Here is a 72089-nt window from a genome sequence, read left to right on the forward strand (position 1 = left end):
CCTCTGATGGGATGGGCATCAGACAGAATGAGAAGTCTAGGTTTCTCTCCCTTCTGCATGCAGGAACTTGTAGCAGTGCCTTGTTTATGGACAATGAAAATAATATCCCTTAAAAGGAATCCCATGTTCCAATTCCTCCTTATCTTTTGGTACAAAAATCTCTACATGATGTTAGACCATTTTATCATCATAAATTTGGTATAACAATTTGTAAACTGCTAAATTTTTCTCATTGAAATATGTACTAAAATTGCTCAATGTTTTGGCTGAGTTATTCCTTTTGCAACATTCCCAGTGCTGTTGGCTCCTTGCTTCCTTGGCCCTTGTGGATTCTCCACTGTGGACAGCTTTGTCCACAGGCTGCAAACTCTGTGGGTTGTGTGCCCCAGCTTCCTTCTTTCCTCAGGTAAGCAGGAAAGTGTTTTCCTGCTTTCCTGAGACCTCTGGATCAAGGCAGCTCCTCATGATCCCTGTTGATTCACCAAAGGAGTGAATGTGAGTCACTGGCACAGAGCTGCCAGTGCAGCTGATTCCTGATGCAAAAGAGAATCGTGAAATTAAAACCTTGCAACAATTAAAATGCAGTTTCTTTATTAAGACATCACAGAACTAGAAATAGTGAATATTTCATGTATCTAGCTGGTTTCAGTGCCTAGGGCTAGTTGCATGTTTTACTGCCTATCAGATCTCCACTCACTGGAGACTCTCACATGTATTTTTTAAGAATGATCTGTCCCACATACAAGTCATATATTGGGTCTGTTGAATGCTTTTAAGCATCATACAGAGGAACACTGATTAAAATGAGCAGATTTGGAGCTAGAATGGAATGAAATATGGATAGACAAATTGTTTTATGGATTAAAAATTTATTTTTTAAGTGTCTTACAGAAACATCTGGCCTCAATTGGGAAAAAATATTATTTTGATATCTCTTTATAGAGTAAACAGCTGTCATTTCAGAGGAACAGTTCATTTCCCTTTAACAAAGAAAACAATGAAAATCCTAGGCAGGACTTGGAATAATTATGACATTTAAAATAGGCCAATGCAAAAACATGTCTTCAGAGTATAGCTCTTTGAAAAAAATATTGAGGTTATTTAGTGATATTAATATTATAAAAATGCTCAGTATATCTGTTATTTGATTTTGGATGGTTGGCACAAAGAGGCTTGTATAAGGGTACTGAAGACACAGTCAATTATTCCCTATCAAACTCAGAAACATTTTAAAAAAAAGTGAAAAGTATTTCCAAGTAACACAGTATATATATATATATTAATAATATTATATACGATTCTGTTATCTTAATTACATTAGTGACTAAATAAAAGTGATCTAAAATAAGAAAACATCAAAAAACAGCCCTCCACCCCAAGCAAAGACAAAACCAAATGCCTCAAAAAAACCACTAGAACCTTTACCGGATATGTGTCACAAGAAAATTTGTTATTCAAGCAGTTTTCTTTAGCAGTATCCTGTTATGACAAGTAAAATCTGGGAGAAGTGCTGGCAAAGAGCTGTATTAAATGGGAAAACATTCTCTAGGAGAGGAAAGTTTGAGTCCCTTTTTTCTGTAATGAACCTGGCAAAATTATAGAAAAAGGATCAAGGGGTTCCTCTGGTGTTTTCAGATAATGTGGGAAGTGCCAGAGATAAAGAGAACCAGGATTTTATACAGGAGATGAACTGGAGTCAAAGGAATGGAATTACCTATGGTATGAACGAAGTGGACTTGAAGAGCAATGAAAACAAAACAAGATGACTGTGCCAAAATTCCTGCTGTTGGCACATTGCCATCCAGATAACAACATCTGTGTTGTTATTATGTTCATATCTGTTGCTGTGTTTTGGATGATACAAAATTGTAAACTCTTTATTTCCCAGACTGGCCTTTTCCTTGCTGGTTTGAGGCTTGAGCCCCAGTGTGCAGTTTGTAAATACTAGTTCTAATACTTAAAAGTAATATTATAATCTTTTTCAGAACAAATGATGAGACTGATTACTGTGGCTTGAATTTTGCATCTATTTTACAATTGCCTTATAAAACTTGCAAAATAATGTTTTTAAATCAATGCAATTTGTTTCCACTGCTTCAAAACCATAGTCTAGTCTAGTGGGCCCAAAATAAAATCAAGCTTTTATGTATTGCAATTCTAGCCTTATCATAGAGACCTTAAATCTTTATTTTAGAAAAAAAGCCACATAACTTTGGCATCCTAAATACAGTCTAAAGGTACACACAGTGATATTGCCAAATACAATTTCCAAAAACGCATTTCTCAAAGCCTGCGTCCCCAGGTTCCTAGAAATGACATTCTGTAATGAGCTGTAGGTACTTTTTGATTAGCATAGGGATGAACATTCCTCTGTTTATCATTTTTCTTGCACCAGTGTGACGTCTCTGCTGATTACTCATATTATGGTTAATTTGCAACTGATAATCAGTCCTAGTTTCTTAATAAACTTCTCATTAAGAGACTGGAGCTGTCACTTTACCTCCATGTTACTCTTCCTTAGTATAATCTGTGACCATTATGCAAAAGAAAGGACTGCTGGACGTCACACATGTCATTTGCAATCACGTACAAAAGCTTCAAAAGGAGCTTGTTAAGTAAATGCCCTTCATAAATCATTACTGTAAAATAGAAAGGTACAACTAATCACCATATTGCCACCCTGTTGCTCTATTTTTTTGAAGAGGTGGAATGTTCAGCCAGTAGACATTTTAAAAGATCTTTACAAAATGCTTTCAGGGAACTCCCTGAACATTTTGTGCTTTGCTTGCACCACAAAACCAGCAGTTTAGTAGCAGAGAGGCTCAAGCTGAGTCACCTGGAAGACCCTCTAAGATTCATTCTGACTCTGTTTCCTTCAGGAAAAAGTCAGATGATTAAGTTTTGATGCCCAGGAACTTATCTTGCACCAACTGGTTGAGAGTAAATTTTCAAATTAACATTCTGATCCCAGGGTAAGAATGAAGTAATTCAACGTCATCGGCAAAGCAATAAATTGCAGATATTTGGGTTATTTCATACAATAAAAGAATAAATATGTGTTTATGGATAGCTGTCACACTTCAGAGGATGTGCAGGTGCAGTAGCAGTTAGGTAACACTAGTCTGTCAATGTTGCTTGCATGGAGTCTTCCTGAATAAAATTCTTTACTTCCGTCTTCTGAGCAACTATGTGACTCTGAAATCTTACCCCAGGTTCTGCCAGTCAAGTGCTTTCACAATCCCCCATGAAGAAGAAAAAAATAAACCATGAGAGTTGGAGTGAGATTTGAAGTAAAGATACAGTACTTTAAAGGATTTCTTTTTGGGATTTTTTTTTCATCTGAGTGGGTTTCATCTTGACAGGGACAGCATAAATAATAATAAATGCAGGGTAGGGCTCTGAAAGAGAATTAAAGATGAAGTCAAGAACACAAATGAGCCAGCAATTATCAAAAAACCCTCCCTCTTCTTCAAGCCTCTGTGCTTCCCATGCACAACTTCTATACATCAGAAATCCTCAGCAACAGCATGTCACTATTATTTCCTCACAGAGAAATGTTTGTTAGTGTTTGTTTTTTGTGCACACAGTTACTTCTAAAATATACATCCATGATGTTTACTCCAATGTCTTGCTTCCAATCACAATTTTTAATCTGGTTTAGCAAAAAAACAACTAAAACCAAAACCAACAAAAACCAACCAAGCAACCAACCAAAAAAAAATCAACCAAAAAAATCCCAGCCAAACATTCAAGAGTTTAGCAGGGAGTTGCAGTGCCTGTATCTGAGCTATGACCAGACAAATGGTATCTTTAAAACCTGCTTATCCTTCAGCTTATGTGAATCTTCCTTTCCTAAATTATCTACAGGAGCTCATTTCCAGTGTGCTCATGTAAATTAAATGCTGCATCTCTGTATCTAACCTAAATTTGTTCTCTTTTTAATGTCTTGCCACTGCTTTCTGAGATAAAGGTTCTTTGTCTCTGAAAAGTTTTTCCTTTTATTCTTTCCATATCTTCCTGAAAATGGTAAAACATAAGAAACAAACAAACAAAAAAACCACAAAAACCAAAACAAAACTAAAACTAAATCAAAGTTTTCCCTCTTGGGTTTTCTGATGACTTTACAGAAATTGTCACAATAGATGCCAGCAGGAAATATGACTCTATAATTAGGACATAATTGTGTGAGGTAATGACACTCCATGTTTTTCAGGAACTACAAAACATTCAACACAGAAATGCCTTTCAACATCTCTTAGTTGATGGGACACCAACATATGTTTTAGGAACAGAAAAAATTTCTTTTATAATGGTACTTGGTAGTCATTCTTCCTGTCTTACCATGAACCTGCTGTGCACTGGCCATCCCAAGGTCTTTATCTCACATTATTAAATTTCCTTTTTTCTGCACTTTTAGCAAATAACCTTTAGGACTTTATCACCACATCCACTCACAAATTAAAGCTGATAAGAATTGATTATAAAATGCTATATACTCTATTTCTCTGTACATTGTAAATTGAAATGTTTAACTCGGGAACAAGACTCCTGTCTAGTTCCATATGTTCTTTGATTGTGGCTATAAAAATAAGCTAATTATTTCCAGAAACCAATTGCTTTTCATTAAGAAACAATTGCAAAGATTCGATTGTCTATGAGTGTGTTGCAAAGAAATTTTGACTGGATTAAATTTTTAGTTACACACCATCATCAAGTTCCTGTCACATTTCAGCATTATTGATTTGAAACAGAAGTGGAATTTTGATATCATTTTTTCTGCACTGTATATTGTGTAATTATTCAGATGCTTCATTCTCATTTGTGCTTTCCTACTTGTTTTAAATGTTATTACTTGCTTCAATGCTTTTTCATTTTAGTGAATACACTGATAAATACTTCTATCAATTGCAGATGTGATTTTTGCATAAGTAACTGAAATCCTACTACCATGGTTTAATACAATATTAGACATCAGAGGAACTTGTAGAAGCAATTGGAAAGTCTGTGCATATATTTGTTTATTGAGTTACTTTAAAAAGGCTCTAAAGGGATTGCTTGAGCAGAAGAAAGGACATTAGAGCTGTTAGTTTTACTGTCAGATTTTTAGCTGTCCTCGCTGTGGGTAAAGTGCTGTCACAGTCACCCCAGTTTGCCTGTGAACTGCAATTCCCTTTTATTTTCCCAAAGGAGGGATGGGCACATCTGTGTGCAGTGGGACTGACAAGACAACTCCCCCAGCTGCAGGGGAAGGGCTGTGCTTCAGGTTACACTGAAATATAAATCTTCAAACTAGAAACACATCTTGGGTACCTTCACCATTTTGTGCTTCTTTCACTCATTGAAACTGGGATATAATATGAGGAATACAAAGTTGCTCCAGGAGCAATCATTCTAAAATCAGTTGGAATATTTAAATAAGAAACTAGCAGACTCAAACTTCCAGCTTTGTCTTCACCTTCCTTTCCAAATTCAGTCACAGAAAGGAGTTGTCTGTATAATTAATTGTCAGGTGAACCTTATCAAATATTACTAGTTTTTTTACCCCCTCCATTTCTCAGACTAATAAAAAGCACAGTGGAAAATTTAAAATTTCCTGTGTATTTTCTACTTCTCCCTTGCTTGTGGGGCACTTGAATGGCTGGTGGGGAAAGCCCTGGGGAGATATGTAACCTTGAAGTTATAAAATAAATATTAATGAAGAATTAATGTGTTTGAATGAAAACTCATTCTGTATATAAAATTGGAAACACTTCAATTGTTACTTAGTATATTGACTAAGGAAGAGAAAATGCTTTCAAAATAACTTGTGGAAGTAACATATGGGCCACTTTGTGTCCCCTCACAGACAGAATTTCTGTCTATTAGAAACCCACTTGTGTACTGTTGCAGTCAGTGGAGAGCCAAATGCACCTTTTGGTGGCCAGAAAACAGGAATGGGAAGATCTTTTCAACTCAGCTCTCCATGGCTAATTGTTCAAAGAGGACTCTGAGATAGATGGTGGCCCCAGAACTCTGCTGGGAATCACCCAGGAGTGGACTGAGCCTCAGGAGTGGCACAGCAGAGTGTTTGTGCCAAAGTTTAGAGTTGGGGATCTTCAGAAAGAGATCTTCAGGGGATCTTCTGCAGGAGCAGAAGCCCAAAGTTGGGGCTTCCCTTCTGGATCTCACCTTTTTAATGTCATATTTTAGCTTATTATAGAGCTCATGTCTATTAGGTTTTTATTAGTTATATAACACATAGTCCAAAAACAAAGAATTACAGGCTCAATACTTATTATCCATGTAGATGTGTTATTTGTGACTCAGTGGTTGGCATTACAGTATAATCATTAATTTCCTTTGCTTTTCTCTTCCCAAAAGGAAGTCTTCACAGCTAGCAAGGAAGAACTGCTTTCAGAACATCACTTGGTAATACTTTTAATTTCCTTTGCATATTTTAATGCAATCAGCACAGCTTACATCTGTGTAGCAATCAAATTACAAAGTCAACATAATCCAATGAAAAGCTGAAGAGCCAAATAATCAAATTCAGATTAATATTAATTGCTGTATCTTCTGCACCTGGATGTAAAAAACAAAAACAAGAAAACCACCACATATAACTTCCTCTATTTAATTGCAATGTTTCAAGTAAAAAAATCACAAGCAACAAAACCAAACCAGGAAAATAACCATGACCCCTCTACCCACAGGCTCCAAACCCAAATCTTCAGATGATCTATTTTTTTTCCCTGTATCAAGAAAAAATCTTGTCAGTATAAATATATATACCTCAGACATCCCAGTGAATCTATTTATCATTTTTCCTTTCTTAGCAACTTTTATTAAATAATTATCAGTTTTTAAGATGAAACATTATCCTTATTTGACACAGACATGGATTCTTATAGAACATTTCCAGTTCTAGTACTGGAACTAAATTAGGATTGTGTGTCCATTACTAAAGCAGGCACCAAAGTCAACAGGATTCTTATTTTCACTTGTTCACACAACCAACAGTGAATGCAGAAAGCCCAGCAAATAAAGAATAAATTACCATTTCCAATTCTCCTCCCCAGAGGTGATTTTACCCTTCCATTGGAGAGCAGCTGCACATGCAGTTAATTCAACATTGATCCTTGTGGGTCCCTTCCAACTCAGAAAATTCTGTGCTTTTGTGAAGTAAATGTGAGAGGTGGGATCTCCAGCACAGACAGAAATGAGCTCTTGGGGATGGGGGCAGAAGCCTCATGATGCAAATTTAATAGCTACAATAGAGAAAAATCACTTCTCTGCTAGCAAGTTATGCATTTTAGTTTTCTGCCCTCATTCATACATCCTCTTTGGCTGCATCACATGTCTGATGAGGTGTGTGTGCTGTTACACACCATGGGAGCAAAGTTTTCTAGCAGGGGAGTATCACATGAAAAAAGGTGCAAATGGGAAGCTGGAGAAATGTCACTTTTCTGAAAACAGTCATTAAAAGAAAAAAAAAATTCCTGTTTGTTTGGATTGCAACCATGGGGGTGGTTCTGCAGGTTTGCAGCCTAAGCACAAAGTGGGCTCTATCACCCACTCTGACTTGGCTGTCCTTCACCCAAAGCACACAACCAAACATGCCATTGTTTTGTACATTCAACCAAAAGTTTAATACCTAAGGCTGATAGAACTTTAATATTGTACCAAGATTTAACAGTGGACCGTGCTTGTGAGGAGTTTAGTTTTCACCGTTACATAAGTTCCTTACAGAACTAGAGACAGCAACTGCAATTAAAGCATAGTTGGATAGAAAATGCTTCTTACCCAGGCAATGTGAGATGTAGGAACAGGACTTTGCTCCTTTAACAAGAGCTTCCACGAGTCATTTAGGGCTCCCTCTGAACTAAAGGAAATGGCTGCAGGTATAATTACATCCTCTTTCATTTAATTACTGTTGGAATTCAGAGGAGATGATAGCAAGTAATTGAGAGGTTATCAATTACTACATTAACTCACTTGTGACCAGTAAGATCTCACAGATAACTCTAAATTTGAAGAGTTAGGTTTCAACAATTATTCAGTCATAAAGAAGTATTTAAAATTGCTGAAATATGTCCTTCTAGCACCAGTGAGATTCATAACAATAACCTGAAAGTGTTAAAGTGCAAAATTAATTTGCAGATTGAATTTCAAAATCAGGCAGAACTGTCAATGGTCAAGTGGTAAAACAGATGTATTTGCTCCCTTGCCATTACAGGTTAACCTTCTCAATTACATACAGAGCACACAAAGCAAGAGAACTGCAAACATTGCAGTGGTCCTTTCTTTCCAAAGAATGACTTTAAAAGTGAGGAGAAAGCTTCCTGATCAAAGAAGAGGGGTTTGATTTTGAGTTTTCAATGCTAAGACTTGCCTCTTGCCAGTTAAGTTTGAGAACAAGAATGTTCAGTATAAGAGAGAAACAAGTTTGTGGCTGTGAAAACTTGAAACAAAGTCAACCCAAATTTGCAGGGCAAATTCAAACTTACTTCCAGTTGGCAGCACTTGAGTGCCAGCCAGTGCAACACTTCCTAGGACATGGCTCCTTTCTCTTTATGCTTGAGGACCTTCCAAATCACCTCTCCCCTTTCCATGATGGGGCTGAAAGTAGGAAGAGAATAGGGGAGTTTCCCATCCTTCCTGATGAGGTTGATTCAGTTCTATAAAAAATTTCATCTGACAGGAAAATGAAGTGTAAGGAATAGAGATGCCAGATCCAGATCCATGCAAGGAAATTCATAAATGCATCTTATATGTATTAGTAACGTTAAGACAGACTTTAGATAATGACAGAAGGTGTTTGAAAATAGCATAAAAAATTAAAAGTTCTTGTCACAAGGTGTGTATTAAATGTCAAGTTATTAATGGCTATGCATGAACAACATCTCTAAAGAGCTGTGCAACCTGAAGATGGAAACAGCTTCCTTGAAAGATCATTAGCTTTGGGGTTCAGTCCCAGCTCAGTCCAGATTCTCAGCTTCATGTCTGTGTGTTTAAGCACCAAAGACATCCCTCAGATCTCAGCCTTCTGTAGACCACTGGACTTTGAGAAGTCTCTCAATTCCTGGATTTGCAGAACAAGACAGACAGACAGGTGTGCTGTAGTGCCTGCAGAACTGCAGAAAGCCATGGAGTTAGATACACAGCTGTTAGTAAGGCCTTCTGTAAAACTGTATTAACACAATTTTATTCCTATTATTTACTATCATTATTCTTGGAAATTATTATTACAAAAAATATTGGTTCCCAAAAGACTGAGGCCCTGGGGATTTGGTAAAACCAGCACTAACAATGGCAGTGATTATCTGACCTGTGTGAAACACAAGTTGTGCTGTAAATTCAGGTGTGACACTGCAGACCACTGACAAAAGCACACAGGGCAAAGAGATTGCCTTGCACTTTGCTGATCTGACCCTTGCTTTACTGACTCAGCCTTCTCCCTTATCACTGTGGGTGGGTGGGGAGGGACCAGCCCTGCTCTCTGGGTCTGCTCAGGGCTGCTGGATCTGCTCTGCTCCTCTTGTCTGGGTACTGTGAGAGAGCATCCCTGTTTGGTGAGGGCACTGCCCTGCTGGCACCTCCATCCCAGCTCATCTTCTCGTGTGGAGCAATCTAGTCTTGCTGCTCCCTGGTGAAAAAAGACATCAAACACCTGCTCTCGCTGCCTGTGGATTTGTAAATCAATTTTTACAAATGGAATTGTGGTGCATAAGCTGTTGGTACTTTCTCCTGGGCATATGAAACTCAAAGGAACCACATGTAAGGGCAGAATCATTTGCTGTGAAATCCTCCCTGGTTAGACTGCTAAGCAAATGAACTTTTAAATCATCTTTCTGACTGGCTTGAAATGTTGAAGTATGTGGACAATAGCTCCTGTCCTTTACATAGTGCTTTTCATTTTTCAAGCTGTTTAAGAACTTTAACAACTGAAACTACTTCTTCAGGTACCCTTGTAACAATTAATCCTTTATACTTCTATTGTGTCTGCCACCTGATGTTCTCAAAGTATTTTATGTGTTTAATGGATAAAGCCTCATGCAGTTTCTGTGTATGAAGCCTTACAGGGCCAACTGAGTTTTAGAGCACAAACAACTTTAGAAAAAATCTGCAGTGTCTTCCTTGCATAGCAAAGGGAAATAAGGGTGATCTTCATGAATTTTTATTGAGATATGAAACAGTACAACTTTCAGGAATTAAATCTTGTGGTTTTGGGTTTTTTTGTTTTGTTTGTTTGTTTGGGTTTTTTGTTTTTGCAAGAGGACAAGTTGAAGCACAGAATGATGAAACAAATAGCTAAGATCTGAAAGCAGGTTTCCCATAGACCCATATGGCCTTGCCTGTGAGAATTGTCCCCTAATGTGGGTCAGGGACACTGTTCCTGTCCTCATCAATAAGGTCTCAAAGGACTGTGAAGGTGAAGAGTATCTGTGCCACAGGACATTATGAAAACTCCTCATATTCTCTCCCTTTATGAGTTTTTCACCAGCATGATATTGGGAAGGTTTCTTTAGCTCCTCCAATTTTCCCCAGTATTATAAATAATGCAATGAATGTAGAGTTATGGCCCATGTTGAAGCACCTTTGATTAACACCAGTTTTTTAGAAAAGTTTGGATTAACTATGCTGTATTACATACACTTCCAGATTCAAATTGGCAAAATATAACTGTGGTAAAAAAATTGCAAGGAATAGAAGGAAATATAGAGCCCACAGGAAATCTCTCAAGCTGAAGACCCAGCTGGCAATGTGAAAAGTGGAGTAGTGCCAGAAGTCCACCCCTCTCCTGTAAAACAATGAAACACTTGTCTTGATGTGAGACAGAATAGACCAAGCCCCAAACTGCTGACTCTTCTAGGAAATGGGGAATGCTGTGCACCATGGTGATGCATCAGGGCCCCTGCTGGTAACGTGGCAAGCGACACAGATTGTTTTGCTTGTGCAACCCAGTGCAAAACCCTCACAACAAAAGGCTATAAACCCCTCTTCCATGCAGTTAAATTTTTTAGAGCACTTCCCAGGCCTGATGCATTGCTGAGATGATACAGCATGCCTCATTGCACCGTGACACTGTGTCAGCAGCACAGATTGCCACCAGCTTTCTCCCTCACTTCCCAATGCAGGACTGCAGCTCAGTGTCACTGTTTTCTTTTCATGAAATTGAGAAAGAAAAGAAAAGGAAAGAAAGTTCACCAGGAGCACTGGAAGGAATGGGTTCTTTCCTCTCTAGTATGCACAATAAAATTATTCAATTTTTTACACAGGTGTCAACAAGTTCCTCTCAACACACCAGCTGTCAGAAACAGATATGTAAAACAACAGCTGGATCACCCTTCACACAGGGCAATAAAGTAGCACAGGAGCAGTGCAAGATATTCAGTGCATTGCTAGGAGGAGAGGAATCAGGCTTATACTTCACTTATGTCCACTTACATCCCTCTGCCTCATGTCAGACTCTTTGCAGGTCCACTAGAATGTGCAAGGGAGAAAGGACACAGACAACCTTTAGACCTCAAACTTTGGCTCATAGCTTTGGGTTTTGTGATGTTTTTGCACAAGCCTACCTGCCTGGGAGCCTGCAGGGCTGTAATCATTTCAGAGGGGCTGGGGAGCAGCTAGAAGTTCTCTCTCACTGCTTCATCTTGCTTTGACAGGCTGGTGGCAGAGGGGACACCAAGAGTGGCACCAGGAAAACTTGGGAGATGCTGCAAGACTTGTGGCAGCAGGGACCTCCCTCCTGCTTAGGTCTGAGCACAGGGAGATGTGACTTTTTTGGGAGCACTGATTAAGGAAGGCAGTCATTACAAGCAAGTGAATAATCAGCGTGACTGCATTTTAAACAAGGCACAGGAAAAAAAGTGAAATTATAATTACACTAGTAAGAGTCATCAGTTGATAGCACTACCACAAGCTCTTGTTCTTTGAGAAGCCAGTTAACAAAGCTTGGGGGAGGGTGAGTTTTAATGACTTTAGCTTAAATGGTGGCACTGGTCAGACACTTGAAGCTAAGAAGGTGCTCAAGCATCCTGCTGAGTAAGGCTTTGAATCACCAGCTCCTCTGGTTGACTAACTGGGATGTGATCCAGCTACAACAATCTAACAAGCTTTTCATGGCCTAACATCTGAGAAATTAATTCCTCTGATGTCCAGCCTCACAAGTGGCCATGCCTGCTTGCTGGGCACAAAAAAACCTCCAGTGTTGGCAGAGGCCTCCCAGGGTACCTAACAGAGAGGGCAGGCAGGTACACACAGTGTGTTGGGGATTCAGTCATCAAAGTCCATTCATGTTAGCAAGAACAGGTAAGGGTAATACTGGCACGTGTGTATACCAAGAATATTTTGACAGTTCTGGGCACCCTTTAACCCAAAGTGAGGGAAGTCTCAAGGAATTCAAATGTCTTCTTTCCATCTGGCTTTTTTTAAGTGCAGAATTCCTCTTAAACTACAATGAAATTATATTTTCTTCTGGTTTTGCCCTCTGCCAAATATTTCCATTGCCAAATTTTCTGGTGTTTTTATAAGCCTAAGTGAACTATTCCTTCTTTCTACCTGCCAAGATCAAACATTAAAACCTATGTCTTTTTTCTTCACTTATAAGATGTTTTCTTTTACAAAGCCAAAATTAGACATATATTTACTGTTACTATTAGCAGGCCTGATACAGCTGAGCATAAAGCTGAAAATATGTACCTAAGAACTGAGAATTCTCTAGCAGTTAAATTTTGGTGTGATTAGTTGTTGAGTGGTTAGATTAATTTATTTTATTCTATGAGATTCCTTGTCACATAAAGGCAATGCTCAGTGACTTAGAGCAGACAGAAATCTGTTCTTAATGATGTTGGAAATATTGCAAATGCATGAATTAAGGAATAGCTTTATACTTTAAAGAAAGCATTTGATTTTATTAGCCTGGGGCATTAGAAGACATAAAAGATGTAGTGAAGTTATTCCCCCTCCTCCTTTTTTGTCATGAGGAACTGAAATGTAATATATGAACTTGTAGCATGCATTTATCTCTTCTTCCTGACAAGCCTTTAAAGAAATGCTTGACCTAAATGTCAAAAACTTGGCTATAATTTCTAACTGAAAGACCAAAGAGGAGATATGTTCATAAGATGTTATATCTTAATTTTTCAAGAAGGAAAAAGACAAAATCAACATGTGTTAAAAAAAGTTGCAAGAAAATTCAGATGAGAAAGTAGAGGTGAGAAAATCTAATTGGCTTACAAGGGTCCAGATGCACTGCTGCCCTGGAGGTCAGTCCTGGGCACTGCTGGAAGAGTAGAGAGCATGAGCTTCTGCCTGTTACTAAGCAGTGCTTACCATTGCAGAGGAATTTTACATGTGTGTGTGTGTGTACTCATGCTGAATTCTGGATCCAGGGTGCATCTTAACTGAAAAGACTTCAATTTAATTTTAATCTATTTTAATTGCTAAATTTTGCTCTGGAGATGTTTGATTGATTCAGTCTTTTTTTTTTACACATGATGAAAATAATAAAGGGAATGTTCCACATTGGGCAGGAAACACATCCACAAAAATAACAGGCCAAGATCCTTGGAATAAAGGGCAAGGGATCACCCTGTAAGTTACATGTGATCAGAGAATCTCAGAGAGCTGAAAGAACATTTCTCCTGTGAGAAATTTGTTTGAACAGAACATGGCATCTCCTTTGTACATAGGTGATTGTCCACAGCAGAGATATAGATAGACAAGAAAAGATTTTCCATTCCAAGAAGATGATTCAAAATATCTGTATGCTTCCATAATAACTGATGCTATCAAAATGCATTGTTTGCATTCTTACAGAAGATCAGCATCCAAATCATACAGATAAAATAGACATACAAACAATATGCTGGGATATACTTACAGTAGCTACTCTTTCTGATCAGATTTAAGCATTGCACCTTGACATGGGGTGTCACATATGATGGGTAAAGACTAAAGTAGGTGAAAATGGTGGAAATGAGAAGCAAAGAATTAGATTTAAAATAAGCTTGTAAGGTCAGATATCTTTTTGGTATATTATTGTTTGGGACATAATACTAGTTTAGGCATTTCAGCATTCAATAATTTTACAGTAACAAACAGTTATATGAAAGGAAATATACCAAAAAAGTATATTTTTATGAGAAACTATATAACATCCCAAATATTTTTTTCCAGCTATCATTGCAAAATATCATATCATTGTTAAAGAAAACTAGTCAGGAAAAGATTAAGGATGAACACAAGGAGAAGAAGGAGGAAGAGACATTCTGATCAGATCAACTTGAAATAAAACATATATGTATTTACATATTTAAAAAATCAATTTAATTTTTTTTATTTTAATATCACAGATAAAGATCTGCACACACATGTCACCGACATGTTTTATGAAAAATCCTTTCCTTAGGATTTTTCCCCTCCTGAGAAGCTGAGAGGCCTCAGGAACAAACTGTAAACAATTCTTATCTGCTGCTGTGGAATGCAACAGGGGGAATCTGTGATTGGCCTCGTCAGGCTGTTTCCAATTATGGGCCAATCACAGTTCACCTGGCCGGACTGTCTCAGTCAGAGACAAACCTTTGTTATTCATTTCTTTTCTATTCTTAGCTTAGCCTTCTGATGAAATCCTTTCCTCTATTCTTTTAGTATAGTTTTAATATATTATCTATCATAAAATAATAAATCAAGCCTTTTGATACATGGAGTCAACTTTCTCGTCTCTTCCCTCATCCTGGGACCCTTGTGGACAATATCACACACACATATGAAAAATGCCCCCAAACCAACAAAAACATTCACACCAAATTAAGCCTCTGTTAGAGTAGAAAATTCTGACAATCCAGATGCAGGTAAGTGGAAGCTAGATGTGTTTTCTTTTTAAATCCAAGGAAGAACATAACTCCAGCTGAAGGTGGTGAACTGGAAGGCACTGCAGTGGCCAACCAATTGACATAATTTTTCCTTAAGGTTATTTACTACTTATTTCAGTACATACACTGTCTGAAATATATGTAAATGCAGCTGAGACTCACTAGGGACTGTTTTGTTAGAAGTGATAATCAACCTGAGCATTACAAATTTGCTGCAGGCTAAACAAGTTGGCCTATAGCACTACAAGAGGCACTTTGCTTTGAAAATCCTCATAATCATTGCCAATACATCTATGCCACAGAAATGAAGCAGAAGAAGGGTACAATCAAGCCAAACTGAGCATGTAAAGAATCATATGGGACATGGGAATAACAGCCACTTCTGTATAGAGAACTTCTGTGCTCCAGCCAGATGTTTCACTGACAGCACTTTCAGAAGTTGCATGAAGTGCAAATGAGCCCAAGCTACAAATGAATGAGTTCCTTTTTCAAAGCCACTTACATATGCTATTACAGCTCACAGCATTCTCCCTTTCAGACACAGCTATTTTATTTGGATGAGACAGAATGCCTTATTCAGCTCAGGAAAAAAATCTCTATTAAAAATATATTGGAATGCAAAGAAATTTGTGTAAGCATTTGTAACAAAAGACCCTTAAAAGTAGAGAGACTCTCAGATAAAAATACCACAGATCAACAAATACAGGGCAAGTTAATGATATCCACAGAGCAGTATTGTCTGAAGGTGCAAGCCTTTTCTTGTCTGAGCAGTTTCCTTCTACTATATCCACAGTCCATCAAATATCTTTTGTCCCCATGAGAAAACAAACAAAGAGATGCCTCTGCCTCTTTAATACATGAAACTGAATTTTTCAGCTGAAAGTCTGGAACTAAAATCTTGAGCTATGATAAGATTTACCCCTCCTAAAGCAGATGTTAAGACAGTAGATTTCTGCTTTCTAGTGTATGTTGCAACAGTTGTCTGTATTTCCAGGACAGAAGCAGTAATCTTGGGCCACTGTATTCACAGATATTTTTGTCTTGGATCCACCAGATGCAATATTTTACACATGAAATTAAATTTTAACACTGTTATGGTAAAATCTATTTTTAAGAATATCATGTTATGAGATGATTCTCTGGCTCAAACAGATGTGTAAATAAAGGAAATTGGACCTGATTAAGAAATTCAGTAACCATCTGTCAATCAACTTTTCTGCATTACTTCTTTAATGCAATTTATTTGTATGGTGTATTTGATAAAATCTTTTAGATACCCTCAAAATTTTTCCTGACTTACATTTGTATCAGCTATATATTCATTAGTGGACTACACTTTGAAGGTGTTTTCTATAAATTAAGGAGTTACTCTATGTACCTTAGTGGAACATATCTGCTAAATTAGAAAGTGAAGTCTGTAAGTCCATAATGTGGCTTTTGCTCTAATACTACTTTCCTTTATGAAGTCTGTTAAAGGAAACCCAAATTTCATTGCCTTGAAAACATGAGATTTTATTAGTGAGAAAAAGAAATCAAGTTGCTATGATCTCCAAGAGACAGGTGCAACAAAAATATTATTTTTACTGTAAGCCTAACCATTAGTGCAGATTTGCCTCCTTTTTCCTGATGTAAAATACCAAAAATGTGATTCAAGAACCTTGTCCCTGCCAAACCCAGCAGTAAGTGCTGAGGCTTTACCTGTGCAGGCCTGACAGCAAGTTGTTTTCCTTTTTTGTCATTACAGATAAACTTGGGGCAGGTGATTTGGGACAAAATTCTCCATCTCAAATACAGAAATATGGATGACTGGAGATTGTCTAAGTCCTGTCACTTTCTTGCAGTATTATGTTACAATGTGGCTTCTCCCTGTTGAACCTTCCAGTTGTGTCTTTGCATTTCAAACCTGGCTAATTAAAGGATTTCTCTGCTTTGTGACACTGGACTCCCATGTCACACTTTAATTACAAGGACTATAGAGTAGTCTATTAACTGTGGATTTTTGCTTCTTAGATTTGTGTGTTAATTGGTAATATCAGCATTCAACTTTTTCTTTTTTTCCAAAAATATTCTTCATTATAGTAATTAGCCATGTATCCATGACAGCCAAAATTAACCACTTATGAACCTATTTCTTCTGCCAACATCTGTGAAGATCTCCTATTTCCATTCCTGCTTATGCTGTGAAAATGAAGAGCAAAAAAATACATGCCATGAAAATAATTTAACTTTTCAGAGAAAGCATCTTTTGAAATACTCATGCATCTTGCTTTTAAAGTGCTCAGATCACTTAGGTGTTTGATTTTGTTTTGGTTTTAATTATAGCAGTTATTTTACATTTTTAATTTTATTTGAATTACATCACAATGCTTTTCTTTCCAGCTATTACATCCCTACATTATAATCACTCTATGTGTATTAAGCCACCCATATTCATAAAATTTTGAAAACTGTTGTTAAAGGTGAAATCAAAAATTGTCATAAAAGCAAGAATAGGCAACAGAATACTGAATAAACACATACAATTACATAATTTCTCTTCCTCAGTATTGTTTTTTTTGGACTGGAAAGCTTTTCTTGTAGTCTTGCAGTTTGCAATCTCTGTCCAATGTCTTTTGCTTTCTTCCTGCCAGAGACCTTATCATTGAAATAAAGTAATTTTCCTTAACTGCATCTACCATGTTTGTCTCATGGCAATTCCTTGGGGCAGGATATACTTTTCCTGAGCTTGAATATGCTTTTCCATAGTGTCTAGTATAATGTAGCCTTGTATAATGCAGTATTATGCCATTCTCTAAGTGGTCTCATCACTTGTAATGAGCTTGAAATTCACTATTCACTAACTGCTGCTTCAAGTTTAAGAAGCTGGCCACTTGTGTTAACAATAGAAAACACAGGAAAGGATGTAACATGATGGACAATGTGTGTCTAGGTATTTTCTGTGGGCAAGTTGCTCATTCAGAGCAAGATGATTTGAAAAATGGACATTGGTAACTAGGAAGCCCTTTAGAAGGCTTTTGGTAATGTTGTTGTTTTAAAAGGCACACTTATTCCTCTGGCAGGAGAGAGCTGGGTTTGTAATTCACCTGTGGAAAGGTCAGATGTTGCACACAAAGCTCAAAACATGACTGCAAGATGCTCAGAAATTCCAATAATACACTTGAACAGAAAAAAGCTGAGTTTGGAAAATACATGCTATAGATACTGACTGGATTTTTAGTGGTACTCAAATTGCTGATTTTCTTTACTTCAACGGAGGAGAATTAAATTCTTGAGAAGAAGCATAACTGCTGACTAGAATTTTCTTTGTAATATGTACTAAAATGTTACATAATCTCAGTGGAAACTCAGTTTTCTGTACCTTTCAATGTGACTAATTTAATTTTTTGATTGGGTTTTCTTTTTTGAATCTAACAAGTAGTCTTTCTAATATGTTCATATTGTGAAAAAAATGAAATAATTTTCTAGGCACCCAAAATATTCTTACAAGGCTTTCCATGAGCACTGCTTTTCTCTCAACTCCCAAACAACCTTTAACCACAAACTCTATTACTCTGAGTCATTAAGAAGAAATTTCACTGCCAAAACCTGAAGTCAATCAAGTTTTTAGACCAGAGTTTCTCTCTGGTGTACAAAACTGCAAGCAGCTTTGGGCAAGCTATCCATGCTTCTGATTATCTAAGTAGGAACAGTCAAAGGATCATAATTAGGTGGTAGCACACTATATAACACAAGATAATTTTAAATTTTGTATATAAATTTCAAATCAATGGCTGCAATGATACTTACAAAGAGTGGAGAAATATAAACAGAGGAAAAATAACAAGGGAACTCAGTGCTGCCTGGTAGAAAGGACAAAGGGTGATGGAGATGCAAGGTCCATATGCTAAAGGCCATAAAACCAAGAAATATGGCAGATTTATATATTTACTATTCTCCTGGAAAAAAGAAGGCTGCATCTGCTTTTCTACAAGCTGAGTAGTAGGAAATATCAAACTACATTTTCTTTATATGCTTATTTTACTTTTGTCCTTGAATTGGATATAGTGTGGATGTGATTATCATGCACCCAGTTCTCTTGCCTTTAATTGAATAGAAATGAACATCCTCAACCATGAAAAGATTTGCTTCTTTGGAGTAACAACAAGGCTAGAAGTAGGTAAAACCTAGCAGTCTGAAATATATACATACATATATATATATATATATTTGTCTCTGTGTGTGTGTTTGTACATATATATTCAAATCAGCATTCCAAGGGCAGCTGTTGCTATTAAGGACATTTCACTTACAAGCACAATATTAAATTAGATTAGCTTACAGAACCCATAAACATGTTGTGTCGGTGTGTTATAACAAAGATAATAGAAGCAATAACAAATAGAATTTAGAATCACATTTTAATTAGTCATATGAGCAGTTTAACACAGACATACTGACAAAGCAGAACTAACAGTGTAATGAAGCTGCTTAAAGGTGTAGATAGGAGTCATCCTTGTAATATAAATGCAGGATTTAATAAGAATTTTTACTTAAAATAATGATTTCACTAAATCACTGTAACCAAAAAAGGTCAAATGAGAAGAACGTCCTGGCTGACTTTACCTAGGGTAACAAAGACCTTTATTTCTTCACTGTGAAGTTACCTATGAAAAAAAAAATGCAATTTATACATAAAATTGTTCATTTATTTGTTAGAATATCTGATTTGGAGTTCAAATGAAGAGAAGTCATTGAGGGTGCTATGTTTACCTCTTCCAGAAAATTTCTTTATTTATGAATTTAAGTGGTATTAATGATTTTACTGTGTAACCATTTCAACTATTTCAGAAGTGGCAATCTGTTAACTGTATTTTTCTGTCTAAATTGTTGTTATATAGTCAATGTCCAGACAAAATTCAGCAAATAATGCATTGACACATTTAGGTCTTATCACTAAACAAAGTAGTGAAATGGAAGGACCCAGCATTTTGTAAAACACTTATTGGGAAGCACACACATATATACTGTCCAAATGATCCAGTTAGATGAAATTTAAATTAATTTTTTGATATTCTAAGTGTTTCCTGAAGCAAGAATATTTCTGCACCATACTGGGTGATGTGGTACATAGCCATAAGTGTATGAAACACAAGGAAATTAATAGATAAATGAAATAACAAAAGAAAAGGAACCTTTTTCATTAATTAATGTAGCTGAGTTTTATGTAATAGTGATTAGCATATGTCTAAATCCATCATCCTCACTAAGAGAGTCATATAATAAAAACCTGTAAATAAAAATGCAAGGATCAAAGTAATAAATAAAAAATGTATCTAACCAAAGTAATAACTTATAAAATGTAGTGGCACTATCTTTTTAATGCACCAGCTACCACACTGGGCACTGCCAAATGCATTTTAAGATAGAAAATGTTATTATTGCCTTTGTACAGATAAGTCACTGGGGGAAAACTCCTCAATGATTTGCTCAGGATTATATAGATAGAAGCTGCACAACAAGGAAACCCAAAGCTGATACTTTAACCTCTGAACCTGCCTTTCCTTTAACAACCTATACTAATAAAAATATTTTTTTCAAAAAGAAGGAAATGCATATCTAAATGAATAGCAGGCAAGAGGTGAACTGAGTATGACTTTCAAAGAAGTGGGTGTTTCTTTTTAAGTAAATTCTGCAATAAAAAAAGGCAGGTGAAATGAACTTTGAAAACACAGGCTAAGAGGGATTTTAAAGAGTCAAAGGCTCAATAATATGTTATTAAAACCTATTGTCACAATACAGCATTCAGACCAAGAGCTTAGCAGGAATTAAAAAAGGATTAAACCTTTATAAGGATAATGAGAACATCCATAGTTACTTTAGATAGGATATAAAATAATATTAATAGAAAAAGAAATGCAGGCATTCCTTGAGGCATAAGTGAACCCACAGTTTAGGAAGGTAGGTAAAAAACATCACCAATAACAAAATTATTGTGCAGATTGCAACATCCTTAGAAGAAACTTAGAAGAGGATTTCATTAGATATAGAAAAACGTTCAGAAGGTCCACTTGTTATTTAGAGATATTTTAATTTCCTATGTGACCAATTGAGAAGACAAAAGTAAAACCTCCAGAATCACCCATGTTACATCCATACTGCAAAACTGATCCATCTCAGCTTGGGCAGAACAGCTTGTCCTCCCTCTTCATCCACACACACTCACCTTCCTACACACCACACAAGATTTGACTCTGGATGTAATTTGGGTGCCATATGCTGCCTCTGCAATCCAAAGGAATAATTATTCTGTGTGTATGTGGGTATTTGGGTGTTTTTCACTTCTAGGCACTTGAAAAATTAAGTATACATATTTTGGGATAGCATCCGGAGAAGGGTGTGTGGAGTCACTACCTCATATGAGAAACTTCTGTAGGGAGCTGTATCCAAACTAAGAGGTTCTTCACAGAAAGGGAGGCTGAGAATCAAACAGAATTTTGTGCTCAGTGCACACAGTAGGGAGCTAGACCTGATATCCAGCTGAGGAGCCATCATTCACCAATGTTGTACCCACAAAGAATATTTCCTGTTTCCCATTCACAGGGAGACCACAGAGCCTTCTGACAATCCAAGTAATTCAGAGACTCAGAAAATGCCCTCCTACACAGCAAACTGGGCTATGAATGTCCCCCCATGTCCCCCACAGTAGGGTTTTGTGCCCTAAATGATGGCAAAACACCCAAGAGAACACCAGCCTGTGAAGAATGGTGTCTTCTCTGTACTCAAAGAAATCAGCATTGTGAGCAGAATTGAAAATTTTCTCACAGGAAAATAATCCCTCAGGTGGTGAGGATTTCTGAGCTTTGCTTTCAGGACAGTGAATTGACTCACCACTGAAAATGATCCTTTAGCTGGAAGACAGGATCTCCTTCAATTCTGTTTCTTCAGGAACCACAATGGGCACCATCACAAATTGCTGACTTCTGAATTTGGGTTCTTTGGGGTTTTTAACATTAAACACAGCAAACAAAGCCATGGTTTGTGTCTTGAAGTGATGACCTTTGCCATGGTAGCACACCTGAACAACCACTTTGTACATGGAAAAATGGTGGAGTTAAAAACATTTCTTCTGCATAGTACAGTTCACCAACTGTTTGAAATGTATCATATTTTTCAGAACATTTTTGCACGTTATAAATTACAAGAAAGTATAATTTAAACATCTGTGTAACAATCTCTGGTTTAGATATGTGCCTACAATATTTTGAAATTAGTTCTAAGTATTTAGACAAGATGTGAATGTAAATGAGCTAGCCAGCAGATGAAAAGGCTAATAAGATTTTGATAATTTTTCTTTAAATGAAATTAAATTTATTTTTCAGCTGTTCTGAAAATAAACTTCTATTTACTCCTATTTTTTTTTTCCGGAAATTCTGTGAAAATGTGATTATAAATGTAGAAAAAAGCTGAACTATGGATGCCAATATCCAGATTGGTACAGGAGAAAGTACTTAACACACATGGCTTAAGAATAGGGTTTGTCATAATGGATTTGATCCATGAAACACTTTGGATGCAACATCAGGTTCCCAGAGGCCAGGAATAAGCAGCTCCATATTCTTCCCAGTGAGTCCTGAACCTGCCACTGCAAGAGGCAGAGCTGGATCTCACACACTCTGCAGCTGTTCCTGCCCCCCCTATAAAGACTACAACTCATACTACAAAGTTGTCACAATAAACCAATCAGTTTTCCTTTTATTTTTTCTTACTCCAAATATTCTGGGCACAAATGATTTTATGGAAATTATTTACATTTAGACTAGCATGCAGTTCTTCCTGAGAAGAAACTATTTCACTGACTCATAAATCAAGTAAAAATATGAGTCTACATTGTGTAATGATGTTTGTAATAATAAGATTTTGACTAGTCAAATTTGTTGTTTTTAACCTCAGAAACTGTTGATGCAGGGGATTTTGTTGTTTTGTTTTAGTTTTTTTTTAAGCAGTGACTACTATTTTGGTTTAGATTTGCTAGCTTAAAAATCACAAATCCATTTTCACAGCTCATATAAAGCTCACTGTACAATTTCTAGCACAGCAAGGAGAAACTCAGAAGATAAGTAGCGAAAATGATTTTGAAACTAAGTCAGCATTTTTAAGGAATTTGATTTATAAAATGCAATTTTTTGCCTTCAGCAAATCCTTGAAAGTCATTATGGCTTTTTTTTTCTAGTTAACTTGCTACAGCATGCCTGGTGATGGAAAAAGCTATTTACAATATTTAAAGAAGTTTTACAAATGCTATATGAAAACCAGAGTTACCTTTATTTCTCTGGTACTATTTTCATTAATATTTTGGGAAACAGGAAATTATATTTTCACAAAAGCAAAACAGGATTGTAGGAGCTAAACCCAGTCAAATTAAAATCAGGGATGTAAACATGAATGAAACAAGAGTTCTGTTATGACTATACTGCAAAGGAACTACCATTTTATCTTAGAGAAAGCTAGAATAAAATTTCTACAGGATGCTGAGGTCTAGAGAAGTTTGGAAAATGTGTCTGTAATATAATTTGATGTTCTCTTTTATTCTAAATTTGTGGTCACAGTTTATGAGCATATTCTAGAGCTGCTCTGAATGACATAATCCTGTACCAGGTCCAGGAGATGCCAGGCCTGCCTGGATGTGCCTGCAGGGTGGTGATACCCTCACAGCAGTCCACACCAGCAGTATTCCCCCCTAGAGCTTGTAAGTTGGAAAAAAAAAAAAAGAGTTGGAACAAGAAATTTCTGCTGTGATTTGTTTTGGTAAATTTGAGCTTAGCATCCTCTCATATAAAAAACTGTGGCAGAACTGGGGCTTTGATAGGTCTTTGCTGTATGAAGGTCTCTGTGACTGCATGGATACACCCTCCTCATGTCTGCAGGGATGATGGTTTTCCCTGAATACTGGAAAAGCAGAGCACAAAGCCAAAGAGGGCCAGTGATGTTGGCACTCTGGGGGATGCATAGGCTGTATGTCCTCTTGTTGCTGCTGCTTTTTCTAATTTATTTAGTGTTCAGACTAGAATGTAGAGAGGAGTTTTTGTCCCATCATTTTTTAGAGTCAGACACCAGAGAGATGGAAGTTAAACCAATTAAAAACCTGTTCATTGCCCCAGGCATTCTTTACTTTGCCATTTGGTTCAGTTCATTTCAGCATTACACTTTTAATGGCTCACTTAGTTAAACTTGAACTTATGATTACTGTTACTACTTCTAATAAAGGCCTGTTTTGTGAGAGCTTCATTGCTGTTGCCTCAGGATAACAGCTGCTAATTTGTTTTATTACTATAATGTATTTTATTTAAATTTTTCTCTTAAAAACTGCTGGCTATGGTGCTTGCAGTCAATATTTTCTACTCTAAAAGCTAGTTTGCAGAGCTGGCATAGCCTGCAGGACATTGCATGTGGCAGGAGTGTGGACTGATGAGTCAGATCTACAAATTGCCCAGTTCATACCATAGGCTTTCTTCTTGACTTTGACAAAACAATTTTTTCCTTCCTGTAAAACACAGACAGCAATATCTGCAACCCTTGTTAGGACTAGAGGTTCTTGCTGATGAACCCGTCAGGTAAGACCAGCATATTTTCTAGCAGAGGTTATACACTGCTTTTTTATACCACTTGTACACTTGAGCCAACTCAGTGTCCTCACTCCAATTATTAAGATTTTCTTTGGTGAACTCTGGTGTAATAGAGTAATATGGGACAAATTCAGTTCTTATTTGGATTGGTGCAATAATTGCAAAGTGTTGCACTGTTGTCATGCAGCAGTTATCTCAGAAATGTAGAATTGAGAGATGAACCCAAATTAATAACCCAAGTGCAGAAGGACACCAGGGCTCTGAACTAGAGTTATTTTGGCACTTGTGATTTTTCTCTCATGTGCTGTATAAACACATTATTATTTCCTGTTAGACTCATAAAGTTTGGCTGCTCTGGTTATGCTTAGCAAGCAGGAAAGACTCACATTGCCCAAAAGGGTCCTGAGGCAGCATAAGAGAATGGCAAGAGCCCCAGCACAGTCCATCCCAGGACATCTGGGTGCCCCTCTGTAGGGAGCTGGGCCTCCAGCCCACCACCTTCTCTCAAGAGTGCACAGAAATGTTGACCTGCATTTTCTGATCCCTTGCTCAGAGGAAAGAGATGATCTCGACTGTGTTTCCTATACTTACATCTCCCTGTGCTTTACCTTAGGATCAGGCTACAAACTGCAGTTCTATTTTTTTTTTTTTTCCTGGATGTATTATGCAGGTAGTTGCCTATTTTATCTCAAGCTGTCCATTGAAGTCTTCACAGTAATTGAAGATGAAAACATGATTCAACGAGCCAAGAGCAGAGAAGGAAGGCTTTGTAGCAGTCAACTTTGGACTTGTACTTTAGGCTAGAAGGATTTAGTCTTCCTAAAATCACTTTCTATTTATTGGACAGATTTCAATCTCTCCAAAACACCTGGATGAAGCACCTGGCAACTGCACTCATGTTCTTATACAGAAAGAAGGGATCTAGTGGACACTGTTCCCCAGCACACCATTGGGACCAAAACTAAATCTAACCCATGCAAAAATCCAAGCTTGCATTCACTGACAAGTGGAGTAAAGAACCCTCATAATACAAATTAACACTCTGCACAGTAGAACCTTGCAGATTTATAAACACAGAGAAAGTGTATAGTAAGTATCTTGTCTAGTGAGAGTCTGGATACTTGGGTAGGTGCCTTAGGAACAGAATGTGAAAGAAATGTCCACTGTTTATTGATAACTAAACCTTCCCAAATCTTGTTATTAAAGAGAACTGATTGTATCAGTAAACCTGGAGTGATGAATTTGTGGCTATTCATCTCTGACAACTCGAAGACAAGTGATTATGAGCCTTAGGCCACCTGGTTTAGATAACCAGTTCTGAGAAGCTTTGTCTCAACACACTTTTGGGACAACTAAAATCATAATGAACTGCACCACTGACCTCTGCTGAAGATAATCAGAACTGCTCACTTTTTTAAATGGTTTCTTATCAGTAAGAACTATGAGGGATTCTCCCTTTAGGTTAAACTGGGACAGCTGGAGATTGAAGCTAAGACTGTTTGGCAATTCACTCAAGGAAGTAAAGAACACGGATGGGGGAGAATGACCTGAGCTAAGGGAAAATATTGGCATAAACCCACTAAAGAACACATTTGTCATGGAAACATTCATGCTGCAATTGGAAAGAAGTATCCCTCTGTGCAGCCAAAAATGTCAAACTGGATAGTGCTGGAGTTTGTGAAAAGAACTTTATTTTATACAGATATGAAGGAGGCATAGCATGAAGCTTTGGTAAATCCTTTCCAGGCTTAAGTTCTTGTCATGGTTTCCAATGAGTATCACAGAGCTCCCTTTGAGTTTAGCTGCAATGCTAAGTCACTGAAAACCTCTTACTGCTCTAAAGTGACTTGTAGTCACCAAACAGCACTGATACATATCAATCCTCTTTCCTCACAGCTGACTATGAAAGGAAATAGGTATCATACAGTGCCTACCTTGAGTACAATTAAAAACTTCATTTTCTGATCTGTCAATACAACCTCAAGTTCTCCTTTCAGACAGTCAGTATTTACCAAACCAAGAGAGCCATATTGTGCACTGTCACTACTAATCTATTATTCCAAAGCTGGAACTTCATTATGATTCATGGAGAATTCAAACCTGGATGTTCCTGCAGCAAAAAAAGGTGGGGAAAAAAACATAATGTAACATCATGATCATCTAGTAGGTTGCCCAGGTTTTCTTGATTAAATCCAGGACACAGAGAGTCAAAAGTCAAATCCAGCACTCAGGAAACAAATAAATGTAAAGGAAAGACTGGGATAATATTTTAAACAGTTTTAAGAACAGACAGAATGAAGAAGATGGGATACACTCTGAAAGATGGGATACACTCTGGAAGGAAAAATGGATGGTTACAGAGGAAGAGCTGCAATTTCCTTCTGAGGGCTCACCCTCCCACCTCGTTTCCATTTCTCCTTTCTTTTCAACTTCTTTCCCACCCAATTTCCTTAAAATATAACACTGAAAGAAGGCATCAGCAATACGATCCAGCCATTTTTTGCAGCATTTTTTTCTTCAAGCCCCTGACATTTCTCAAAGAAGTCTGAGCAAGACACAGAGCTGAATCCACAATACACAGTATTCATTATGGAAAACAACATTGAAATAAGGCTGTCATAATAGCTGCACTATGGTCAGTTGGTGTGTAAATTTTTAGAAAAGCAGTGGTAATCTTCATGTTTTAGTGAAAGAGGATAAAACAACTCTCTTCCTTGTTCCTCCAGGGAGCTAAAAGAATCTGTCACTGATAAGGAAGTCATTTAGAAGGCATTTCTAGGATATCAGTCAGGCTTATAAGCAGCCCAGCAGGAACCATATCAAGGAGACCAAAGCAATTAGCAAGAAAAAGTCAATTCCCTGGTGAGACTGAGAGATGTCTGAATTCTGCTACTAGCTGGTATAATCTGAAGTTTTGACTCAGTCTTGTCTGTGTTTATTCCTGATGAGAAAGGCCATCAAATGCTGTCCTTTTGAAAAGTGGTTAAAATAAAAAGCGTATTTGACAGTCATAGGCAATATATTTAAAATGATTAAACAATGCAGCTCCACCAACCCCTCAAGGAATTTAGGACCTGTATTTTGGAGAGTTTAGAGTCTCCAAAACCTATTAATTCAATAGTTGAATTAACTATAATGCTCTGCATAACCCTTAATGGCCTACATCTCCAGAAAATAGTAGAAATAGGCATTTCAAGTTCTAAATAGGTTTGCTGCTTCTTCATCCCAATATAATTCCTTGCAAAATCTTCATTCAAAATCCACTTCCCCAATCAGTACAGAATTTTTTATGAGTAAGTCAGAAGCTTCTCCAAAACGATGTCATTTGACTCTCAAATATTTCCTAACATTAAAGTTTATTACCAACACCTGAAATATTTCTCATATTGTTTTTCTTGCACTTGTGATAAATTTTCATTTACAACAGTTGCTGAAATCAAAATAATTTTTGAGCAATCAAAGGATTCATTACCACATGCAGTCAAAGAAATTTTGTAATTTCATTACAGGGAGCTTGGGCTGCTCAAAACTTTACATCTAGACCTGAGCAGAGTCCTCACTCATTTTCTTAATTAGAGATAATATATTCTCTCTATATCTTCCCTTTTCCATAGGCTGTTCTGGACCTGGATTGAGATGGAGGGGAAATGCTGAACTGTAGTTAGATTATAAAAGAAAAAAAAAAGGTGGGAGAAAAGGTAGAAGAAGGAGAGAAGATCTGTAAAAGAGGGAAAGCCAAAACCACATTTTTCATGTGCTGGATTTGTCACAACACTAAGAGATTTCCATCTGCCCAGATCTCAATGGAGCTCACCAGTGAAGCTGAGAGTCTTGAGATGGCATAAAGTGCTGTGAGGCCTTTACAAAAACACTACTGAAAAATCTACAAAAGAGTGACCATTTGGCTTGTCTGGTCATTATTTATTCTAAAGTATCTAATCTATAGTATTTAACTCTTTGTTATTCTTAGTCTCAGATTAATGTTCACTTATGCCATCAGACATAATTGTGGCATAACTCTGGTATTATGTTATTGGGTATTTTTTCATGAATTGTAGACTGTTTTGAGTTGAAAGGGCCCTTAAAGATCACCTTGTTTCACTAACCAGCCCTGCTGATCACGTTTCTTTTAATGCTGCCCAGGTCACATTTGGCTTTCTGTGAGTTCACTTTTCTGGGTCATGTTGAGCTCCCTGATTACCAACACACTAAATTCTTCTACTCAGGGCTGCTCTTAGTCCATTCTCTGTCCAGCCTGTTTGTGTTTTCTACCGCCCTGACCCAGGTTAAGGACCTTGCAGTTGGTCTTGCTGAGCCTCAATATGCTCCCATGGACCTCTCCAGCCTCACAAGGTCCTTCTGGATGGCATCCCTGCCCTCCAGGGAGTCTATATCACACAGCTTGGTGTTAACAAATTGCTGAAAGTTTGCTGGATCCCACTGTCCCAATGTCACCAAAAAAGGTACTAATAGTGCATACCCCAATATTGATACCTGAGGGGTTGAGATTTTTAATTATGTCAAACTAATTTAGCCTTTAAAGACTATTTTTCTAATTTCAATTTTTTAAGTTCATGTTTTGATTCAATTTGTTAATCATTTGCAACCACTAGCATCTGAGATACTCTCAGGTCTTCTGTCAGATTTTGTACTGCCAGATTACTCACAAATCCAGTGACACAATGTTATCCTGATAAAGATTCCTTGAATAGCACTACTCACCAACATTTGGGTGACTGAATTATGTTCATATCCAGTTTCCACAGACACTGAATACTTCCACAGACATTTTGACAAAGTTATTTGTTCTGCCTACCTTAAATGTCAAAATATGAGAGACCAAAATAGATATCAAATCTATATTCCACTTCCTGGGCTGCCTAACTGTCTCTATGAAGCACAGAGTAATTTAGCACAAATGTTTTATTTTTGGAGAGTTAAAATCAGTTTAATTCACGTTTATCCCATTTGTCTGTCTGTCTGTCATACTGGTTTTGCTGGCATTCATTGTTTTAGGTTACAAGTTACAGTGAACTTGCACTCACTTCTCAGATTTGAGCTGCATGTTAATTCAGCTTTCCTTTGGTAATCCTTCTGAGTAATATTGCACCCAAAATATGGTGGTTGAGGCCTTGCAATTGTAGTCAGAACACATCTTAACATCTTAATTCTTTGCTTCCAGGTGTTGCTAAACTGTTATGGAATACACATGACACTGTAAAACTAGGAAATAATTTGTGTTAGAAACTTTCAGGGAGTCTGTTTCTAGACAGTTAAAGCATCTGAAATGCTACTGATGTCCTCCCTTTGCTTCATATTAAATACTCAACAAAAAAGTAAAATAGTATTTAACCATACAGAGATAAATTTGTTCTTACCATATGGTAATCCATAAGTAAATTTGCTATTGTCACTTAAGCATTCCATATGTCACTCTTAGGATATGAGGATGTCAAAGAAAAAATACAAGATTTTTTACAATCAACTACTAGAAATGGAGGGGGAAAAAAACAAACAAACAAACAAACAAACAAAAAAACCCCAAAATACTTTAGTAGTTTTAGTTCAGTACAGGGATGACCTACTTAGCTTAATGGGAGAAGGCTATATGGTGATCAAACACAACAAAAAATCTGGTATAAGCCCTGTATCTTGACAAGAAGCAAAGTAAATTAGCCATATTCTTAGCCTGATGTTCCTCAGAAAGACAATTTCTGTTGTCCAAGCTAACTTGTTTATTACAAATGTGAGAATCTTTCCATAACAGTCATTCTGATCCATTGTTTTAGTACTAGCTGTAAGAGTTAATTCCCCAGTGATTCCTGTTTGCTTGTTTGGGTTTTTTTCTAACTAAACAAGACACTTCTGATGTCTGCCTAAATAAATCTATCTGTATGTATTGGTCAGTATCTGATGTTTGCAGGCTGTAGAAATAAACCAGAGATGGAAAGATTGCAGCTACCCCAATGGAGCTGTTCTATCTGGCATCACCTGTATTGCCAAGGGCTGCATAAGAAGTGCCTTGATGCATTTATTGGATCTTTGTGTTTAGAATATATCTCTTGATACTGAATGTAAAAGGTTATTCTGCATCATGTTAATGTGCAAATCTAAAATAATTTGTAAATACCTCAGTCAGGCTGACAAATAGGGCTGTTGACAGTGCTGCAAATGGAGGAGGAATTCCTCACATAGAAAACAATCTGGCAAAAAAACTGGAATCACCTGAGACATGAAAATGCCTCCAAATTACACTGTCCAGTGCTGAATTCTGTGCAATAATGTCTGTAATCTCTGAAGAAATGCTGTATAGCGACTGGCTTAAAATTGCCACCACAGACATGTTGTGGGCTTTTCTTTGTCATTATTTCACAACCAACTTCAGCTTTGAAATGAAATGTGTTTTCAGATATACACCTGAGAATATCTAACATGGATAAATAAAGGCAAAGAAGAGAGGATGCTATTGACACAAAGGGAAATGCACAGTTTAAAATGAAGTTGCTTACACATAATTTGCCAGTAACACAGTTCAGTTTCATTATGCTCATAAAGAGCCCAAGGCAAAATTACCCTTGTGGATACAAGTTCTGCTCAGCATGTACCCAGCAGGATCAGCTACAGGGACACCTTGACTCTGACATTCCTGTATTCCAAAAGAAAACAAATGCACAGATATGTAAATAAAAGAGACTATACACATCTCTTTACTGGTGAAATTTCCCTATAGTCTGATTCCAAACAGAAAGTATAATTGGATAATTAGACACAATATTAAAAATATTTATGGATATCAATGTAGAATTAATTTACTGCATATAACTATATATCTTACTGTGTTAATATGTAATCAATACATTGTTATGATTATCAGCAGTATTAACAAACTAATTTTCTCTTCCCAAGTATTTTGTTTGCATTAATTCACTGACACAAGGTAATGACATGTCATGCAATGCAATTATTCAAATCAATACCCTTCCACTTAATAAAGACAAAGTATAACATTAGCATTGGATACTAGATCCTAGTTCATCCTGTTTTTTAACCTGGGGTGAAAAGGCAAAGTTTTCAGATTCTAATATGGAATAAATTACAAAAACTGTAAAATTGATTCACCCCACTAAGGGGTATCTGTTCTCCACTGATGATTCTCTCCTTTACATATCCATGGTCTAGATACAGAAGGGACACAAGTTTTGTGTCTCTAGATACTACTGCCAGAGTGAAGCATGCAATCCTCAGTCAGATTTCTCTTTTTATAAAGGAGGGAAAAAACCATACATCACTTTAAGCAGCTAACCCAATAAACCAGAGCATAAGTCAACCTAATTACACTGTGTGATGGACTCACTTCATTTGCCTAGGAGTGGTAACCAAGTGCTATCTAGGATGTCCTCAGGTAACATCATTGTCCAGAGAGACACAAATTTCCCTTGTGGCTTTTTTTTTTTTATTAAATGTCCCATAGCATCCCAAATGGCACTCCTAGTATATCACTTTTCTGCATTTCCCAAATGATTTCTTTTAAAAATGTGGCAATAAAAAAGGGATTTTTAGGTTCTGTGTATCAAAGAAATGCACAGAACAGCTTTCTACTTATTATCTGCAGCCATAAGCATTAGAAGGTATATCTTCCTTTAAAGTGAGGATGAAAGTTGTGAGACTTGCATTATCTCGTGAATCTGAAAGTATATCCTTAAGAAGTCATCAAAATAACTGCAAGGCAAGCAGTGAAGTGACATTAGCAGAAGGAGTCTTCTTAAATCATTTATGCAGTAAAGCTTCTGAGATATCTTAGAATAAAAACAGCTAAAATTCAGTGAGAATTAATGTCTCCATCCATCCATTCATTCATTCATTATCTGAAGCTCTTTCCAAATTTCAAAGTACTTTTGGACTTTTGCCCCACCTCACCCCACCTTTTTGGTCCACAGACTAAATATTAGAAGAAAACATAGAAACATAATTTTGATAATATAATTTAAATTCACTCCTGAGTTAAAAGTCATCCTAATCCATATCTCCCTAGCTAGAACCCTCCCTTAAAAGTGTATTAATCCCTTTGTGGGAAAAATATTTCACTGGAGAGATCTTTCCTATTTGATCCCATGATTTGATCTTTTCAGTCTTAAATGATTCTGAACAGAGGCATCACTCCCAAATACCTGGAATGACCTCTGCCTGGTAATTTAGGTCACTAGCCTGTTTTTTGCATATGTTCAATTACTTTCAGGCATTTTGGACTTGCTACAAAAGATCAATCTGTCTGACAACTGTTACAGTGGTACTACACTTACCTTGCACATTGCTTGTTTTTCAACACTACATTTGCTGTTCATAATCACTTATTTGCTCAGGACTACAAAGAGCATCATAGAAGCAATCATCAAGAAAAAAAGCAAAAAGAAGTCCAAAGAGTGATTTAATAAAATCCTGAAAGATTTTTCAGTCAGGTATTCAGAATTTAAAAACACAAATTAATTTTTTGCCCAATAAGAATAAAATTAAAGGAAAATAGAAAGGAAGTCTTTCTGTTCCCTAGCTCTCTAAATGCTGTATATTTTTTTTTTTTGCAAATAAGAGTAATTTGTGAAAGAAAATAAAACAGCTTAAAAGGATGCACATTGGTTTACTAAATTATTCATTCGAGCATTATTGATCTCAGATGAATTAGCAAATGGCATGCTCTAGCTGAGCACAAAGTTATTCATCTTTGATTTTAATCTTAAAAAAAGCTGAGTACATTAAATTAATGAAAAACACAACAAAACACAATAGTCAGTTTCCCCACAAAATGTTTAAAAACATAAATTAAGAAACTGGTTATGTTCACATAGTTCAATAGCAAAAATCAGAATTGTGACATTTGTGCTCCAATCCAGTCCAAATGATTAGGAAAAGTACAATGTGCTACAAATACTTTGAAGAGAAGGTGCAGCCCTATGATTGTAACTTTACCAGGAGCATGGAGTGTTTAGTTGCTATTATAGATTAGGCATCAGAGCCGTGGAACTCAGATTTTCATGGTTTTTTCTAAAGGGATGTAACATAATTTCACTTCCAGCACAGTGAGGGTTTTGTTTGTTTTGTCCAATGATCCCTGAATCACAGGTAAAAATTGCATTACCAAAACTTTGTGTTAGATTTGCATTTTGAGTGCCTCTGAGTATTTTGCTGAGCAGATATTTGAAAGAATATCGGTGGCAGAAGCAGGGAAACAAAACAAACCCAAACAAATCCAAGCAAAAAGGCAGATAAGAAGACTTGTTGGATATTAGGCATATCAACAAATTCAGTCCAGTAACAAGGCAGAGCCATCTTGGTAGGTATGCACAGAACTTTGCACTTTGATGAAACACTTTGCAGCAGACCATGTGGAGGAATTAATGAGGATGATGAATGTTTCTATTTTAACAGTAGTTGGCCCACAGATAGGAGAGGATTATTGTCCAGTGCAGTGTCGTGCCTGACCTCCAGGTGCTACCCCAGTGAGTTACCCATCTCCAGCACAGACTGTGTGATATTCATTGATCCTTTCAGAGGGTCCTCAGGTACCCTGAAATACCCCAACAACAATAATAACAAAAATAAAAATTTTTAAATTAACTTTATAGATAGAAAATTAAAACTCACTCTCCAGGCTTAAGCTTGAGAAATTAAAAATACAAACAGCCAGTTGTCTAAAATTTTCTGATCACTTGGCTACAGCTGAGAACAAGCTTCACTCCATCTTTGAATGTTCTGCAGCACAAGATTTATATTGTCATAAAAAGCCCCCCCAGAATTGGACGTCTGAAGGGGTTATTTTTGTGTGGTGTTTAATTAACTCTGCTAATATAGATAAATCTCTGGATATGATCTTTATAGGAAGAAGTTCTGATTTCTACATCAAATAGTCTTAAACCTTATGACAAGAATCATTTTTTTCAAAAGTAATTTATCTTAGATAATTCCTTTATTCCTATGCTACAAAATCAGTCTTATTCTTTCACAGGACAGAAATGGAATTTGTTCTTCCTTTTCTACATTTTAATAATTTTAATTCATTTTTACTGCATAATTCATAAGAATTTTGGTTCAATCAAGACATTAAAAAGTTTTCAAGTGCAAGGTTTTTTCTAGATATTTGCTATATTGGCTAGAAATGTAGTTGTCTTTTAATTTATTAGTTTATTGAACTTTAACATCAAGACACCAAAACATTTGTAAAACTTTAGCCCAAACAATAGATAATTTGCCTCATTTACATATGCTAGAGTGGGTAGCATAATGCTATTTAGATGTCTGGTTTTTTGCCTTTTTTAATAGCACTCTTCTGCTACAGGAGATGCTACAAGGTCTGCTGTAGATTTACATCCAAAAATTAGAACCTGACACAGAAAATGGTAATGGACGAAAAAAATGGATGAAATTCTCGAGAAACAGTTTTAACAAAAATTTAATATCACAACTCTTGCTCTAAGACTTGAGAGATGCTGTGGAAGTCAATCAATAAGGAAGACACTAGGAAACTGCAGCAAGTCTCTGTTTAATGAGACTTTCACAGCTTCTTTGCATATGAAATCAAAACTCTTGTTACTTCAGTGGCTGCCATATATGGTTAGTGTAATATGTTAGCTTATATATTCTACAGAATGGATTTTGTGTAGCTCAAGTTTTTGTGCAAAGCTTCATATCACTGAGGCATCTTCTTGCATATTTGGAACTTGTTTGTAAATTGATGAGCAGAAATAATTCAGAGCAGTTACAGAAAAATACTAGCTGGAGAAATCAGTTTCCTACTTCTGGTAGTGGCTGTTAAATTAACAGAAGAAAATTACTCAGTGTGAAAACCAACTGATAATTAAAATGAATTTAAACCAAAATTATTTATTTTTTTATTAGTGAGTTAGTATTTCCTCACATAGTATGTACCCACTTATTTCAGTACTAAGTGAAATTTAATGCATTAATAATGTTTGCTCTCTTCAGTGATGGACTGCTGGGGCAGAGCACCAGTGACTTGAACCATCTCCTGCAGTCCACTGGCATGGGTAGATTGACTGGTCCACGTGCCCTAACAAAACTTTTCCTCCTGGATGGGGAACTTTCAAGTGGTTGTGAAGCATGGCTGGAAAATAAATGTGAACAAAAGTCAGTCTTATCACCTGATAAGAAGAATGCTAGAGAAGTCCACAAGGATAAATTCAATTTGGAAAATTACTGCACTGTAAATGCATAATATTATTTTCATGACTCAAAATAAATGTCAGAGGTGACTCAGTCACTCCATATCTCTCTATCTCTGCTGCTGCAGCTACATGGTTTGAGAGAGGCTGGATGCTGAAATGTCAGGGGGAATATCAGGTAAGAAGTCTGTGCCCTCTGTTTTGTTCAGCAGCTCTCCTGCCTTTTTATTTCAAAGTTTCTAGTAAAGCACGTTCAGTTAGGATTAATGGACTTTTAAGTACTAATATATGGAATCCAAGATAAGCTGCATAAGGCCAGAGAAAGGTCTTTGCCTCTAAAACTCAAAGGTCTGTTGAACACTAACTGCTCCCTTTGCTGCTGATCAGAAGAAAATGAAATTTGCCTTAAATGGGAAAAGCCTTTTTTTAATTCCGTATCAGCCTTTGCCTGTGGTAAGAGTTAGGCTGAGCTGACACTGCTGTGCACTAGAGGTGTAAGAGCTATTTGGTCACCTGTCAAGGACACTGGAAGACACTGATGTCTGGGCAGCTGTTCCTGAAGTGTTTCTCTAATAATCTGCATGGGTGAATGATCCATTCCCTGGAGTAGCCCTGTTCTGTTCACTCACAACAAGTCACACATACTGGCACACAAATATTACTCTGAGATTTTTATTTTGGTTTACTGTTTCTCTTCCCAGCAGTTAGGTATTGATTGACATTGGAAGATATGCAAATGCATTACTTCAAGAAACTTTATAGGAATAGTCCATTACTGGTGTTAATCTTCTCTCCTGGAATAAAAATCCAAGTTCTTTTTCTAGCTTTAGCAAAATCAGGTGTTTTTCATAGCATGCATCAAATACTATAAAAGGCAATGTTGAAAATATTTCTCTGTTAATACTTCACAGTTCCAATCCCAGCTCACGACAGTGTTCAATACATTGTAGAATAACTTTAAGAGAGGAAAAGTGTTGTGACTAAAGTAGTTGTCAGATGAAGATGAAATTTTGCTGTGTTGCAGGATTTTGCCCTTTTACTGGACCTTATAATAAGAATAGAAAACACGTTAAAAAGAAAAAAACCCAATAAGTTAAGGTAATACAACTTTGCAGGGTTTGTTTCCAAGAACATCAGCAGTTCCCATTAATTTTAGTAGGCATTAATACCTCTAAGATCTTCAGTCTTTTTGAGAGAGCAGATTTCCCAAGTGATATGAGTTGGATTTTTTCCAGCAAAATCAATTAATGGATTCTATCTACTTTGGACAGTATAAAATATTTCAGATATCTGTTAATATAACTTTTAGAAGCTATAGATTTCATGCTTTTGACTTTGAGATTAAATTTAAATTGGCTTTAGACCAGTTATATTGTCTATACAACCTCATATTGCCACATATTAGTTTTGACTTTTGTTATTACAAAGACTGTGCACGTGCTAGAATTGCCACTTTAAAACCTTTGACTTTTAGACAGCTCTTGATAATGGCAATCTATAACTATGTCTCTACTGAGTCTCCAACCCCAGCACTGAAGAACAGCAGAATGATCCTCTTCATGGCAGTGTTTTACCTCTGAGCATTAACTGCCCCCACTCCAATCACATAAGCATGAGCCAGAGGTTGTACAAGCTGGTGCCTCCTCTCCTGAGTTGCAAGATGCAGGTGGAGGTGTCTTTTCTGTTATCAGCTGGTAGAGGTGGGGCAGTTATCTTCTGTTAATTGGGAAGTTTATCTCTTCCACAACCCATCCTGCCTCTGGGGAGATATCTTCTGGTAATGGGCCATTGAGTCCCACAGCATGACTGATAAAAGTACATCTTCCCACTGGGAGATGCTCTACCTAGGGGGAGGAGCCAAGAATTCCTACCTGGATATAGTCTGAGATCAGGAACACCACAGTCAGCCTTTTCCACTGGATTCCCAGAGGAGCAGCTCTCATCTCTGTTAGATTCCCAGAAGAAGACCAGGCCCATCTACAACACCACTGGACCTTCAGAGAAAAACTGCATCCTTCTACAAGATCTCTGCTTCAACAGAACCACACCTGTCACTGCAGGAGGGCTGCAGCCACCATTTCAATTGAACTGCTACCAACACCCTGACCAGCTGGGTGTCAGGTCATATTCTGACTCTGTCAGTGGTTTGTTATCTTTTCTTTGTATTATTGCATGTGTATTTTTAATTTTCCTAGTAAATAACTGTTATTCCAATTCCCATATCTTTGCCTGAGAGCCCCTTAATGAAAAAATTATAATAATTTGGAGGGAGGGGATTTACATTTTCCATTTCAAGGAAGGCTCCTGCCTTCCTTAGCAGACACCTGTCTTTTCAATCCAAGACATCATCACAAACTGACCTGAAAACTAATGTAAACAAGACCATGGGAAATAAATTACTCATTAGAGAAAGCTCATGGCTACACAAAAGTCAAGCCAAAATGTGTATTTAACAGTGTTCATAACAGGGAGATCAGATGCATCAGCCCTAAGTGAGGCATTTGTTAGTTATGACAGAAAGATGTTTTCTGCACAGTGTAAGCACATGAGTGCAAAGGAGAGTGGTGAGTGGAACTAAATTCCATTCAGCTTCATGCATAAAAAATGGTCTGAGATTATAAACATAATGTGTGTGACTCTTCTCTCTGCCTGTGTTCATCTCCTCCTGGGAATTCCCTCAAGGAAAAACATGGCTACATCCAGGTAGGTAAAGTGTGTATAAACACTATGTCAGTCAACTTTTGTGCAGAAGATTTCTCTTCAATCTGTGGAATATTTGGCAGTGTTTCATGCAAGGAGACCAGAAGAAACAGAGGGAAAAATAAACTCAGCCACTCAGGAAATTGAGCCCAAAATCAAGAGAATTAAATTTAAAAAGAAAATAAAAGAATTTTTACACTAGGAAGGAGAAACCAAACATACAAACACCAAAAAAAGGCTATAAAACAGAGAAAAGAAGGGATCTGGATCTTAAAGCAGATAGGAAGCAAAATAGCAGTTAATGTTAGAATGATGTTGCCAAAAAGGAAAAGCCTCATTCGAGCTGAATAAAAATCTTCTATTAGGGTAGATTGTGAAAGAGGTAACATAAATTCCTTAGAAACAGGTTAGACAACTGTTATAATAAGTGTCTAACTCTAGCAACTTCAAAAATATGTAAATTAATGATGCATCCTAGAGTAAACAAGTACATATTTGCTATAGAATAGATTTATTTCTATAAAAATATAAAGACTTAAAAAAAAATCAAGAAAAATAGTTGGAAGAAGAGATAGCTACTTAGCAGGTAAAAAGCAGGTGTCAGTCATTCTTTAAAGATACTAGGGAAGAAATTGATCGAAGTTCAATAATGGTTTGATCTAAGTTTAATAAAGATTCAATCTAGGAATTAGAAAAGCTTTTGATTAGGTTCCTAAGACCGTGGATGAAGCTACCTGGAGTTATCTTCCCTGGACCATTTAAACACCAGTTTTTGTCCTGGAAAGATATATACAAATACATAAACATTCTTAGCAGGTTTGTAGCATTTCTCATAGCAATTTAATTTATCAGGTGTTTTTAGCTCTTTTTTAGCCATACAAGACACATAAATTATTGTGTAAATTTTTATGGAGTCAAAAGCCAAAGTATTAATTTAAAGTGCATACACTTCTTCTCTAAAAGAAAGAGCAAAAACCTGCCAGGGGTGTAAAATGGGAATAGCAGCCAATTGTTGAGGAATTAACATCTCTTTTGCCTCTTATGGACTGCATCAGGCAAAAATCCATTGTGATTCAGAGTCTATAATCCAAATGAATGACTGGCAAAATTTAAGACTCCATTGAAGTGGGTTTGGTAACAAGAAAACACTTAGGTTAAAACACAGGACTTTAACCTGAATTCCGCTCTATAGTTGTTTCCTGATTTCTAGTTCTGAGTGCATATTGTGAGATGTGCATGTAGAAAAACAGCATGTAGGCATGAAAGATAAAATGACACCACCAACAAAGGCATGGCAAAATAATTAAAATGTTCTGCCCTTGCTGCTACTGCTGTGAAGTGTCTGAATTGTATGGTTCAAAATCAGAACCATTATCAGATATGAATAGGAAGCATAATTTCAGTCAATAAGACAGAAATAATGTCTTTGAGTTGACTGAACATTGCAATTATGGAAGCCATACACAGGGTAGAATTCTCAGAGGGTTAGCTTAAGAGAGCAGAGCTGTTCAAAACAACAGAGCTGTTCAAAAGGTGATAGTTTTGCATCTCAAAATCTGATCCTTTCTTTAATAGCATTTTAGGGGCAGTTTAACCTGGCAAACTTAAATAAAAAACATATCCAGACAACCTTAAAAAAAACCCAAGCCAAACCCAAAAACCAAAGAATTCAAGACAAAACCCAAACCACCCTACGAAAACAAGAATATGAAATTGAAATATTCCTGTTGCTTATACTTGATGTCTATTCCACACCAAGAGAATCCACTGGTTTGAGTTTTGTTGTTTTTCTGAAGCTGAATGCAAATAAAACCAAAATAATGACAACATATGTGTTAATATGTCCCAATATCAAAACTAGATCTAACAATACTTCAGACTCTGTTGCAAATATTGTTATGAATACATCCTACATTTCTCAGCATGATGGGCTTTCCCTCCTGCTCCTTCTGCTGAGTGCAGAACATTGCTGACATGAGCCTAGGTGAACTTTTCTGGGCCCCCTTATCACCCATCAAGACTGAAAACACTTTTCAGTATGTGATTGAAAGGCTTGCTGATCCTGCACAGTTCTTCATGTTGAACCTTGTAATGGGTGAGATGAACTGAATAAAATCCTGTATGGATTTGAATATTGGGATTTACTTAAGACCTTTCAAGCCACACACTCACAGATTTTCCAAAGCCACATTCACTCAAGCCTTCACTTTCTATTGCTAGGAAAGCTGGGCAGAGTTGTGTCAGTTATGTACCATGAAGTTTTCCAGCTTTTTTTTCCACATTTTACATTTACAGCTTGCTTTATTCAATGTGAACACTCTGTAAATGTGCAATGTATCTGAACTGGTGGTTCTGCCTCATGCCCAGTAATAACCATGATTCAGCAGCTGTCACTTCTTTCAGTTCCAGGTCTTGCCAAAATTCACAACCAATCTGTACCAGTTGCAGACAGAAGACAGAAGGATTATGCTTGGGAGTTCAAACATTCTGTTTTAGTCATTCACAAATAAACACATTTATCTGCCACAATTATCAGCATTCACAATCTGAAGTATTTCTCACCTACTCCAATCCTCCTGATTCCTTTCTCCTTTTGAGCCTTTGGGACCTTTCAACATCTTGAGTAGTTGCATTTACTTCTCAGGGAAATCCAGAGGTGGAGTGGGGTTCCTGGTCTCTACCCAGAACTGAGGCTGGGGGAAGTCACTACATCCCTTAATACAGGACATTTTATGTTCCTAATAATGGTCCAGAAAATTTTCTTTCCCATGGACTGTGTAGAGAGACTGGGGAAATGAGCTAGGCTGAACTTAGCTTCTGTCAATACTCTTTCCTATGTCACTTACACTAATGGCCTCAATGTAATGGTTCTGATAAAAATTATGATCTTTTAGGCATCTATTCATATTTTTCTAAATTTGAGTTTGTCTGTTTCCAGTCTAAGAGTCCTGTACTGCCTAAGCCCTTTTGAAAATATTAAAAGTCAAAACAGTTTATAAAGAACTGCACAGAAACAGGCCCATTTAAATATATCCAGGGAAATTAAGGCTTAAAAAGTATAAATATTAAACACTTGGAAATATAACTTTAACTATTATATGGTCCTACCTCTTCCCCTTATAAGTGGTATTTCATTTTCTACTTGTATGTTCCACACACAAGCAGCAATACTAAGAAATTCTTGATGTGGTTATACTTCCAGGCTATCTTATCTTATATGATTTACTATTCATCCCTGAAATATATATATATCTTAATCTACAAATTTACTGGCAGGTGTGCATGAAGTTAAATTTATGCAAGAACATTTGCCTGAAGAGGACATTAGAGGTAAATTCCGGGTGTGATCTGTCTGGGATTTTCTCATGTTTTAGTGTGCCTTGACCTGCTCATCTCTTTTAATGTCTGCAGACACCCCTGGGAAACTGCAAAGAACTCTGACAGGCTGCTCTTCTCTGATAAAAGCAGCAAGAGCACATTCAATTTCAAAGGTTTGTTTCTAAAGGACAGTGCTTGTTGCAAGGTGGCTACAATAAAAAAATAAAAATATTTTTGCTGGACCAGATTTTGCTGTCAGGTAAAGAGTCCTGCAATTTCAGGAATAGCTGAGATTTGCACCTCTGCAACTGATAGGAAACCAGCTTTTTATGTATTAAGGCAGAAGAAGCAATTTCCATTTCAGGTTTTTTTCCCCTCTGTATTTTTTTTTCCTTTTCAAACTCTTTTCCTTCAGTTTCTTGGAAGAACTTGAAGCTGTTACTTTTCAAGCTGAAAATTCCACACTTCAGAGACCTAGATGCCCAATATTGTACCTCTTGAGCCTGCATTATCTCTGTGTATCAGAGTGCATCAAGTGTTTATCTCTGCTGTTCTGGTTTCAGAAGATTGGTGCTTTCCTGTCCTTCATAAATTGTTTCTCAAGTATGAGAAAAAGTGGATTTCACAAATTAGTTTATTTTTGTAGAAAGCTAAGAAAAATATTTGGGAACTACTGCAATATTTCTATTAAGTAATAGTTTAGATAACATTTTAAGTACTTTAACCATTTGACTCCTGAAGCTCACTACACTGTATGTTGCTTTTACAGGTATCAAACAGCTCAAAAGCCATAGAAATCACTGATATGAAAATTAGGCTTCTTAAAAGTAATGGCTGTGTTGCAGGGGTGTTGTCACTGCACCTGAGGACAGCAGGGCAGTCAATCCAGTATCCAGAGCTGTTCCTCTCTACTTGTATTCACACATTCTCTTTTGTCTCAGACCTCTTTGGAGAGCAATTTTTTAATAGATATAATCTTAATATGCCAACTGGAGCATAACTGCTTAACCAGTGACCCTCAAACATTTCTACAAATGCAGAGCATTGAGATGTTAAAATAGCAATAGCAGCAAGCTATTCCTAGGTGTGCTCTTCATGTGAGATGGACATCACAAGGTGCTGATGCCCTCTGTGCAAGGACACTGAGGTCCTGTGGCTTGTGTGTGCTTGTAAGAAAGTTTCACTGCACTCTGAATGTACTCTGTAGGAAGTTAATTGCCTCCTTCCTGAATTGCACCTAGAAGCTCTCTGGAAAGGAGCTACCCTGGACTTCACTAAATTCCCAATCTGAGCACAGCTCTTGTAAGTGCTTTTAAATGAATGAAGTGCAAAACTCTCGAGTTTATTTTTAGAGCATCTACGAAGTGGAATGAGCTTGGAAATAGCTCCAGGCATTTGCAGTCTAGGACTATTTGAACATGTTCAGACAAGGTCCCCATATCCAGAGGGACACAATTACAGACTCATTCATGTATAGGTGTTGCTATTAGCATATTATGCTATTAAACCATGAATTCTCCCATTGAGCCTTGCTGCCACTAAGGGGACATGGTTTCTGAAGTGCTATAAATACAAATGAATTTTTGTGCTTGCTAAGGTCATAAATGGAAGCACAGTTTTCTTTAAGCACACTAATGTTCACAAAGTTTCTTCCAGCTCCTGTATTATTTTCATATTCGTATTTGCAATTTTAGGCTATACTGCTGTAAGCTTTTTAGGATTCCAGTCAAGACTTTTTGAAAACAGCTGACTGTAGGATATAATAAGAATTCAAAAAGCATTGTACTCTTTAGAGTGCCTTGATATTCCTGTATTTATCATTCTTTTGTTATTTTGACACTGTTTTTCTGTTATTAGCCTGAAAAAAATCACTATTTTTTTCAATATTTATAAAATATTAAGGTGTTTTTATTAATAAAATAAAGGCAATATTAGTTCAGATTTTACTACGTAAACAGTAGCTTTAGTAAACATACAAAACCTATAATAAAAACATTGAAACACTTTTGTAATTTATTTCAGTGAAGCCCCTAAACTTGATTGATAAAACCAGAAGCTTCACTAAAAATGTATGTCTGTATTGAATTGTTCAGAAATATCTAAGCCACTCCTCAAAAAGGAAAAAGACTTTCTTCTCTGAATGTGATCCTCTGTGCTGCAAGGTCATTTAAGCTGGCTCAGATCTTCCCATAAATGTGTCGAGAACCACATACAACAAGTAATAATCATAATAAGGCCACTTGACAAAAATGATTGCCTGTGTGTTGCAAATTAAAGTCTTTCCTGGGAGCTATACAAAATATATAGTGACAGCAAATAGATGTAATTCTTCAGTTCCTGGCTTGGAACCAGCCAGTGCTTATGTTCACACGGAGAGGAAAAAAATACCCATAGCAGCTATTGAGTGCTGAAGCTTATAAAGTGGACTGTCACTCTGCCAGGTGCACAGGGATATTAGTGAGGCTCTGCTCCTCCCCAGGGCTACAGAAGTAATTGGTCATTTTTCTCCTTTCTATGTCCAGCAACGTAGAAGTAACTAGATCTGTGCCTGAAAGAGGAAGGTTTTTTAGGTTTTTTTTTGCAGAGATAACCCTGAGCTGGGTGGAGGAGAGCTGAGCAGACACTGCACTGACATTGGTGGGTGTTCTGAGCACTTCCTCTCCTGCTGTTCCAGGCTGATACCAGCAAAGGCAGCATCCTCTTCTCTGCAGCCATGAATGTTCTTATGGGTGCAGTCTACTTTCTATAGGTTTATGCTTAGAACCACTGTAATACCTGCTTCAGTTGACAGTCTAAAACTTTGGGCCATATCTGACAAATCTTACCCGCCCTGCCTCTACCCTTCCAACCTGACCCATTCTGAATACCAAAGAATAACTGCATACACATAAACTGTGTGATCCATTTCAACATTTTCTGCTTATTTCCACAGGCAGTCTTCACACTGGCATCTGGGGTCTTGGTTTCAAGAACGTTTCCTGCAGGCTGCCTTGAAGAACTTCTCTAACTTAGGACTTCCACAGAAGTTGAATATTGCTGAATTTAAATATTTTGCTATCTTTGTGTCTCTGTGTACTAACTAGCAAGATGTTCAGTCATGTGGTGGATTTGGAAGTACATGTTCACTCCTTTAGCTTGGGTGTTGAATAAATGATCCCCAGAGGTGCCATCTGAGCCCAATTATTCTGTGATCAAACCTGGTATTTATTGAAAAGAACTTGTTCAGCTTAAATAAGGTATTTTTGTTAATCCTTTTAAATTTTTTCACAAATGAGTCCTAATCTAGAAGAAAAAAACTGCTTTTATTTATGCCTCTTATTTAGTTCTCTAAGAAACCAGTATGAAAAAGTTAATTTCAAGACTGTGCTTTGGTGGTGGCTAAGGCACAAGAATAGATATATTCTTACATGAGAGGAGGAAGATGATGTAGCTAGTTTAATGAGTTATTTATGGTTTTGAAGTATCCTCTCAAATACTGAAACTAATGTGACTTTAATGAGCCACGTGCAATCCACAGCTTTTGCTTTGTTGAATATTTCCCTCAGGGTAAACTGAGTCATTAATAGTAATTAGGAATTGAGTATCCAGTTGCAGGGTTGAGTAGGAAGTGAGGTAAAAACCATGCTGTTTGGAAGCAAACTATCTGCACATACACAGTGAGGGAGTTTGAGGTCATTAAAAGCTGTGGGCTGGGATTAGTGGGCTCCATCATGTGCATTATTAATGAATCTACCTAGCTCATGCAATTGAAATTTCTGATTAATCATAAATGAAGTATCTGTAAATAGAATAATTCAGCATGAGGTAAACAACCGGATTTTAATTTCTAGTGGATGGAAATTGTAGCAGTGGATGGGAGATGGATTTAAATTTAGATTATATACAGAATTAGATAAGGATAAATATAAATCAATAGGAAGACTGATTGCATTTCCTTTTTTTTAAATCTGCCTGCCACTTGCTTCTGTCACTGAGAAGCTTTTTGTTAAGGGAATGTCTTCATGCACTTCACCTTTTCAAGATTTTTCTACTTTTACAGATTTCACAATGAAAACTGAAAATTTGTGCACTCTCTTTTCTTTGCCTTGGGAAACAACACCTCTCACTAGACCAGGCTGCTCAAAGCCCCATCCAGCCTGGCCTTGAACACTCTCAGGGAAGGGGCACCCACAACTTTTCTAAAAAAGTGTTCCACCACCACCCTCACAGTAAAGAATTGCTTCCCAAGATGTAATCTAAATCCACTACTTTTCAGTTTGAAGCTCTTCCTCCTGGTCTTACCATTATAGTTCCTTACAAAGAGTCCCTCTCCAGCTTCCTTTCAGGTCCTTTCAGACTCTGGAAGTTTGAGATGAGGTCTCCACCCAACCTTCTCTTCTCCAGGCTGAACAATTTCTCAGTTTGACTTGCCAGGAGAAGTGCTCCCTTATCAACTGGATGGCCTCCTCTGGACTTGCTCCAACAGTTCCATGTCCTTATTGTTTTGGTGGCACCAGAGCTGGATGCCCTGCTCTGGGCTGGGTCTCACCAGAGCAGAGCAGATGGGGCAGAATTCCCTCCCTTGCCTTTCTGGCTGGGCTCCCTTTGATGCAGCCCAGCTTCCACTGCCTTGCTGTGCCCACAGTGCTGGCTGTTGTCAAGGTTTTTATCACCCTCAAGCTCTTTTCCTCAGGGCTGTTCTCAATCCATTCTCCACCCAACCTGCAGGTGTGTCTGCAGTTGTCCCAAGCCAGGTGCAGGGTCATGCAAAATTTAAAGTAATATAGTGTTTTTTTCCCAGAGAATTCTTCTTCTCAAGACCATCTTTAAGCAGGCAGGGTGTTAAAAACCTGACCATATTGTGCCAAACCCTATGTCTGTAAAGCATTCAGGTACTTCTTTGGAGAATGAGACACCATAAGAAAATTTATTATTCTGCCTTTTGAGCAGATTTAACTTTCTCATGGTAAATAAAGCCTTGGGCTAAATAGGGAAAAAAAAAACCCTTTAGTAGCTGTTCATTAAGTAATCCTCATCCATTCTATTAACTAAATGATATGAGAGTCTGAGGGAAAATTGGCAAATTCATAGAATTTCATATAATAAGTAATACATATCCACCAGAGGGCAAATTATGGTAACATTTGAATTATTCTGTTCAGCAATTTTATACTTCTCTTTCTGTTCCTTAAAACATTATATCTGATAGCTATTATTGGGTAATGTTTTCCTCAGGAGTTTTGCTGATGTTTATTTATAAGTCACCATGTTCTACCTGATTGCTTGATTTTTTAGCTTGGATTTCATATAATTTGTGTACTAGTGCCTAGGCAGCTCGGGGGCAAGGAGACAGGTAAGGCCCAAATCCAACCTGTTTCATTGCCTAAATACTGGATTCTCATGGAACATTGCATCTCATGGACTGTGATTGAACCTAAGCAACCATAGCATGACTCAAGAATATGTCAAGCCTCTGAGGTCCAGTGCAGGAAAATAACCCAAGCTGACTAGGGAGATGCACAGGTAAATTAACATATATGTAACTTTTATAGTCTCTGCAGTAACTCACTGGCTTTGAAAGGTTCCTGCAGCCACAGGATTTATTAGGATCCTCCTTGTCTCTGCATCACCTTTCTTCATCCTCTAGACAACCACTGGGGTTCAAATGCCTTGTACCCACTGCTCTGAGACACACAAAAACCACTGTAGCTTACCTCTGGCTGCCTGACTTTTCTGTTTAGTAAATACCTAATAATCTCTCTAGTGAGCTCTTAATGGTGGCTTAGATGACAAAACTGATGTTTCTAATGGTAAGAATTTGAGTATACCTTATTTAAACTGGTTATGTCAGAATGAAAACCCAAAGAAGAATGTGATTTGCTAAACATAAAGAGAACAATTTCAGCAATGGTAGTTAATTGCTACTGCATGGCATCTTTCAGCCATGCAGTAGCAATTAGCTACCATTAACTATCAATTAAATACCATCATTTTTCCTAAAATTAAACTAAACCAGGTCTTATCAGACAGGCAGAAGACATAGAAAATTTTTATCACTTTCATCCAAATTATACCACTTTCACAGCACCTAAAATATAAGGTTCTTTTCTAATTTGAAGCTGCAATGTAAATTCATTGTCTCAGAGGAATTAGATCTGCAATATTTATTTGTCCAGTTTTGGTATTTTGACATGAACATACTGCTTATAAACTTTCGTAAGACTTTTGAAAGTTATAAAACAAGGTATTGTTTTACATGCCACCTGAAAAAGAGCTGATCCAGTGCATCATTAACATGGTTTACTTTTTCATTTATGTGACAGTTTGGTTGTAAGTTTATGTTATCAGAAAACAAACATAAGACTATTTGATTCAGTGATACAACTTTTAGGTAGAGCTAGAATTGATGCTTGATAATTTTTTAATTATATGCATTTTATTGGAGTGTCAAAAGTGGCAGTTCTTATTAGAGGAGTGGAGAGCCTGAGAAGGCTCTCTGGCTCCTTCCCTGTGCTCTTGTCAGCACCAGGCACAGCCCTGCCAGCCTGGCAGCACCAGGGCAGGAGTGTAGCCCCACATTTCTTTTCGCAGACAGAAAAGCAAGGCACAATCCTTCCCAAGAATATTCTTATCTCATTTGCTGTGCCTGTGCTTGTGCCAAAGTAGAATGCAGTATGGAGATTGTTTGCCCAAAGTGATGGTGTTTTGTTTCCTTGGCCTGTCAGGGCCAGGTGTGTGTGTGTGTCAGGACTGTCGGCCGACAGTCACGAGTTCTGTGCAGTGGTTTTTAGAGCTGAGTGCTTGGCAGATTTAGCTTAGATGTAATGAAATATAGTGTAATATAGTATAGAATAATATGGTATATTAAAGTAATTAATTAACCTTCTGATAAGATGGAGTCAGGTGCATCATTTCTCTCCCCTTGTCGGGGTTGTCTGTGAATTTGATACAAGAGGGAACCACAGTGACCTTCCCAGTGCCCTGTGAAATCCTCCACAACCAGCAGGAGGCAAGAGCCAAGCAGGCAAACACATCCTGGCTTTATCACTTTTACAGCTCAAACCAGCAATGAACACATCTTGGTGAGATTTTCTTTTCAGGGGCAAGCCTAACATTTTTTCCTAGTTGTAGAGTCTCTGTAAAATAATAGTTCTGAAAGGTTAAATTTTAAATGGAATAAAAAAAAAGTAGCAGCCATGAAAATGCAAAGTAAGACATCAACTGTCTTGCTAAAATAGTTGAGGTGTCATTCTATAAACCACCCATTGTCCAAATTACCATGTATTAGGAATAGGCTCACATTAAAGAATCTGCTTAAAAGCTGGCATTTTCTTTCCCCTGAATTGAGGTCTTATTTAATAAATCTAGCAGAGAATTCTGGTTTTTGTGTCTCTTTAAATGGCTGTATACATTATATGGGTGTATCTGAAAACAGAGGCTTTCCTTTGTGGAATTAAGGTGAATTTTCCCTGGCATCACATTGTTTTGAATGTATTAATAAGCAAGTCCACTATTCTGAAACATACATAACTAAATAGGTAATATTTAAATCAGTCTACATAGAATAGAAAAAGAAAATTTTCTAAATTTTAAAAAAGATTGCTTATAAAATGTTTCTATTTGAAACTTACTGCCCTATCTTAGCAAATTCTTCACTACTTTGTAAAACAGAAAAGGTCCTTCAACAGTGCCATGCCTAAAGCATTTTCTTTCACAATGGCATTAATGGGGTGATATTTGTAAGTGAATTGATGTGGTTCTAATTAATTTACTTCAGTCAGGGCTGAGCCTCTTTCTATCAGCTATTGTAAATACATGCACAAGCGCTCTTTCTGTCCTTGACTTATTAGAAACCTTAAGTATATTTTTAAAATGTAGTATTCAATAGTTATTTAAACTTTTTAGAGTCCATTCCAGTGTACCCTAGTGTCTCATTAAAAAGCTCTAAATTTTTGTTGATGTCTTTGCTGATGGCCTTTGTGACAGGCTATTCAGACAGCATTTGAGAAATACCACTGAAGAGTGCATGGAGCAAGAGGTTATGTTTAGACTGATAGTTTGTGGATATAGTGAATAAAAAGAAAAACATCTTTCAGTCACTTTAGATGTGTATTAGTATAAAAGAAGTGCTCATATAGTGCTGCAAGGTATAGGCTGCTAAAAAAGAAAGCAAACAAAAATATATATAAAAAAAACCCCCAGTAGTTACAAAAAATTATTTCTCTGACCTTTGAAAGACTACAGTGCTAACTATTAAACCTCATGAATGCAAGTAAACAATAGAATTTAGATTACTTCCAGCAAGTAGAAGACAATTCTAAAAAACATTACAGTCACTGCAAACTCAAAAGCAACAGGTAATTAGGGAAAAGAGCTGAAAGCTCCTGCTCTAAATCATACTTTTAACTCCAAAGCATCACAGAGTCAGCTTTTACACACTGAGACAGAACTCATTGCAGTGTTAGGTTAAGGAACTATATTGTAAATAGTTTTCTTGGAAAATACACTTTTAAGTGTTTTGAGCTTGAGTAACTTTAACCTTTTGGTATAAATTACAATCCCTGCACACTGTACTCTGCAAGGACGCAAATACATGAAAAAATTTTCCCCTTACAAAAAAAGAAATGAAGCACTTAGTGAATCAAAAAATCACAGAATGGAAAAAAAATCTAAATATATTTTTCCATATTTTCACTTGTGCCCATACTACCTGCCTGTACTGTTCCTGGGCACCAACAAGAGTCTGGCTGCGGAATCTTTCTTACCCTGGTATTTACACGCATTGGTAAGATCCACCAAACCCCCTGAGTCCTTTCTTTTTGAGCTGAGAAGCCACAGTTTGCTCAGCATCTCTTCATATGTCACAATCTCTGAATCACCTCATCACTCTCATGGCCCTTCACTGAACTCACTCCGACGTCCCCGTGCCTCCTGACCCCTGGGAGTCACTTCTGATCATCCATCCTCCCTTGGTCTTTGAGCCACTGATCACAACATTACCTACATTCTTCCATAATACACTGTAGAATTCATCAGCTTATAAATTCATCAGCTTAGCAATTACTAGCTCTTGTTTGCAATTTAAAACGGCCTCATTGTTCTATGCTGCAACACAGCCCTCTTCACTCTGAATTATGTGTTTCATATCTGAACAAATGAAAATATAAATCTCATTTTTAATTAACCTTGGACAGTTTTCCAAGATATGTTCCAACATCTTTTTATTTTATCTAATAACAAATGGCATTTTGGAATTTTCTCTCCTAAGGTGTTTGTCCACTAATGCTTATTTCAGATGATGCATGCACTTTTGAGTAGAATTTCTAATTCTCCTCACATCTGTTCACATCACTGAGTAATCTGAGCACACAACATGGGTTTTTCATGCATGAAACAGGACTGGAAGATGTTTTCCAGTAGCATATCAATTGTGTTTCAGTTGCTAAAGGCATTGAGTTAAAGAGATTTGATCACATTCAGTCTGAAATATAACACCATGAAACAGAAAAGGTCCATGCTATGTTGATAACAAATCAAAGTGATAAGTCCCATCAAAGTGAATAAGGCCAAATCAAGAATAATGTTTGATGCTCCCTGAAAAAAAAAAATTGCTACATAATCTTTATGGAAAGTTTAAATACAATACAAAGTAATTGCTTGTGCATATGATGTAGGAGGATGGCATTCTGTAGTTCCCAGTTTAAATCTAAAATTACACAAAAATGCTGGAAATTTTTATTAAGTCATAATTGTAATTAAATCTATTGATTATTGGAATTAAGACAAAGAATGTGATAACTTATCAGTTATATTTAGGGGAAAAAATCAGATTACAAAATATACTTGAAAAATAATTTTAAAAATAAGAAGACATTCTGAACAACTTTTAAAACAGAAGATTTTGCTAAGGTTCTCTGGAATTCTCCAAAAGCCTTTGTGGGAAGCTTTGGGGTCTTTGTGGTTTACTGCTACAATTTAGAAGGTTTTAGGAAATTTGAATCCTTTTTGAACTGGCATTAAGGCAATTACTTGGAACTAACTTGGTACATTTTGATCCCAAAGAAAGAGGAGGATGAACTGCACACACCCTGTATCTTACAGCAGAGCCCTTACACTGCTTGTGTGGCATTGGGTTCTCAAAGGCACTTAAAGCAATAAAGTTCCTTTGAAACTCACTGGGATATGGTCCTTACACTTGCAAAATCCTTTTAAAATCCTGCAGCCTCAAGTCCCTCTTTCACTTTTTTCATATTAATTCATCATATAAATGATTACCTGAAGTGATCTTCAGGCCAAATGATACCATTCACATTATGAGTGAGCAGTCCTATACTCTTTCACTTGACACACTCCAAATGAACTGCTTGAGACTTGTAAGGAACCAAAGGAAGCTTGTCAAAACCTGAGCAAAGTATAAATTTTTGGAGGTCTTCAACAGGCATTAGGTGAAGCCAACTGAAAGTAGGTATCAAAACCAAGTTCTGTGAAACAATTTTGATTGCCTGCTTTGAAAACAGGGGATAGTTTTGAACATGAGTCAAGTGCCTGACCATATCTTTCACAGATGTGCCAAAGTCCATCTTAGAGATTTTCAACACCATAACTCTACTTGAAAAGGTATATCAAACCTTACTGTAAAATATCCTTTTTATATTCCATAAGTAAACCATTCTGGAAAGCACTTTAGCAACCTCGGTTTCACTCTTAAAAAATATCTGTTTAAATTAATTTAAATCATAACATTTTGGAAACTTTAAAAGTGATCTATTTCAGTAATTTTAGGATATTTTTCTTAATTCTTAACCTCAACTTCAATCTTCGCTGCATTAAGTAAAATATTTTTCATATCTGTATAAATGAAGAAATTTTATTATTTTTCTGTATTTTAATGAATCTTTTATATAATATTACCTTTATTCTTTATCTTCTTTTCTTTAGCCTAAGAAATCCTGGTTTTCTCAATTTTTTCTTGTAACATTCAATTTCTTTTAGATAACATGAGCATCTTTATTACTTCCATCTCATCTCTTCTCATCTGATCAAATAATTTGTAAAATATTGTGATCAAAACTAAGAATAGTATTCTGGCTTAGTATCCTTGAGTACAAAATCAGATTATTTATTTCCTTTAACTTCAGGTGTTCTGCTGAAACATGCTAATACAGTGTTTGAGTGTTTGCAATAGTCAAACTCAATCGGCTTAAGTTCAGTTTCTGGTCACAATGTAAGCCACAAATTCTCTTGGTGGCATTGTAAGCTGTTTGTTCATTCTCCATCCCATATGGAAGTAATTTTCCTGCCTATAGTTAGAATTTCACATTTTCATATTAAATGGAAATTTCACATTTCCATTTAAATGGTCTAGTGAAAAGGGCCCTGTTCACAGCAGCTGGCTTAAAACTAGATGACCTCTAAGGCCTCTTCCAACCCAAGTCATTCTATGAGTCCATGATAAATTGCAACATATTTTATCTCAGAGCATTAAAATATTTCTAGACAATTTTAATATGACATATGAAACAACCAGTTATGTCATCTGTTGAAGTGTAGATGAACATTTTTGATACAACCACATGCCAAAGCAGATATTTGTACACAGCCACTCAGAATAGCTTTGCAGTATGGTTGTGCACACAGCTGCTCAGTTTTGTCTGGACTTTGTGGTCTTAAAGAGAGTTTGAAATCTTACTAGCATTATGTGTATGTCTATAAGTTGTTTATTTGCCTGTTCTTAATGCTAATTTTAGAAGCAAATCAGATTGTCTTTCTATGACTTTTTCCTGACAAATACATGCTGGCAGTTAATCATGTCCTGTAACAATCTCCATCAAGGTTGATTCTTACCTTGGGGATAATGGTGTCCATCCCCACCAGAACCATATAATACTTGGTGAAAACTTTCTGAGTCTCACTTCTCACTTGTGCTTAGTGCAGAAGGTGCACCTGGAAGGTATTTCAGCTCCACACAGGCTGTTCTTGTGCTGTGGCCCCACTGGGAATTTCCCTGGCTAGCTCTGAGGTACCCTCAGACATGGGACTGAACACTTAAACTGATGGACACCCTGCTGTACCTAGTTTTTTTTTTCAGTTGAGTGCAGAGCTGGATGCTCCTGGTTCCAGGGAGATTAAATGAGGCAGATTTTCTGAGCTGACTAATAAAACCAACAAGTGCTCCATGGCACTCTTTTCTGCCTTGCTCTTGCATAGTGTCCATCAATGGACATTTTGCTGGCTTACTCCCAAACTCAACAGAGAGGGATATGTGGCAGCCTGAGAACTTAAAGAAGAGAGTGCATTGACAAGGTGTTTTAAAATATAGTGACCTTTTTTTAAAGTATAATAAATAATCTTTCCTTGGGGATGTTACCTAGACAGAAATCTTCACTTTCTTGTTTCCTTTGCTACTGTCCCCTTAGATCTCTGCTGCCTTACATGCACACACACACTCAGCACACACAATCACACAAACGTGCCCATCTACTACAATATTTTCTGTTGTACTCTCCACCAGGTACAAATAGCAGATCTGTCACTGGTCTAGGTGATGTTAACAGCTTGTAATTTTCTCTAACACTTCCTATTCCCACGAGCTGAAAGTAAGCCAGTCAAACCCACAGCCTTGGTTTTCCAGGTTTCCTTTCTCACTACTGTCCCTACTTTTAAATAAATCAGATTGATTTGATTTGGAAACTCAGCCACCTACATAAGTTCTTACAGAAAATTTCCATATACAAGTAGCCCCGGTAAATTTTATCAAACCTGGGCATTTTAAAAATAAACAAATATTCTGATGTTCTTCCTTTTTCATTTCAGACAGGAGCTGTATGTTTTTGTTGATGATGATGAACATGTTAGCCAGCTGATTTCAACTCCCCTGTTCAATGGCCAAATAAGGCATTAAAGTATTTAAAAAAAAAAAAAAAGTCCAAAGATCTCAGTTTTATAGTTTGCCAGATTTTTCTTGCCACAGAAGAGATCTGTTTTCGTTGTTTAACATTTTTATTGTAATGCAAGACTTTCCTCTTATGTCCAATGCCAAATAGATGCATTTCTGAGCTCCGACTCTCTGACTGGTTTTGTATTTTTAGTCTAAATGTATTCATAACCATGATTGTATATACCCTTTTGCTTGAAGATCTTCCTCCCAAAGCTTAAACCCCTCTCTGGAAGGTTTTGTAGACAGTAATATTTTCCTCTCTCAGCTTTTGTTTCACTAGACTAAATAGGTCACACGCTACTAGCTCACACTTTGATGACAGATATTGCATTCCCTCATTCATTTAAGTACCTTGTCTCAGCATCTGTTCCACTTGGAGCTTGCCTTTCTTTTGGTCCCTTGCAAACTCAGTTTCCAGACCCACTGCTGCAGCTCTGACAGGAGCCCTCTTGACTTTCTCCTAAGACAGTTGATGATCTTCTGCATTTGCTTTTAGGCATGAATTATATCCATGCTCTTTGAATGTAATCCTTTTCATTTTTTCCAGGGAGGTTGTTTTAATGAGGAGGATGAGGAATATATCCACTTAGCAATCAGGATAAAATCAGATAACATTAAAAATTGATACAGCACAGATATAATTTTCTGACTGTTATTTTTCTCACTGAGGTGCTTTGACCTTGTTTCATGTAATTTCCCTACATAAACCATTTTGAGATGGCTGGTTAAAGCCAGTCCACATTGAGATGACTGTCTGTATCTTGAAAAGGAAACAGAATATCAGAAAATATCAGATTTGTTTTGAAGCACAATCTCCTGAAGTTTTCAAATGTTCAGACCTGGCTCTATCAGACTGCTGAAAAAAAAAATCATACTCTGATCTTGATTTTTCCAGCTGAATACTGATGAATCTTATTTAGTTTTTAGTCACGTATTCAGTGTCACTTGATGTTTAAGTAATAACTTCACATTTAGATGCATTGTAATTTACATCCTTACATCACAATATTTTAATGGGTTTACTTCTAAGAGTAATGGTTGACCTTTAAATAAACAAGTATGATGTGATTGCAAGAATCAAAGTTCAATTTTATAGTTATGTTATGTATGGATAAATTGCACAAGAATATGATATGGTAAGCAACATTGGAAAGGGGCTGTATTTCATTTTGTTTCTTCAAAAGTTTAAAGATTCAAGTCCTGGCTTATATAATAGAAAATGTATCATTTTTACTTACACCCATATATGTAAAGTGCAAATTTAACTTATCTTCACGAATGTTAAAATATTGCACATAATAAACAGGTTATAAAAATATACTTATTAATGAGGATGAAAAATGAACTGCATCATCTAGTTTAATCATGCTTACTCTTTTCCCACAGTAGAATTTTCTTTTTTTTTTTTTTAATGGATGTATTAACTGGATATTTAGAAGGATAAATCCAGAGTTTTGGGCTGCTCATGAATTCATTTTATTTTCCACTAAAAACAATTTCAGAATCGTAGGTAGTGAGGGCTTTTGAGCTTGAAATCTGTTATATTATTTTTTTTTTTTTTCTTTCCTTTTTTCTTAGTGGGCTGAAAATATTTAGTTGAATGCTTAATAGAATGATGAACAAATAAAATAAGTCTATTATTCTGGATTAGCCTCTACACTCAACTATTGACTCAGATTGCATTGGACTTTTTTTTTACCAAATCCATTCTCACAAATTCACAGAGCATGAGAAATCCCTTCTCAGTTTTGCTTCCTCTTCTTGGAACCTGTGAGATTCCTGTGCTCAGGATGTGCATAGATGCATGGTCAGCTGTTCATGCTTCATCTTGTGATGCACTGAAGTAAAGGGATATGAGCTGCTCAGTGAGTCCCTGGCACCACATGCAAACCCCCAGGGTGTGCTCCTTACAAAAATAATGGACAACAGAGAAAGAAATCATATGTATTTTTAAAAATCCTTTAATTTTGAAGCAACTCTTTGTATTTTATTTCATGGAAGCTGGACAGCAATGACACTCATTTAAGGATACAGAAAATCATTACATCCTTCCCATGGTTCCCATTCTTGGAGCCTTCCACTCCTGACTGAGGTATGGTGCTCACATTCCATATCTTCAGGAGCTACAATGGAGTTTCATTAATTAGAAGTGTCCAATCTGTGCTCAATACACATAGGGAGTAAATCTGTCAGCTCAAGTATGAACAGGAAGAAAAATCTTATCTCTGATAAAAAATGACTTCTGGCTGTAACAGCACTTGAAACTGCTCATAACAGATTAAACTGCAACTTTTTTTTTCTTTTTTTTTTTTAATAAGATAAAAAACTTTTTTCCACTCTCCCTTTCCCACAGAAAATTTCTTCAAATCAGGCTGAATAACTGGAATCTAGGAAAAAAAAATCTATGTATATAAAGAAAGCTTTGGTGAAGTGTCAGATACTGTAACTCATCTAAGTTCTCAGAGAGGAACTGCGATGATATTCCCTGTCAAGTTCACATGAAGATCTCTTTCCCAAAGAGATAAACTGTCTCTGCTTTCATTTGAAAAAGCCTGTTATGATTTGATGAATCAAGAGAACTGGATGGACCATTTCTTAGGAATCTTACAGCTCCTCCAGCTAATCAACCAGTTCATGAAAAAATGAAAACATAAGGTCTTTTTACTCTTATTCATCTGAAAAGAGGTTAAGAGTGATGCAATGTGACCCTTGGTTTATACTGACCCACCTCTAAAAGAGGAAAAACATCCAGTTTATATTACACTTCTGCTGGTTGACAGTAGTCAAAGTGTCACTGACCCCACCACTTTGTCTGTCACTGTGAGGAGACATGGCAATCCAGATAAATTATAACTATTAGACTAGCAGAACGAGTTCTGTGCTGAAGGCAAAACAATTACAAACAAGAATTCAAGGAGATCCACAACAATGCTAGTGAAATTTAAGTAATAACAACATTATTTAACACGGGAAAGTATTTGAAACAAAAGCATCTGCTCTCAGAAAACAATTCCTCATAATAACTGTGAAAATCTAACAGTCTAAATATGTCAGATTATCCATTTTAAATTAGTGAATTGGATTTAGAGTTTGCTATATAAACACTCTGATATATGTAAATTCCTGAGGAAATAAAGAATTAAATATTAGTGCACAGTCAACATACAAAATCCTAAACAGTAAGGTTCAGTGTTTTAAACAACCTTAACTGAAAATAAAGACTTCTTAAAGTTGGGTCATTACATAAATGCTTTCAATTGGCACTGTTAGAGAAAATTTTAGATATTTTAATTCTGCATCTAGCATTCTTCTGCTTTTCCTGGTATTTTTAACATTAGAGATAAATTCATGCTTTTTGGCTTCCTTGTAGCATCTGTTTTATGGAAGCAACACACAGTATGTGTCATGTATTATAGCCAAGGAACATATGCTGCAAATAAACAAGAAATGTATGAATTTGTATTTAACACTGGGTATCTAGAGGTTCTCCCATCAGAAATAATCCACTAGAAATAAAGATGCTGCATGGTTCCTGCAGAAATTATATGAGCAATATTGAGAGTAGGACAATATATTCCTGTATTTTCAAGGTTAGCCTTCAAAAATCCCTGCCTAACAGTATGTTGCCAAGCTTTACTGCTGAAACCAACAATTAGGATTTTTTTCCCCTGGCACTTTGGCTGATGCATAGTGCCTAGTAAATGTGTACAAAGTCTTTTGTCTCTACTGTGCTGATTTATATCAAGATCAAGATAGCTGTGATTTGTGATTAAAAATTTTTACCTTGCCTGCCCTCACGTGCCCAGCCCCGAGGCTGTCCCTAGAGCCAGCCAGCAGAGCAGCTATGGGGTGTGGCTGTTTGGTATTCCATGCCAAACCATCCCACCAGGTGATCTATTCACTTGGGATAGGAAAAGAAACTGATCACAGAGATGACCCCATTTCCTTCCTTTTACTGTGGAAAGGGTTTTGTGCTTTCATCTTTAACACCAAACCCCAAAAAGCAGACATTTAAGGAGGAGAGTCTGTTACCCCAAGTGAAGTGAGTGGAGCACCAAAGGAAGGTAAATTATTTATAGACAAATCAGATCTGCTCACATCAGGAAATTAGAGATAGCTCCCAATCACAGCCTTTTACCTCAAAGAGCCTCATGGGCATGGTGCAGGGAAGAGACTGGATTCCTTCCTGGGAAGTTGTCCGTCTGTCCAAGATGAAAGTCTTCCCCTATGGGAGATTGAGATGGAATGATTGCCAACCTAAAAGGCAGTATGTGAGGTTGTATTTGATAGCAGGTTCATTTGGATTTGAGAATAAGAGACTTTTCTTTTTTTTCTCCTTTTGGTGTTGAAAACAATTAAATTATAAATATTTACTGGGTATTTAATGGGTATATACATTACTGTACCTAGTAAATTCTTAAGTATCAGTTTACGACCAAGACTAGGCATTATAGATTTTTCTTTATTTTTTTCTTTATTCTGACTCTTTTGTACTCATCTCCTATACCTTCTCTCTGTAAGCATGAACAGTCTCAGAACTGTGTGAAAGTTAATTTATAAACTGATTCCTAGAAGGATTCCACTTTTCAAACAAAGAAACACATGGCTACGCTATGACTACACCACAGCTGATAGTTGTATTGGGGGCAGGGAAGGGGACTTTTTTTCATTTGAGGTTTAAAGCTAGAATCAATCTTGATTTGAAACAATTTGCCTTCAATGCAAAGCATACCATTTTATACTTTTAATATTCAGCATATTCATCTGAAGGAAAAATAACCTCACACTTTACAGAGATTATGGACCATCAGACATCTCAGGTCAATGTTTCAGCTCCCCTAAGTATATAGAACATGCAACTTCCACACTTGACAAAAAGCTCAGTGAATTATGTGAGTCAGTCTACAATTGCTATTAATTTTCATAACCCAGGAACAAGTTAGATTCACATCTGTGTCTCTACCTGGCTTAAAGTTTTTTCCTGTGTGGTTTGACTCCTAGCTATATTTTATATGTAGATTCAACAATGAATTTAATTATAATAAGCTCATTAGGAATGGAGCCTTTGCTTATCTTAAGTTTTGTAACATAGTGTATATTTACAGCAGTGTATAAGCAGTACTTAATAATTAAATCTCTTTACTCTGTTATATTAATGTGAAAGCATAAAAGGATTATCAGAGGTAGGGAGGGCTTTGTACTTCTGTGAGGAATACAGAGATGAGTCTCTTTGAAAATGAGAATGGAAAATTAAAGCCTGATGAAATGTGACCTCTTTGTGTTTCTTTCCAACAGCTTAGAGCTGGATACTTTTTTATAAGAATAGATTTTTAGTTCTTTATCAAGTTTAAATTCCCTTGGAATAGTGGCTGACAATGATGGAAGAATAAGCAAATTGTTCCAGAAATACTTGTTAAAAGATCAGATATCTCTAATATTTTATGACGGTACACGTGATAAAAAGGGCAAGGGACAAAAAATAAGATAAAGAGGACAGAGAGGGGGGGTGAGAGGAAGGAGGAGAAAAAGAGGCAAAAGAAGAGAAGGGGGGAGGGAGAGCAAGAAAAAAGAGGGGCCGGGAGGAGGACGGAGGAGGAGGAGGCAGGAGGTAAGGAAGGAGTAAGGAAGGATGGGGGGGACGAAGGAAGGAAGGAACGGAGGGGGGCGGATGCGGGTTGGGGGGGAGCCAAAAGGCCGGAGAATGCGTGCGCAGGGGCGAAAGACGGCGGACAGCAACATGACGGGAAGACGCAGGAAGGCAGGCACGGCAGGCTACGGCAGAAACGACGGACACGGCCGGCCTGGGCCGGCACGGAAGGAAGGACGGCAGGAAGGAAGGACAGGAGGACGAAGGACAGGAAGGAAGGGATAGGAAGGGAAGGAAGGGGAAGGGAAGGAAGGAAGGCGGAATGGCAGGACGGCAGGAAGGAAGGAAGGCCGGCCGGTCAGGACGGACTGCCGGACAGGCAAAGGCAGAAAGTGACCGGAAGGACTGTTCCTGCCTTCCTACTTCACGTAATTCGGCATTCCGTACTTAATTCCTTTCCTTCCTTCCTTACGCCACTTTCTGTTGTGGCTTGTTGGTTGTAAGCTGCAGGTTCGTCCCCTCAGCGGTGAACTACATTCTCCTTGCCTGTCTTTCTGACCCCGTTTGTCCGAGATTACTGTCTTACATTTCAGGAGAAGGGCCTCATGAGATTGCAGCCAGAAGTTAGTTCAAAAGATTGGCCCTTAGGCTGCGGTCATTGGCCTGTCCAGATGTCATTGTTCCACTGAGTGCTCCCCCTCCCACCCTGGTTGCGTAGATCACCCAGTCCTCCTCCCCCCCCGACCTTCCTGTGAGCTTAAAAGGCATTGCGGCCATGCGGTCGGGGTCTGTTCGGAGCAGTACTGAGATTCGGAACTGTAATACCTTGGAATAAACTCTGGATTTAACTCTCCGGCAGAACACACTCTCTTCCTCTTCACTATCGCCTGGACTTTTCTACTAGAGGTAAACTGAGTTCTGCTTTGCATGAACCTATCTCGAGTGCTTAATAGTAACTGCTTGCGAGCCGAAGGTGTCTCTGAGGAGAAATATCCCCAGTAGCCACTTGTAGCTCAAGAGAAAGCAACAGGAGGCAGCCCCAGGTCAGGGCTGATTTTCCAGCCTGGAGCTAGGGTTAGGGTTATGCCTAGGGTTAGCATCTCAGAAACCACAAAGCCCAGAGCTCCAGGCACACTGCAGCTGCAAAATGCATCCCAAGGAGAGCGCAAAACTGCCACAAGATGCCTGCCTCCATGGCTTTTTTTCTCGGAGGCAGCCCCAGGTCAGCGAAAGATTTTCCAGCCTGGAGCTAGGGTTAGGGTTAGGCTTAGGCCTAGGGTTAGCATCTCAGAAACCACAAAGCCCAGAGCTCCAGGCACACTGCAGCTGCAAAAGGCATCCCAAGGAGAGTGCAAAACTGCCAGAACATGCCTGCCTTCACATCCATTTCCTCGGAGGCAGCCCCAGGTCAGGGCTGATTTTCCAGCTTGGAGCTAGGGTTAGGGTTACGCCTAGGGTTAGCATCTCAGAAACCACAAAGCCCAGAGCTCCAGGCACACTGCAGCTGCAAAAGGCATCCCAAGGAGAGTGCAAAACTGCCACAAGATGCCTGCCTCCATGGCTTTTTTTCTCGGAGGCAGCCCCAGGTCAGCGAAAGATATTCCAGGCTGGAGCTAGGGTTAGGGTTACGCCTAGGGTTAGCATCTCAGAAACCACAAAGCCCACAGCTCCAGGCACATTGCAACTGCAAAAGGCATCCCAAGGAGAGTGCAAAACTGCCACAAGATGCCTGCCTCCATGACTTTTTTCCTAGGAGGCAGCCCCAGGTCCGGGCTGGTTTTCCAGCCTGGAGCTAGGGTTAGGGTTACGCCTAGGGTTAGCATCTCACAAACCACAAAGCCCAGAGCTCCAGGCACACTGCAGCTGCAAAAGGCATCCCAAGGAGAGTGCAAAACTGCCACAACATGCATGCCTCCATGGCTTTTTTTCTAGGAGGCAGCCCCAGGTCAGGGCTGGTTTTCCTGCCTGGAGCTAGGGTTAGGGTTATGCCTAGGGTTAGCATCTCAGAAACCAAAAAGCCCACAGCTCCAGGCACACTGCAGCTGCAAAAGGTATCCTAAGGAGAGTGCAACGCTGCCACAAGATGCCTGGCTCCATGGCTTTTTTTCTCGGAGGCAGCCCCAGGTCAGGGCTGGTTTTCCTGCCTGGAGCTAGGGTTAGGGTTATGCCTAGGGTTAGCATCTCAGAAGCCACAAAGTCCAGAGATCCAGGCACACTGCAGCTGCAAAAGGCATCCCAAGGAGAGTGCAAAACTGCCACAAGATGCCTGCCTCACATGCTTTTTCTACGGAGGCAGCCCCAGGTCCGGGCTGGTTTTCCAGCCTGGAGCTAGGGTTAGGGTCATGCCTAGGGTTAGCATCTCAGAAACCAAAAAGCCCACAGCTCCAGGCACACTGCAGCTCCAAAAGGTATCCTAAGGAGAGTGCAACGCTGCCACAAGATGCCTGGCTCCATGGCTTTTTTTCTCGGAGGCAGCCCCAGGTCAGCGGCTGATTTTCCGGCCTGGAGCTAGGGTTAGGGTTACGCCTAGGGTTAGCATCTCAGAAACCACAAAGCCCAGAGATCCAGGCACACTGCAGCTGCAAAAGGCATCCCAAGGAGAGTGCAAAACTGCCACAAGATGCCTGCCTCCATGGCTTTTTTTCTCGGAGGCAGCCCCAGGCCAGTGAAAGATTTTCAAGCCTGGAGCTAGGGTTAGGGTTACGCCTAGGGTTAGTATCTCAGGAACAACAAAGCCCACAGCTCCAGGCACACTGCAGCTGCAAAAGGCATCCCAAGGAGAGTGCAAAACTGCCACAACATGCCTGCCTCACATGCTTTTTCCTCGGAGGCAGCCCCAGGTCAGGGCTGATTTTCCAGCCTGGAGATACAGTTAGGGTTTCGCCTAGGGTTAGCATCTCAGAAACCACAAAGCACAGAGCTCCAGGCACACTGCAACTGCAAAAGGCATCCCAAGGAGAGTCCAAAACTGCCACAAGGTGCCTACCTCCATGGCTTTTTTTCTCGGAGGCAGCCCCAGGTCAGGGCTGGTTTTCCTGACTGGAGCTAGGGTTAGGGTCACGCCTAGGGTTAGCATCTCACAAACCACAAAGCCCAGAGCTCCAGGCACACTGCAGCTGCAAAAGGCATCCCAACAGAAGCGCAAAATTGCTACAACATGCCTGCCTCACATCTTTTTCCTCGGAGGCAGCCCCAGGTCAGGGCTGATTTTCCAGCCTGGAGCTAGGGTTAGGGTTACGCCTAGGGTTAGCATCTCAGAAACCACAAAGCCCAGAGCTCCAGGCACACTGCAGCTGCAAAAGGCATCCCAAGGAGATTGCAAAACTGCCACAACATGCCTGCCTTCACATCCTTTTCCTCGGAGGCAGCCCCAGGTCAGGGCTGATTTTCCAGCCTGGAGCTAGGGTTAGGGTTATACCTAGGGTTAGCATCTCAGAAACCACAACGCCCAGAACTCCAGGCACGCTGCAGCTGCAAAAGGCATCCCAAGGAGAGTGCAAAACTGCCACAACATGCCAGCCTCCACATTTTTTTCCTCGGAGGCAGCCCCAGGTCAGTGAAAGATTTTCCAGCCTGGAGCTAGGGTTAGGGTTATGCCTAGGGTTAGCATCTCAGAAACCACAAAGCCCACAGCTCCAGGCACACTGCAACTACAAAAGGCATCCCAACAGAAGCGCAAAACTGCTACAAGATATCTGCCTCCATGGCTTTTTTCAAGGAGGCAGCCCCAGGTCAGAGAAAGATTTTCCAGCCTGGAGCTAGGGTTAGGGTTACGCCTAGGGTTAGCATCTCAGAAACCACAAAGCCCACAGCTCCAGGCACACTGCAGCTGCAAAAGGCATCCCAAGGAGAGTGCAAAATTGCCACAACATGGCTGCCTCCACATCTTTTTCCTCGGAGGCAGCCCCAGGTCAGCGAAAGATTTTCCAGCCTGGAGCTAGGGTTAGGGTTATGCTTAGGGTTAGCATCTCAGAAACCACAAAGCCCACAGCTCCAGGCACACTGCAGCTGCAAAAGGCATCCCAAGGGGAGTGCAAAACTGCCACAAGATGCCTGCCTCCATGGCTTTTTTTCTCGGAGGCAGCTCCAGGTCAGGGCTGATTTTCCAGCCTGGAGCTAGGGTTAGGGTTACGCTTAGGGTTAGCATCTCACAAACCAAAAAGCCCAGAGCTCCAGGCAGACTGCAGCTGCAAAAGGCATCCCAAGGAGAGTGCAAAACTGCCACAACATGCCTGCCTCCATGGCTTTTTTTCTCGGAGGCAGCCCCAGGTCAGCGAAAGATTTTCCAACCTGGAGCTAAGGTTCGGGTTACGCTTAGGGTTAGCATCTCAGAAACCACAAAGCCCAGAGCTCCAGGCACACTGCAGCTGTAAAAACTATCCCAAGGAGAGTGCAAAACTGCCACAACATGCCTGCCTTCACATCTTTTTCCTCGGAGGCTGTTGTGGTGTATAGCTAGGTTCTTCCCCTCAGCTGTGACTACTTCCTCCTTGCCTGTCTCCTGCCCAGTAAGTTCCAAAGATGCCCTTCATGCCTGCGGTCCTTGGCCTGTCCAGATGTCATTGTTCCTTGAGTTCCTCCCCCTCCCACCTGGTTGGTAGCTCACCTGTCCTCCCCCCCCCCGACCTTCCTGTGAGCTTAAAAGGCGTTGCGGCCATGCGGTCGGGGTCTGTTCGGAGCAGTACTGAGATTCGGAACTGTAATACCTTGGAATAAACTCTGGATTTAACTCTCCGGCAGAACACACTCTCTTCCTCTTCACTATCGCCTGGACTTTTCTACTAGAGGTAAACTGAGTTCTGCTTTGCATGGGCCTATCTCGAGTGCTTAATAGTAACTGCTTGCGAGCCGAAGGTGTCTCTGAGGAGAAATATCCCCAGTAGCCACTTGTAGCTCAAGAGAAAGCAACAACTGGCGCCCAACGTGAGGCACATCAAATTTGAATGCCCAAGAAGTAATCTCAGAACCTCGGAAAACCTTCAAGGCAGCTGAGCATCCGCTAGAGTGCTTGAATGCATTGCTCTCAGCAAAGACTTAGGGATCAATCTCCCAGAAGAAGTCTTGTGGAATGTTCGGTACTCCTAGAAAATTAGCTTCTTTCTGGTGAGCAATTTTCCAGGGGAGAATAGGGGAGCCCCCTTTTTTGCCTGCGGGGGGTCCTGTTCCAGTGAAGAGACGTCCTGCTTCTACCGCCATCAACAACTTCGATTTCGGTGAGGATCTGTGCCCTTTAGAGGGAGTAGAATCTAAAAAAAAAAAAAAAAAAAAAACTTTCTGCCGTGAAACTGTTCGCTTTTAAACAGTCTCTGCCGTGAGAACTGTTTTGACCCTGCCGTGGGTTGTTTGTTTTAATCCGGAGCGATATTGTGTTAGACATAGCTCACTGCGGTGTGTCTTTGCCACTTTTATAATTCGCGGCGCCAGTGGAAGAGCGAGAGAGCTCTCCCAACCCTTCCCTCCCTGCTCGGTACTGCGGCGTGTTGTCTCTCTGTGTGGGGGAGCTCTGTACACGTGGCGTGGGGGAGGGGGCTGCTCTCTCTTGGCTCGGTGTGTAGTGAGCTCTCTACACGTGGCATTGGGGGGGGCTGCTCTCTCTCGGCTCCGTGTGTGGTGAGCTCTCTACACGTGGCGTGGGGGGGGCTGCTCTCTCTCTCGGTTCGGTGTGTGGTGAGCTCTCCCTCGGTGGGGGGTAGCTCTCGCAGCGCGGTGCGCGGGGGGTGCTTTCTTGGCTCTCTACACACGGTGCGGGGCGGCCCCAGTTTCGGCTTCGCCACGGGGAGCCGGCGGGGGAGGCTTTTTCTGTCCTCCACAGCGGCAGGGCAGTTCCCGAGTCAGCGCTGTTGCCGCGGCTATTTTAAAGGCAGGGTACTCAGCTGCATCATGAAAAGCTAACGTCTGCTCGTTATCGCTTCTGGTCAGTAGTTTTTTTAGAAATCTGTAGTTGATTTGGCTTTATTTCCAGTAGGCGGGACTTTGTGTATTGTGCTTTTTACATCTAAAATGGGCTCAAATTTAAGCGTTGCACAAAAAGGAGTGTATTATAATATTATTGCGATTTTAGTCAGTGGTAATGTTAAATTCTCTAAAGGTAAATTGAAACCGTTTATAAAATGGCTTTTTCTACACTTCCCACAAATTTCTCCTGAAGAAGTCCATGATATTAATTTTTGGGATAAAGTAGGAAATGAATTAATAACCTTAGGACAGTCTGGAGATATTTCTTCAGCTAAATTTGTGTACTGGGGTTTACAAATTCGAACAGCCTTGCTCAAGCAAAAGGAACTGAAGAAAAAGCCAAAATACAAGCAATGTACCCCTGCTCTCCCTGTCTCTCCGCCTCCCACTTCTAAACCTCTTACCCCTAAACTTAGTATCTTAAAGCGTGCACATTCTGCTAATGCTCAGAAAACTCGACTTCCTGAGCATTTTAAAATGCCTGATTCTCTCTCTCCAAATAGTCCTAGCCAGACAGCTTGGAACCTTTCTCAAAACCCTGCGTCTCCTGCTCTGAAACCCAGAGCACGTGTTAGCTTTTCGGAGAGCAGTGATCCCCAAAATGGCCCCCATGCCCTAGGGAGTCCACAAGATGGAAGATGCCACGTGGCACCTTCCCATACCTGGCCGTCTTCTTCCCAAAATCCTCCTAAGCATCCCAAAATTCCTCCCCCACCCCCCTCCCCTCCTGCTCCTCGTGACACCTCCCTTCCCTCCCCCTGTCCTGCTGTACCCTCAGCTCCGCCCCTCTACTCCTCCCAGGGGGTGTCTGCCGATGTGACGTCCCACGGTGGCCCCGCCCCCTGTTCCCACGGTGGCCCCGCCCCCTGTGCCCATTATTTCCCTATCCCCTCCCCGGGTTCCCACGGTGAGGGCACGCCCACTGCTTCTCCCCACAGCTGTATCGGTGCTCCCACTTCTGATTCAAGTGATACAGGACAAGAAGTTGCAGACCCAATTCAGGGTCCGACTTTGTCCTTCGCTCCTGTTACATATCAGCCTGCAGCACAAGGGGGAGCAGCCCCAACTGCTAGTTGGAGCTCTTTCGGACGACAATTGATTAAAGAAATCTGTAAATCTCATAAAGAGTATGGCCCACACAGCCCATATTTTCGTGGCCTTTTAAATTCTGAACTGAGCAGGACTGTAGTAGTCCCACATGATTTAAAACAGCTTTTCTCATGCCTCATGACCTCTACAGAATTCAAATTATGGGAATTAGCATGGAAACAACTGCTAAAAGAAGCCCTCCCAAGCTTGCAGGCTGATCCAAACACAGCAAAAGATACCAATGGCTTGCCAATTACCATTGAGCATCTCTCCGGTGAGGGCCAATGGTCTTTACCCTCAATCCAAGCTACTGTAATTCCTGTAGAAACACTCGAGAAAGTGAAAGATGCAGCTGAAAAAGCATTCTTTTCCCTCCAATCCGAGGGGCCTTTAGAGCCTTATAGTAAGATCAAACAGCTACCATCAGAACCTTTTTTAAAATTTGTAGAAAGGTTAACTAGGGCTATTGAAATCCAAGTAAAAAAAGAAAATGCAAGGGAAGAAGTTTTAGAGGAAATGGCATTTACAAATGCAAATGAACAGTGTCGAGCAGCAATTTTAAGTCTTCCCCTAGAACCCCCCCCTACACTAAAAGATATGCTTCTAGTCTGTAACAGGAAAGTGCCTCTGATGAGTGTTGCTGAAGACACCAGATCAAGATTCCCTCAGCGTGTTGCCGTTGCCAGCCCTGCGCCTATTCCCTCAGAACAGCAGCACCCTGGGCAGCAGCGAAGACCAGCAATGGTTGACCCCACGAAGCCATGCCTGCTTTGCAACAACCTTGGGCACTGGAGTAGCCAGTGCCCCCTGAAAAAGCAATTTGATGAATTTAGAAATGGTGGGGGGAGAGAACTGCAAACGCTCCCAGAGAATCAACAACAACAAAAAAACTGAAAAGGGAGCGCCGCCGGCCTGCCAGGCGCACAGACACAAAAAGAGCAGGCCAAGAGAATGGGGGAAACAAAATAAACCAAGTGTGCGGGGATGTTACTATTTCTGTGAGTGAAGCAGATGCTTCAATGACCACGTCTGGTAGTCCATTGTCTACTAGTCCAAACAAACTTTGTCGTGACTTAAGTGAACCCATGTTAACCACATCTTCTGTCAATAAGTCTTACAGGTTGCTGCTGTCAGAATCACTCCACCTAAAAGACACTAACTGGCATTTTGTCTCTGTCAATCCAGAACAGGAAGGTACCTGGCACCGAGTTCACTGTAAGTACATCATCATTGGGGACACCAATCACACACCACAAGAGATTGAAATTGCTCCAGGAATGACAACACCAGATCCTGAGCAATTCATTCTCGGGCTGCACTGTTTTCACCCACCCCTGTTTCTTCCCAAAGGACAAATTGTTGCTCAAGCTATCCCTGTGCCGTGTTTACCTGAAAGCACCGAGAAACAAGGGCCCACAGTTGCCCGGGTCCAAGTTATTGGGAAAGATAAACCCAAAATCTGGTGTAATGTCAGTGGGGGTGAAGAGTCTAAACGTATTGAAATGCTTGTAGACACAGGTGCAGACTGCACAGTGATCCCAGTACAAGACTGGCCAGCACATTGGCCTTTGCAAGATGTTGCCGGTCACGTTCAAGGTGTAGGAGGTCTGCAATTGGCAAGACAATCCAAGAGCGTCATCCAAATTGAGGGACCAAACGGACAATTGGCTAATATCCGTCCATTCGTGTTAGATTATTCAGAACCATTATTAGGGAGAGATTTAATGGCCCAGTGGGGTGTCACAATTGATATTCCAGACTCCCCACAGGATTTTTGTACAGCGGTCATTGAACAGCGCCCCGCCCATAAACTGAAGTGGAAAACTGACAACCCAGTTGAGGTGAAACAATGGCCGCTCAGTAAACAAAAAATAAAGGCGCTTGAAGAGCTAGTAGAGGAGCAATTAAAAAAGGGTCACATTGTAGAGACCATGTCCCCGTGGAACTCTCCTGTTTTTGTCATTCAGAAAGCTGACAAAAAAAGATGGCGGCTCCTCCACGACCTCCGACAAATTAATAATGTAATTGAAGATATGGGTTCCCCCCAGCCTGGTATGCCATCCCCTACTATGCTTCCCCAAGATTGGAAACTAGCTGTTATTGATATAAAAGATTGTTTTTTCCACATTCCCTTACACCCTGACGACGCGCCGCGTTTTGCGTTTTCGGTCCCTACCATCAACATGGAAGCCCCTATGAAAAGGTACCATTGGACGGTTCTTCCTCAAGGACTGAAAGTCTCGCCAGCAATCTGCCAACAGTATGTCTCTTCCTTGCTTTCCCCAGTGCGTGCAGCCGCAGAAAAGGCCATCATCTATCATTATATAGATGATATCCTTGTGTGTGCCCCCAATGATGATCTACTCACACATGCACTTGACCTAACGATCGATGCATTGATTGTTGCAGGGTTCGAGCTCCAAGAACAGAAAATTCAAAAGACGCCACCTTGGAAATATTTGGGCCTAAAAATTGGAAATAGGACCATTGTTCCTCAAAAACTAGAAATCAATCCAAAAATCAAGACCCTTGCGGATGCCCACAAGTTGTGTGGGTCTTTAAACTGGGTAAAGCCATGGCTTGGTCTGACAAACGAAGACCTTGCCCCTCTTTTCGATTTATTGAAAGGGGGAGAGGACCTGGGTGCTCCTAGGTCTGTTACCCCAGAGGCACGGAAAGCTCTAGAAAAGGTTCAGATTGCAATGTCCACAAGACAGGCCCACCGATGTCAACCTGACCTGCCATTCAATTTTATCATCTTAGGTAAGTTGCCATACCTCCATGGAATCATCTTCCAGTGGGAGGAAGAACAAACACTTAAGGCAAAAGATACACCAAAAGAGGACCAAGACCAGAGGGACCCTCTCTTGATCATAGAATGGGTTTTCCTCAGTCACAAAAGGTCCAAGAGAATGACAAAGCCTCAAGAGCTGGTAGCAGAACTGATCCGGAAAGCAAGGACCAGAATCAGGGAGTTAGCAGGATGTGACTTTGGGTGCATTTACATTCCAATTGAGTTAAAATCGGGCCAAAACACTATGAAAATATTAGAACAATTGTTTCAAGAAAATGTAGTGTTGCAATTTGCTCTGGATTCCTATTCAGGACAAATTTCTGTCCAGAGGCCTGCCCACAAGATGTTCGAACAAGATGCTCAATTCACTCTGAAATTGAGAAGTGCTCTAAGTAGGAGACCTTTAAAAAAGGCTCTGACTGTCTTTACAGATGCATCTGGGAGGTCTCACAAGTCCGTTATGACTTGGAAAGATCCTCAAACCCAGCAGTGGGAGACAGACATTGCTGAGGTGGAAGGTTCACCTCAAGTTGCAGAATTGGCTGCAGTTGTTAGAGCTTTTGAAAAATTCTCAGAACCATTCAATTTGATTACAGATTCTGCATATGTGGCAGGAGTAGTATCCAGGGCAGATCAAGCAATACTGCAAGAGGTGTCTAACATCGCACTTTTCGAATTACTCTCAAAACTTGTAAAGTTAGTCACCCACCGAGAGCAACCATTTTATGTGATGCATGTCAGGTCACACACCAATTTGCCAGGGTTTATCGCTGAAGGCAACAGAAGGGCAGATGCTCTCGCTGCGCCTGCAGAGATGGCCACTCTCCCAAATGTTTTTGAACAGGCAAAAATCAGCCACCAACTTTTCCACCAAAATGCACCTGGCCTGGTTCGTCAGTTTCGCATCACTCGAGAACAGGCCAGAGCAATTGTAGACACATGCCCAAATTGCCAACAACATGCACTCCCTACAGTGAGTACAGGAGCAAACCCAAGGGGATTGAACAGTTGTGAGCTGTGGCAAACGGATGTTACACATATACAGTCATTTGGACGGCAGAAATACGTTCACGTTAGTGTAGATACCTTTTCTGGAGCGGTCTATGCTTCTGCCCACACAGGAGAATCGTCTATCGATGCCATTAAGCACCTCTTACAAGCCTTTTCTTTCATGGGCATCCCCAAGGAGCTGAAAACTGATAATGGACCTGTTTACAAATCCAAGGAATTTGGAAGCTTCCTGCAACAATGGGGAGTAGGGCACAAAACTGGCATCCCCTACTCCCCTACTGGTCAAGCCATAGTAGAAAGGACTCACCGTGATATCAAGAGAGTCCTGGATCAGCAACATCAGGTTCTGAAAGTAGAACCTCCCCACATCCGGTTGTCCAGGGCACTGTTCACAATTAATTTTCTGAATTGTTCCTTTGACAGCTTAAATCCGCCCATCCTACGCCATTTTGGGGGGAGCAGTCACATGTTGATGAAAGAAAAGCCTCCGGTTTTAGTAAAAGACCCTGAGACTTGGAAAACGGTGGGACCTTACAAATTAGTTACTTGGGGTCGTGGATATGCCTGTGTGTCCACCCCCTCTGGTTTAAAGTGGGTTCCTTCCAAATGGGTAAAGCCCTATGTTCCCAAAGTCTCAGAAGAATCTACTGAAGCGCCCCAGGTTGCTAATGCTGCCTGGAGGAGAAAACGCCGTGCGCATTCTCTGGAAGAGATTCCATTTAAGCCTCCTATCTGGAATAGTTTGTGATACATGTTTGTTTTAAGTTTCCTTTTACCGGTTTAGATCCTGCAGTTCGTGTGCAGTCTTGAGACGCCATGAGACCGAGCCTGCTCCTCGTCCTACTTGCGATCATTTCTCCAGCGATTTCCTGGATAGTCCCTCAGCCCAAAGCGAACGTATGGACCACCTTGGCCAAAGCCCTTGGGCAAGATCACATTTGTCTCTCCACAGCAACAGCCTCTGACCCCTTGTCAACTTGCCTGGTGGGAGTTCCCTTCAAATCCTCAGAGTTCCCAAATGAAATGTGGAATGCTTTAAATGAAGTTAACTCACTCGCACCTTCTCCTGGCCGCTACCCTGCTGACAA

This window comes from Serinus canaria, chromosome 2 (assembly GCF_022539315.1).
Source record: "Serinus canaria isolate serCan28SL12 chromosome 2, serCan2020, whole genome shotgun sequence".
NCBI classification, from domain to species: domain Eukaryota; kingdom Metazoa; phylum Chordata; class Aves; order Passeriformes; family Fringillidae; genus Serinus; species Serinus canaria.